The sequence below is a fragment of the Peromyscus californicus genome, unplaced genomic scaffold, assembly GCF_007827085.1.
Source record: "Peromyscus californicus insignis strain IS unplaced genomic scaffold, ASM782708v3 Scaffold_7__1_contigs__length_154581171, whole genome shotgun sequence".
Taxonomy (NCBI): Eukaryota; Metazoa; Chordata; class Mammalia; order Rodentia; family Cricetidae; genus Peromyscus; species Peromyscus californicus.
In genome coordinates, this window is record NW_026294595.1 from 137273920 (window position 1) to 137346008 (window position 72089).

The following is a 72089-nucleotide window of genomic DNA, read 5'->3' on the forward strand; positions in this document are numbered from 1 at the left end:
GACCTCTTTGAATATCGTCTTCACAGATTGGTACCCTCGTCAAGAAATTAAACCTTCTGGGGATGGAAAGACGGCTCAGTCAGTGACGTGCTTCCCTTGCAAGCACAGGACCTGAGCTCCATATTCAGAATCCACATTTAGAAAAGAAAAGCCAGGCGTAGGGGCTGGCACAAAGGCTCAGTGGGTAGAGGCACTTGCCTTGCAAGCCCGGAGACCTAAATTTGATCTGAAGAATCCATATAAAGTTGGAAAGAACTGACTCCACAGATTTGTCCTCATGTTTCATGACATGTGTTCAAGTATGTGCAAGCCCATGCACATGGTGATATACACACATCATGATGATGATGATGATGATGATGATGATAAATTTATAACTAAAAATAAAATGTAAAGGCCAGAGCTGATGGCACATTCTTGTAATCCCAGCACTGAGGAGGCAAAAATGTGGATCCCTAAGGCTTGTTGACCAGCCAGCCTAGTCTCCATGATGAGTTCCCAGGCCAGTGAGAGACTCTAACAACAACAATTATAAAAACGGTGAATAGCATTGGAGGAACAACACCAACACACACACATACACATACACACACACACACACACACACACACACACACACACACACACACACACAGATCTCATGTACTACTCTCTCAAATTCTATCCAATGCACAGACCCAGTGAAGACATGGATTGGCTGATGTGGTTCATATTCCACTTCCTAAACCAATCAATTTGCCAAGAGCTGGGGAAGGGTACACTATGGCCAGCCTACCTAAGTAACTGTCCACTTCTGTGTACTGAAGACAGCCTCTATAACAACTGAACCAGGAAGACTGAGTAGGACAGGGAAGGCATTTTTCTCTCAGTGTTCCTAGACAGTCCAGTACCATCAATTTGCTTCACCTACATGTCAAAATGCCCCTAAACCTCTGTAGTATGTGGCCAAAACAACCTAATCAGCCACCCAGCGTCTGTGCCCTCTATCTCCTCTTCTCTATATAACATTCATCCCAAACCTCATTCTCACAAAGACTGTATGATTTCTCCACAGCCTCCCTTTCCTCTATTCAAATCACAGATGCTGTCTTTTCAAAAATGTTCACAACCAACCAGTGCCTTCACAGCTAACCCAGTAAAATAAATACAATTCTTAAGTTCCAGGAAACAGGTTTTTCCCCCCTTAAGGACTATTTTATTATACTATGTGGAAATACAGTTCACCCAGAATGCTGGCAGTGAATTCATCACCTGTCCACATGACCCAGCTGGGGGAAAGGTAGAGAACTCTCAAGCTCATGGAGAAGGCTCACGGATACCACAGGTCAGGCTCCACACATTTAGTCGGTCATTCTCCTGCCACATAAGATGTTGGCAAATAATTATGTGCACAAGCTGAAGGCAGTAAGAACTGAAGGCAGCTGGCTGAAATGGATGTGAAGAATTGAGCTTGCAAACTTGGGATACAAAGACATGCAAAAACCTGCCACCTGGAAACAGAGAGATGGACTGCCTTATCTGTGATCCTGTCCCCAGAGTGACATGTTTGGTGACTGGCTTGAGGACAGAGTCCCCGATGCTCCAAGAAAGGGGCTGACAGACTGTGCAGGGGTGTGCAATATTCCTTTACTGAAAACACTATAATCACTCTCTGATGCTGAGGCCTAAAGATGGATCTCCTCTGGGACTCTTCAATGTTGGTTATTCCACTTCCGGGCTGTTAATAGTCAGGAGTTTCTGTGCACTTGTTCTGAGCCATGTGGTCATCATTGGCCCCAGAGCTCACCTACTCTTCCCATTTACCAGTGAGGGAGCTGAGGGCACAAGGCATTCAGTTAATAGGGGCTGATGCTGCTTGTAGGTTTTATTTTCCTTTCAACAGATCCTGGACCCTTTAAGTCACTCTGATTGCATCTCCCAATCATGAGCCAAGAGTGTTTGAATCAACAGAGATCTCAGAGCCCGTCCATCTCAACCCCCTTTTCATTTTATAGACATTTCTATAGAACCTGAGCGATATGCAAAAACAAATGGGATCCAGTTTACTCAGCAGCCAAAACCCTGTAGTAAGTTCTGGGCTCTCTTTTCCCAAAAGCAGCAGAATGTACAGTCATGACTTGAACTGATTTTATTTTTCTTCAGCCCTTGCTTTATGGATGTCTCAGCCTTCAGTGATGCATAGCTTTATCCTCCCAGCCAAACAACCACCATCTTCCTACGAACAGCAGTGTCTGCTTGCAAAGATCATCACAGCGGGGCCTGTTGGCTGCTAACATTCTCTCTCTGAAGGGTCACTGGACTCTCAGCTTCCTGTCCTTCCCAGTCATTTGTATGCAATTTAGCCTTAACTACACATGGCCTTGAAGTATATATACTGGAGACTAGGGGAAGGGAGCTCTATCTATGCAGCCTTGGGGATCCCATCATCTATGCTAGGTTTAAACTTCCTAATCTACCTGCTTTGGGATCACCCGAATTCCTGTGTATAATCCCTTTTCTATGCTCTATATATAAGCCCAATCAACTCCTTGTTTCCTAGAGGGTGAATTTGATGGGGTCATGCCTTGGGTAGACAATGTTCACCTCTCCCTTGGGGAAAGAAAGTTTAGCAATACTCACCTACCCCACCGACAATTGAGATGTGATTGTGATCACAGAAAGTTCCCAGTGCCAAAAAAAAAAAAAGTCCCCAGATTGACAAGGGTCAGTGCCACCCCTGGACCTGTTAGAGTCAGCCTCTCTTTCTGGAGCCTGGATTTGAGACTAATCAGTCTGTCTAATTCTTGTTTCCAGGAGAAGAACATCAATGCCCCATGAATGTCTTAAAATGAAATACATGAAATTGTGCAACCTCTTCATAATTGGGCTTCTGTATCCTGATGGGATTCCAAAAACAATCAGCAATTGACAAACGTTAAATATTTCCTCACAGCTAATAATGTGCCCCACCCCACCCCCTTCTCTTTCCTCCTCTAACTCTTCTCACGTGAATTTATTTTCTATTTGAAAGCCAATCTCACTGGTTATTAGATATTCTCCCTGCTGTCACTATCAGTAAATTATTAAACAGCTGACCAAGCTTTGTTTTAAAATGATTCTCTTATGAAGCTCGGTGATATATTTGCCATGAATACTGAATGGCGCCTGGGTCTCTAAGGACACAGGAATGATTCCTATTTACTACCTTTAGCAAAATGTGTAGCAATTAGCAGCAACAGCTTGACTTGGATCACAGTGAGTAGAGATGCCTGTAGCTCATTTCCCATGGCTTCTTCCTTCCTGACAATCCTGGCTAGGAGAAGCATGCTCAGCATGGAGGCCATGTCAAGACCTGTGTGGACACTTGCCTTCCTCATTCCTCACCTTCTTTCCAGACTGGCCACCTCTGAGCCACAACTGTGAGAATCCTTGCCTGGGTCAATTTCCACTTCAAGAAAAGGAACCTGAGCTGGACAGATGGCCTGGATTGGTGGTTAAGAGTGCTAAGAGTTCTCTCTCTCTCTCTCTCTCTCTCTCTCTCTCTCTCTCTCTCTCTCTCTCTCTCTCTCTCTCTCTCACACACACACACACACACACACACACACACACACACAAATAAATATTTTTAAAAGAAAAGAAGCCTGATGGAGAGTGGGAAAACACCCTATCTGTATACTTGCTTGTTCGACGGCAGAATGGAGTCATCAAGGACTCTATAGTGAAAACAGAGTGAGGGGAAACAGGAACTGGCACGGACCACTACATCCATTGACCACTGCATCCATTGACCACTGCATCCACTGACCACTGCATCCATTGACCACTGCATCCATGGACCACTACATCCATGGACCACTGCATCCATCCAGATTTGCTGTGTTATAAGCAACAGAGACTTAAGCCAAAGAGGAAATGTGTTGACTTTCTTTACCAAACAGCAGTTGATGAGTGAAGATGTAACCATGGAAAACAGATGTGCTTCAGGTCCTTACAACAGAGGCCATTCAGTGCAGGAAAGTAGTTAAATGGATGGCAAGGGAGGTGAGATACCAGCAGGAGACTTACAGGTAACCCAGACATGACAAGGGGGAGGGGGCTGGCCTGAAGCTAAGAAGATGTTGAAGCATGCCTAAAGCCCCAGGTTTTCTCATCCTGACAGGAGTTTGGCTGCTCCCATGCCTTGCTCAGGCACCAACAGACCCCAGCAGATAGGCTTCCCCTGGCACAGATGTGCCCCAGTGCATGTAGGAAGTGATAAGCTCATGCATCTCCAAGGCTACAAGGACTGGTTGCGGTTTATCTGACTGCTGAAATGTCCTGAGCTGGACTTCCTTTCTTTTCTATACGACTTTATAAGGTTCTTTCCCCTGGCTCCTGCTGCTCTAGAATTCTCAATGTTCTTGCCCCAACCAATAGCATATCACCACATAGATCCAACCGGCCATTCTTCCTGGGGTATAACTATGTCCTGCCCCCTCCTAATAAACAAGCTGTCCTCCAACACAATCTCCCAGGTGTTCTTTCCAGTCTTACTCACTGCCACTCAGGATCTTCCTTCAGCTCTAGCCGTGCTTGGCCCCTGCTTCGCCACTGCCCCCACCCCTCCGCCCCCCAGGCTAGTGCACAATAGACTCTTTCCCAGTATGGTCAGGTGAAAGAAGTTAAGAATGAAGGTCTGGGAGCCGAGGAAGGTATTAATATATGAAAACTGGCACCTCACCAGGTTCACCCAGGAGAAGCTAGAATTAACAAGGTTACCCCTGTGCTGCTGGAGAAATCACCCAGAGCAGAGACTAGAAGAGGAGATATTCTTGCTTCTCCCTGCCCCTGCCCCTCTGCATTCCGTCTGGGTCTTCCATCAGCCAAAGCACTGGAAGACAGCTGACAGAGCAGTCTGGGGAAAGTCAGCTGCAGGGGCCAGCCCCTCTGCACATGGAACCATGCAGGACAAAGGGTAAGGCATGGGATTGAAGACAGATAGGCCTGGGACCAAACCGGATGTAAAGAACAGCAGTACAGCCATGGGAACCAGTTGGTCTCAGCAGGGCTCTGCCTCTGCTTCCCTTCACTCTGTTCATTAGCTGTGTCTTCCAGCTCTGCTTAACTACCAAGGAGTAGAGTGCATGGAGAACACATCCTCCCAACTTCATATTCAGAAAAAAACAGTACTTTCCTCCAGCACCATTACTAGGAAGAATCCCACTTAGTCACATGGCCATCCTTTGAACAATGGCTGTTGAATGATGAACCACCAGGATTTGTCAAACTTGAGTCATGTGCTCATCCCAGTGGCCACAGAGGCTAAATTTATTCTGAGCATCAGAGGGAAATTGTAGGAAAAAGGACCATGAGTACCCACCAAACAGAGTGAATTCTATTTTCCCTGAGAAATATGCTGGGAAATTAAGAGAGTGTGGTAAGCATTATTCCTGTGCATTGAATATTTTCAGTTCTTCTTCCAGGGACATTTGCCTGTACCCTTGACATGAGCTGTGACCCATGAACTTTCTTTGGCCAGCAAACCCTTCCAGATGGAAGCTCTGCAGGCGGTACTAAATCATTCCTCTCTTGGCTTTTGCCATGTGTCAGGCAGGGCCTATCCCATCAGCCTCAGCCCCAGAATAAGAAAGACGTGTAGAGCTTCCTGACAACCCCAAGTAGACATGTGGCATGAGCCAACAAATAAACTTTTGTGCTTTAAGCCACAGCAGTTTGGGAGTCCTTTGTTACTGCAGCATAACTTGGATTATCCTTACTGGTTCTGTGTGAAGAGTACTCAAAATAGTGAATCTGTTGAGTTGTATACCAGGGCATCTGCCCATCAAAGCAGCCCTGAACAATCTTGTCAAACAGCCCTATATTAGTGGAAGTCAGAGGAAAAAATTATATGTTGCTTGTTATTCTTGAAGTCATCAACTGCTAAGTCACCATCCCCATCTTCCTCCCAACAATGCTTTTGCCCAGCTTGATAATAATAGCTGTAGTTAAAAACCACCACTCATTGGTCATTTGTCATATGTCGCACACCATATAAAGTGCATTGTATTTACAAATCTACGTGCTAGGCATTCTTGTCCTCAGACTTCACATGTAAGAACCAAAACTCAGAGCAACAAGCTAACGTGCCCAAAGCCATATGGTACCCTACTCCAAATCAAATATTCTTAACTACTATCAAATTATGTCCTTCACACCATCCCACAAACATCTTCCCACACAAACCAACCTGCACCCACTGGCTCACACTGGCATCATTCTTTCCCCAGATACTGTGGTCAACCCTGCCCTTGGTCACAAGGGAAGTAAGGGACCTTGGTTGAAGGTAACTGTGAAAACTGACAGATCAGTCTGATCACTGGTCCTGTGAAGGCTCTGACTATCTAAACACTGTTTTCTGGGCCCTTTGGACCCAGTACTCTTCACACAGAACCAGTAAGGATACTCTTAGCTACTCTCCTAGGTCCAGAAATAGGACCCTGTCTCACACTCTGATGCAGTGGTCCTCAACCTTCCTAACACTGGGACTCTTTGATTCAGTTCCTCATGTTGTTATAACATAATTATCATATAAGCGTATAATATATATTGTTATATATAATATTTTATATATTATATATAATAATTCCATAAAATTATTTTCATTACTACTTCATAACTGTAATTTTGCTACTGTTATGAATCGTAATGTAAATATTTTGGAGATAGGGGTTTATCAAAGAGTTGAAACCCACAGGTCAATAACTAGTGCCTGAGTTCCTGCTTTAAATCTATGCTACTAATGCTGGGCTCCATCCTGTAGTAAACTCCTGGGTCTGTCTGATCACCCACTCCAGCTGCAGCTACTTTGGCCCCTACCACAGCCAACTAGATTTACCTCTGATGGATTCTCTGTGCACTGGGTAGTGTTTTGTCAACTTGGCACAAGCTAGAGTCATTTGAGAAGAGGGAAACTCCAATGAGAAAATGCCCCCAGCAGATTGACCTATAGGCTGAAGCATTTTCTTCATTAATGATTGAAGTGGGAGAGCCTAGATCACTGTGGGTGGTGCCACCCATCAGCAGGTGGTCCTGGGTTATATAAGGAAACAGTCTAATGTCTTAGTTTGAGTTTTTATTGTCATGGCCATGGCAACTCTTGTAAAGGAAACATTTCATTGGGGTGGCTTCCTTACCATTTCAGAGATTCAGTCCATTATCCTCATGACAGGGAGCATGGTGCTGTGCAGGCAGATGTGGTGCTGGAGCTGAGAGTACTACATCTTGACCAGAAGGCAGCAGGAAGTTAACTGACTGTCATCCTGAGTGAAGCTTGAGACAAAGACCTCAAAGGTCACCCCCACAGTGACACACTTCCTCCAACAAGATCACACCTACTCCAACAAGGCCACACCTAATAGTGCCACTCCCTTTGGGGACTATTTTCTTTCAAACCACCACATCTGAGCAAGTCATAGGGAGAAAGACTGTAAGCATCACTCCTCCATGGCTTCTGCTTCAGTTCCTGCCTCCAGATTCCTGCCCTGACTTCCTTCACTGATGGACTGTAATGTTGTAAACTGAAATAAACCCTTTCCTCCCAAGTTGCTTTTGATCATGGTGCTTTATCACAGCAATGGAAACCTAACTAAGACACCAATGTGAATTTTTGTTCATTTGTTTGTTTATTATCTTTGGCAGGTCTTGCTGTATGATCTAGGCTGCCCTGAAACTGAAAATACTCCTGCCTCAGTTTCCTGTGTCTCAGTCACTGTTTTATTGCTGTGAAGAGATACCATGAACAAGGCAACTCTTATAAAAGAAAGCATTTAGTAGGGGCTTGCTTACCATTTCAGAGGTTTAGTCCATTATCGTCATGGCAGGAGCTGAGAGGTGCATCCTGATCTACTGGCCAAGAGAGAGAGACTGGCCTGGCATGGGCCTTTGAAAGTTCACCCCTAGTGACACACTTCCTCCAACAAGGCCACACCTCCTAATCCTTCTCAAATAGTGCCACTCCCCCACCTAATTGTCTTCATCATAGAGCCTTCATCCAGTAACTGATGGAAACAGATGCAAAGATCCATAGCCAAGCACCAGGCGGAGTTCCAGAAGCCCAGTTAAAGAAAGGGAAGAGGGATTATATGAGCCAGAAGAGTCAAGATCATGTTGGGAAAATCTATGGAGACAACTGAACCAAGCTCTTAGGAACTCACAAACTTTAGACTGACAGCTCTGGAACCTGCATAGGACCGGACTATACCCTCTGCTTGTGGGAGACAGTTGTGTAGCTGGGTCTGTTTGAGGGGCCCCTGGCAGTGTGATCAGGATCTATCCTTGGTGCATGAGCTGCCTTTTGGATCCCATTATCTATAGTCAGACAGCTTGCACACCCTTGATGCAGGGAGGAGGGGCTTGGTCCTGCCTCAACTGAATGTACCAGGCTTTGCTGTCCCCCCATGGGAGGACTTACCCTTTAGGGTGGGGTGGGGCCGGGGAGGCAAAGGGAAGTGGGAGGAGGGATGAGAGGGAGATGTATGCTTGGTATGTAAAATGAATTTAAAAAATTTATAAATAAAAAAATAGTGCCACTCCCTGATGACTAAGCACTCAAATATATGAGCCCATGAGGACCATTCTTATCCAAATCACCACACATAGTATTCTAGAACTTTCTTGTTTGCCCTGTCCCTACACTCACAGCTTCAAGAACTGCTTTCCTCTGTCCTGAGCATTTACTGTTTGGTAGTACAGGTGGGCTACACTTCTACGTTGTGCCAGAATGTATTGCTATCTGACAGTACCCAAGGCTAAGAGTAAGTTTCTTTATTTATCATACCGTGTTTTTCATCCAGAGATAAGTAATGGATGCTGGCACGAAGACAATGGAATCCCAGACATATTTAAAAGGTAGAAAAGCAGGGTATGCAGATGAAAGGAGACCACTTGTGGAGAAAACAGTCATGACAACTATGTGGCTAATACAAACAGACATCTGGGTGTGGTAGGGCATGCCTTTGATCCCAATGCTCGGGAGGCAGAGAAAGGCAGATCTCTGTGAGTTCCAGGCTAACCTGGTCTACAGAGGGAGTTTTAGGCCAGCCAGGACTACACAGTGTGACCCTGCCTCAAAAGAGAAAAACATAGGGAAGCCCATTGGAGCCATAGCTGAGACCACTAGCTAGTCAATGTGTTTGCTGTTCCAACTGTATAAAGTACATTTGGAAATAAAACGGCCCTTATTTCACTGACAATGGTTAGGATTATCTTTAACAAACTCATAACTAAAAGCTATCAATGCACATGATCAAGTCCCCGCACAGAATTTGATTCCTTTGTACGTGGCAGAGGATGGAGGTCTGTAACTACACACACACACACACACACACACACACACACACACACACCCCTACTTTAAATGGAGGTCTGTAAATATACTTGCTTTAAATAGAGGTCTGTAAATACACTCACAGACCTACTTTAAGCTACATAGGTAGCTCCCTAAATTTTCCCAGCTTTGCAATTGTATATTACAATACACACACACACACACACACACACACACACACACACACACACACCTGTGATCCCAGGACTTGGAAGGCTGAGGCAGGAAGATTGTGTCTTACAAAAACAATAAGAAAACCAAGTGTCCTATTGGAAAGATGCCCCCCCAAAGGTCCAAGGACATACTCCAGTTCCAAGAAGTCAATCTTATATTTTAATTAATGATCACATTTACAGATAGCTCTGGAAGCCAGGAATAAAACACAGTCTATTCACCCATTAGAAGGAGAGAGGGTTCCGTAAAGATGTGGTGCTATTCAACTTCAAACGGCCTGGCTGCATAACAATCATCCCCCCCTTCAACTTCTGAATCTGAAGAGCCTCGAGTGGAAGCATTTTCTATCGCTGAGAAGGTATTCTGTTCTGTGGAATCAGTTTCTCGATAAGGCAGTAATTACTGGAGCAATTTTAGTAGGTACAAAAGCATTTTTAACAGTTTTAATTATTCAAAAGCCTGATTAACTATCTAGTCCACAGATCAGAGGCCAAAGGGGGATAAACCGTATGAAAATGGTTACCATGGCAGGGAGAATTCAGCCAACTTCAAACAGGAAGCGATCCTGTGACTTTGTAGTTAGGTCTGTGCCCTGATGCGCTTGCTGAGGGTGAACGTCACACTAGCCTGGACCTCAGGAGACCTGGAATCCAGGCCTGATGCACCACTGACCTTACGTCCTAGACCCATGGACTTTCCCTTGTCGGTATTAACTGATAGGAATGGACTGTAGGGGTGTACCACGTGGTTCTGGATCTCTGTCAGGAGCTGATATTCTATAGCTCTGTAGTGCTGTTGTGTGCGTGTGTGCATGCGCGCGTGCATGCACGCTAATGTTTCTGAACTGCCAGACCCGGGTGCTAGAGCCCAAGTCCTTTGGAAGAACAACACATGCTCTTAACCCCCGAGCCATCTCTTCAGCCCCAGGACTTTCTTAAAGTATAAACTTCATTGAATTTTTTCCTTGGGACAGTGAAAACCCAGAGGAAGTTCCTGAACTTGGAAGAGCATTGGTCATAGTTGAAGAAAAAGAGTTGGACAGCCATGCAGGATGGGTTAGCATGGCTGATGACTGGCGGAGAGTGACGCAGCTTATCTGGTAATGAGTGAGTCCCTATGTGAATGGCCACTTCGTGGTGAAAAAAAAAAAAAACCCTCTCTCACTCATTGAGCATGTATTGGAAGCCTGTGGTAAGGGAGTGACTGTCTCACGCTGGAACTAACCTCAGCCCTCCCCCCCACCACGTACCTCCCCCCAAGACCCACAGTCCTTCAGTTGCATTTTGCTTCCCAGGATGGAAGAGAATATCTTGAGTGTTTTGGAACCACCCCAGGGATCTGAGGGGTGAGTGGTTAAATCTGACACGGGCATAATTAAGCATAATACAGGGCAGACTGTGGCCCGCCATGGAGGAACTCAAAGTGTTCAGGAAGTTATATTAAAAAGATAATTGTAGACTTGGGAGAACAGGAAAAGTCTGGAGGCAGGAGGAACTTATGGGGAAGAAGGCAGTGTTTCGAGTGAAGAGAAAGCTGGAAGCATGAAGCTGGCGGGATTTGCTTAGCACTGGCTCCTCTGTGTTGGGTCTTGTGCCAAGGACGCAGCTATGACTGCCCATCTTACCCTCACCAGCCTGTCTTCAGTGAGTGCAAAGGCCAGGCTCAGTGAAGAGAGGAGACAAGAATGGTGCTGATACCTGTCCATCCACAAAGACCCGGGGCCTGTTTGTTATACAGCATAACATGACTCACCTGACCTTCAGCGCTGAATGAATTCCACGTTCAGTAATGGTTTATCTCAGTGATAAGCAGATTGTTCATCATATCAGCCACATGGTGACATTCCCTCCGATGGAAACTATTAATACACCCAATTCACATTTATAGATTATCTTCCAAGAAACCACTTGGGCCTCTAGCTACCAGGAAGGTACAAAGGTCTTAATAAGCTTCCATCGTCTCAAAGAAAAAAATTAAAAACATGAAGAAAATTCAGCCTAGTACAAGGCATCACAAAGCACAGTGGTGCCAGTCATGTTTTTTGAGGAGTTCTCACTTTTTGCCAGTGATTTTTCTGAATGTGGTTTTGGTAGTTTGAAAGAAAATGGTCCCCAAAAGGAGTGGGAATATTAGGAGGTGTGGCCTTGTTGGAGTAGATGTGGCCTTGTTGGAGGAAGTGTGTCACTGTGGAGACAGGCTTTGAGGTCTCATATATGATCAAGCCACACCCAGTGAGACAGACCACTTCCTGTTGCCTTCGAGTCAAGATGTACGACTCTCAGCCACTTCTCTAGCACCATGTCTGTCTGCATGCCACCACGTCACACCATGATGATAATGGATTAAACCTCTGAACTGTAAACCGGCCACCCCAATTAAATGTTCTTCCTCTGTAAGAGTTTCATGGTGTCTCTTCATAGCAATAGAGACCCTAAGTAAGACAATGGTAGAACAAGAAGCTCAATTAATCTTAGCTGCCTGGAGATGTCCTGTATGTGGCCCTTCACCCTCACTGCCTGTCAGCCCATGCTTCACTTTGCTTATGAGTTTTCTCTACCTTCCAGAGTCTACTTTGCTTGGCAATCCATAAGTACCAGGCACTGAAACAGCTCTCCTTCATACACTTGCTCCATTGCACACACACAGGTGCACATTTATTTCTAATGAAGGAAACAGCCATCAGTAAAGGATGGGTGAGGTCTGGTGTACAAACAACCCACTCTGGTGTGTGCTTCACTGTGAGGCAACAGAGTCCCCCAGTGTCCTCTGCAGGAGTAAGTTCCAGTCACTCAAGGCATTAACTAACTAGCTACAACACCATTTAATGCTGCTTTCCTGTGATGCGTCCTCCGTTCTCTCTTCATCTCCCAGATGATCATTTGCCTTTAAACTCTGTTTCAGGGTCTTTCCCCCAAGGGAATCCAGAGCCAGACACTGCCTTATGAAAGAGTAAGGTGTTCATAAACAACCTTATTTTAGACCAGAAAGAAATGGAAGCAGAGAAAGGTTGAATAATTTGCCCAAGATCAAAGGGCTGGAAAGAGACAAACCTTGGCATCAAACTCAGTCTCCAATGTCCATACGGTGAACCTACCACTACTGGAACCATGTCAATCACAGAAATCTCCAGCAGCAGTTCCCTGGGAGACAGAATGCAGGGCTAGGTAGATGAAGACACACTCTCCTCGATTCATCTCCAGCCCCATCAGAGATTCCAGTGCATAATTCCGAAGTGTGCTTGAACAGGCATTTGATGTGATTTTCAATGCAGTGGCAGCCACAGGGTGATCCATCAGCCAGCTCTCTTTGACAGAGAATTGATCTCCAGGGTCAAGAAGTAAACCTCCCATTTACGTAGGATGCACTTGGCATGCACCCTCCGAGTAGCACACGGAAGATAAAGCGCAGTCAATGACAGTCCTTGTCAATGAGTTTGTTATGGCAAGAGGGGCCACGCAAGGCACTCTGCTAGCACTCAGGATATCTGTGTTTTCTTTTCTTTCCTTTTTTTCTGTATTATAAACACTTTGTCTGCCTTGTCTTTCACATCTCCCAGGACTCTTCTGATGCAAGTTTCTCAATCCAACATCACAGAAGCATGGTGAATACTTACCTGGTTCTCTGACGACCATCCACCATCTATTCTTTCCAACTGATCTCTCTGAATTTTCTATTTTGTTTCATGTCCTTCTGAGTAATTTCAGAACCACAGACTGGTGAAGACTGAGTTTCTCCAGGCTTTCTTTCCTCTGCACAGAAAGAAAAAGTCTATTGTAGGAAACTGTCTGTGAGATTCACTGATTGTTGGTACTAATGAAAAGAAAAGAAAACACCACCACGTTTTTCCCTTACAGCTATTTCAAAGACCTTGGATCATGATAGTAGAAAATAACCCCCCAAATGAGAAGAGCAAGATGCAAAAGTTTAATAGCAGGTCTATTTTGTCATCATAAAATCTTACCCATTTTGCTTTTGGAGTGAAAGTTGAGCTGTTATGACGAGACACCCATGGAAGTAGCTATGCTGACCTAAAGATTATAATGTTTCCTAAATCCATTTTTTTTAACTATGGCAAGGTTTTCTGCTCTTTATTCAGACCTTAAACAAATCAAAATCATACTTGTGTTTTCTTCCTGCCTTTCATGTTGACAAACAGATACAACTAAGATTTTTTAAAAAGCTAGGAAGGAGGGAAGAAATGGGAGGATGAAGGGAGAGGGATGAAGGGGAAGGAAGAATGGAATGAAAGAAGGGAAGAAACATTGTGTGCAGAGGAGAGTCTTTGGGCTCCCAAACTGGAACTACAAAATTGACCATCTATGATTAATGCAACAGCCATCCAATGCCTCAAGTGCATCTTGAGTCAATTGCCATGTGATGACTTTATTCTAAGACACGCCCATCTTCCTCTTTCCAGCATCCCAGGCAACTGAGCACTGGTGAGCCTAAGATAGAGGGCTTCGTGGTGCACTGCATCCCTCACTGTACCCTGGGGTTCTGATACATGAAACCTAGATTCTGCAGGGCCCAGAGGGTGAACTGGGAGTTGTGTACTGTGTTCTCCAAAAGAGGCTGATTGATCTGTGCGGTACAATGACCTCCAAACACTGACAACAAAATGTATGTCCTGGTCATGTCACTTGCCTGTTGTAAAAATACTGCTGCTTCAAGGTGTCCTCACTCAGGGACCCTGGCTGCCAGCAAAAGGGGACCTAAAGAGTCCCACACTGGCCCTTAAAGATTTTCATCTGAAAGTAACACAAGTCACTCACATCTCATTAGCCAAACAAGCCTCAGAGTTAACTTAGTTCATAGAGGTCAGGAATCATGGTTCAGAAAAGGAAACAATTGAAATATTGAGTGGTCAGAATCTGCCAATCACCATTTTCCTTGACATCGAGGAACATGTGATCTTTTAAAGGTGTCAATGGCAAATAAATAAGTAAGAACTTAGTAGTTCCCTAGTATTGCTATTTCTTTTATGGTTTTATTAAAAAATAAAACTCAGGAGTAAATATTAAGGTATAAACCTGAGAGATCCACAGAACAACAGAGACACGAACACCTGGTCTCTACTCCACTTCCCAGATCAAAGAGTCCATGCAATCTCTCAACTCCTCCTTTTCCTCCTGTACGTCCTTCTATCTCCCTCTGAGTCAGCCAGGAAACTCTATGGTCCACTCCAGCCAGCTGAATGTGGACTCCACCATCCAAACCCAGGTCAGACTCTATTGGTGGTCTTGGAGCAATCAACACAAACAAATCTCCCCCAACACTCGAGTGGAGGAAAAAAATAAATGGCACAAATTTAAAGAAATCAGAAACTCACATAGGGAGCTCAGTCTTTTCAAATGAGCAGAATTTGTCAGATGAGAGCCTTGGGGATACTAGTGACTCAAACACTAAATAAGACAAGCCCAGACATTTTGGGTGTAAGAAGGGAAGAGTGACAGAGGTCAAGAAGACATGAACTGGGCTGAGGAGATGGCTCATACAAGCCTGATGTCCTGAACTCAGCATCCCGGAACACAGGCACCTGATATCCAAAGGTCTGTCCTATGACCTTCACATATGTTCAGTGTGTGAGTCTACACACACACACACATACACACACCAAAATTTGAGAAGAAGGAGGAGGAAGAGGAGGAGGAGGAGTTAGTGGCAGTGGCAAAGTTAGAAAACAACAGGAGCCAAGCATGGTGACTCACAGCTTTAATCCCAGCACTCAGAGGCAGAGGCAAGTGTATCTCTGTGAGTTCAAGGCCAGGCTAGCCTGGGCTACATAGTGAGATCCAGGCCAGTGTGAGCAACACAGTGAGACCTTGTTTTTTGTTGTTGTTTTTCTTTTTTTTTCTTTTGAGAGAGAGAGAGCATGCCAGTGGTCAAAGGGATAGGCAGTTATCCCTCCATACGTTTCCAGAATTCCCAAAGACAGCACCCCCTCAAGTACTCAAGTCCTGTATGTAAAATGGCACAGAGCTTGCGCTGAACCAAACACACTCTCCCACACGGTTTAAATGACATCTAGGTCACTTGTAAAACTTTCTACAAAGTAAATTCTATGTCAAAATCTTCATACTGAATTGTTTAGCAAATAATGACAAGAAAAGAGTCTGTGGGTATTCATATAGATGCCCTATATTTTCAAATGTATTTCCGTTCACAATTGGTTGATCCCATGGATGTAAAATCATGTACAGCATGGAGACAATAGTTTGTTCTATTTAAAGTCAAATGTATGCTTATGGATGTATAAGGACTAATAATAGGGGATTGTTAGTATAATAATACATATAATAAGGATAAATACATTAAAAATGACTGCTAGGCTACAGAGAATAGACACCTTTTACCAAGTTGAGCCATCATTCATTGATTCATTCATCCAACAAATATGAATATGAATATGGCCATACTAGGCTCTGAGCATGAAGCAGCATAGGAGAGAGCATGAGACTTCAAAACTGCTTTACAGCGATTTGGAGTGACTTTATCAATGCAGAACTTACAAGGACTAGGGCTGAACACAAAGGCAGCCCTGGAGATAGAGAACGTGTTGGAGCCCGACACTCAGAACACAAGAAGACTCAAGGAACGGCAGTTATGGACCCAGGATGGGGAGCTTTGAGATCAGCCGAGTTGAGCAGTCAAGGCAAGGCCACCTTGTCTTGTTGTGGAGGTCCACCTCCACAGGCTTTCTGTGCAGGTTATCAGGTGTACAGTGAGCCCTCTAGTGGATGCTTTTGGAACTCATCTTGAGCCTCTCAGCCCATCAGTCACCATTGCTGGTGCTCACTGCTGCCTTCTGCAGGTGAAACATACCCCTGGCCTCCGCCTGCAGCGGCCAGCCCACATTTTGGGTTATCTCTGCAAGCTGGCTTTGGGGTTTGGAGCCACTGTGCTTGCACAGAGATGTGAAAATCCCAGTATCTATGTATCCCTAGAGCAGCTTTTGCCAGGACCAGTGGACAGGGCACACGGGGTAAAAAGATGCCACCTTTCCATTGCAGGGCATCCTGCAGAGTTGCACTCACACTCCCGCTGTGTGACTTAGTCCTGAAGTCACACCTGGCTTGGCCCCCTCCAGTCCTTCAGCCATCCTCATCTCTTTCTGTTTTTTTTCCTGGGTGTGCTTTCACTTACAAGCACGTGCCCATTCAGGGCTGTGTTTCTCCAGGAAGTCCCCCAAACAACACCATGTGAGCCAGGACCTTTCAAGAACTCTGGGGATTCAAACACTGAATAAGACACAGCCTGTTTTCCAAGGAGTTTATGCTATTGTGGACAGAAAAACGCATACACCAACTATTCCGGGTTGTATGTGATCATGCTAGAGAGGGGATGAAACTAACGGCAAGGCTCTTCCTTCATCTAGGGTGCGGACAGAGATGTGCTGGCTAGTCTTATTCCAACTTGACACAAACTAGAGTCATCTGGGAGAAAGGACCTTCTATTGAGAGAATGCCTCCATAAGACTGGGCTGTAGGCAAGACTGTATGGCATTCTCTTAGAGATTAATGTGGGAGGGCCCAGGCATATTATGGATGAGGACACTCCTAGGCTGGTGTTCTTGGGCTCTATAATAAAGCAGGTTGATCAAGCCAGTATATGGCCTTATATGGCCTCTATCTGCATCAGCTCCTGCCTTTTTGAGTTCCTGTCCTGACTTCCTTAGATGATGAACAGTGATGCGGAAGTGTAAGCAAAATAAATGCTTTCCTCCCCAGGTTGCTTTGGTCATGGTGTTCCATCACAGCAATAGTAATCCCAACCAACACAGAGAAGGGTACGTACCAGAGCTCAACCTTGGACTGGCTCCTTAAGGATAACTAGGATTTAGCTGAGGGAAGGCAGGAAAGAACACTGTAAGCAGAGAAACAGTTGGTCAAAGTCAACAGGCGTGAGGGGATGAGAAATGGGCATGGAGAGACAGCGGGTTTGTGACAGTGGCAGAGACAGTGGTGAGCAGTCCACAAGTGCTATCAGCCATCGAAGGGTAGCCAAACAGGAGCAAAGATGGCCCCCAGGGAAATGGTCCTACAGCTGCTCATCGAAGGAGGACATGCACCCTCAGTTTGTGCTCCCAGCACACAAGGATCTCCCAAGGGCAGCTTTTGCTACCCTCGGGTCCAACAGCACCTGCAGACTTACTGTCACTCCTGATGCTCTAAGGCACACACAAGTAGCTTCCAGGAATCAATCAGGAATAAGCAGACAGTGGGCAGCAGGGTTGAAGACATATTTTAGTTTGATTCTCCCCAAATCAGAATCTGTTACAATGACTTTACTGGAGATTTACTGGAGATCAACAACAACAAAAATATGAGCAGAGGGATAGGTACGTGAGAAAGGAATAAAGAGCCAAAACTTGGGGTGTCCCCAAATATGTTACCATAGTGGACAACAGGAATGTAAAGCCAGGAGAGCTGTGGAGAACAGTCTCTCTGTCTCTGTCTCTGTCTCTGTCTCTCTCTCTCTCTCTCTGTCTCTCTCTCTCTCTCTCTGTCTCTCTCTCACACACACACACACACACACACACACACACACACACACACACACACACACACACAACTGAGCTTCACCAGAAGGCAAGCATGGCCTAGGTGTCTCTCTCAGCCTCTTCAGCTGCTGACTGAAGGCAGCTCGAGAGGGCTGCTGATTCTCTGGGAGGTGGCAAAGGGCCAATGGGTAGACAGAAGGTACAGGGTTGGTAGTCAGGCTACTGTACCCCAAAACAGGATGAACACACTCAAGTAAGGCACCCACATGCACACCCCACTTCCTGCTTCCTGTTCACCCTTCCAGCTGGGAAGGAGAGTACCCTGAAGTCCAAGTTTTCCCTGTTGCCGCTATATAAATGTTGGAAGAAGTGTCAGGGGAAAAACAAATCGCACCTGTCCAAGTGGAGTCGACATCCATCCCCAAACCATCCACGCTTCATTGTCTCAAACTTGCTTGGGGCCAGTTGGCACAGGTTCATTTCCTCACTCCAGAAGGCAAATGGGCACAGGAGCATGAGCTCACAATAACCCTTGGACAGAGTCGAAGTGTAATCTGACTTTGGATTTGTGAAGAATCACCGTCTCCATCCACGTGAGAGCAACGGTGGAAAGTGGCATTTAGTAGACTGTGTCCGAGAGCAGAGTCATGGGGAAGTTCAGGATGCCATGACCGTAGGGGAAGGTGGAGAATTGTCTTTGCCTAGTCCGTTGGTTTGCCAACTGCATTGGGACCTGGGAGTTCCGTAGAGCTGAGGTGACGAATGGGAGGGGAAAGGCTTTCTTCTCTGAGTGGCTGTCTTCTTCATTTGAGTCCTCCTAGGAGATGATCTGGTAATAAAGATCCAAGTGCAAGCTATATTTGGAGAGTGTGTCCAGGAACCAGTGGGGAAGCAAGAAAGGAAGGGGAAGAAACCATTAGATATGTTATGGAGATGGTGAGGTGGCTCAGCAGCTAAAGGCACTTGCCATGTAAGTGCTGAGTTTGATTCCGGAGCCCACAGAAAGGTGGAAGGAGAGGACCAGCTACGCAGAGTTGTTCTCCAGCCTCCACACAGGCACACACAGGACATAATAATAAATGCAGTTTTTTTCTTAAACTTGTACAGATTTATTTTTTATTTATTTGGTTGGTTGGTTGGGGGGGTGCGTGCGCGTGCGTGCGCGTGCGTGCACATTTGCAAGTGAGAAGGCCAGAAAACAGTATTAGATCCCTTGGAGCTGAAGTTGCAGATGGTTATGAGCCCCCTGTGTGGGTCTTGGGAGTTGAACTCTGGTCCTCTGTAAGGGAAGGAAGTGCTCTCAATCCCTGAGCATCAATCCAGCCCCTAAAGAAATACACTGTTTTAAAGGTGTGTTGTCAGCACAGTGGGCAACTGAGGCTTGAATCTTCCAGAGAACCTGTTCAGTCCATGGGTCACACACCTCTAGGACATGCCACCTGAAGTGCCTGAAGTCTGAGGGCAGTGCTGTGTAAATACCCCCGGCTCCTATTTGTCAATGGTTGAAGGCAGCTTTAGGAGCTGTGTTAAGTAAATCCTCTGCTGAGGTGGCAAGATGGACTCTGGCTTTTGCATGGAATTAGCTGGAATTCTTTTTGCAGAGCTAGCAAACACAGAAATGACACCAGTGGCATGAGAAGTGAGGCTCAAATCTTACCTGTTTTACATATCTGGGGGGTTGGTCTGAGAGTTCTCTATAGAGATATGCTAACAAAAATCCTGGACCATTGCAGAACCACGAGAGTGATCATATGCACTTATTTTGCAAAGAATACAAGGCTCAGGAAAGGAGCATGTGTCTCCACACAGCAGTGTGGGGACCAGGGCTAATGCCTCCAGAGCCTCAGACACGGCTCTTCTCATACAGCATTCATTTCAGCCACAGATCATTTTCTCTGTTTCACTTTCTTCCAGTTCCATTTCTCCATATTATCCTTACTCTCCACGTATGCCCCAATGACCTTAGCAGACTGTCTCCCAGCACCAACCACTCTAAGATCTCCACCAGTCACAGATAATGCCATTCTTTTCCCATCTTCATCCAGCTCCTTTGACAAACCCTTTTATACACTGGCAAACAGTGACCAAAAGTATGAAAGCCGGGGGAAGGGGGGTGATGTTGGCAGGAGCACCGGGGAATGAAATGTAAATACGACTGTCCACGTGGGCAACATGCTGGGCTGATAAAATAGCTTCTGCAAACTCAATATCAAGGGGTCTGTTTCTAATGCAGCTGCCTGTTGTCGTTGGTGTTTGAAGATTATTCAAAAGGCACCGGGCTGCCTTAGACACTAATGTACGGATGTCTTAATTTACAAAAGCCACTGTGCATCCTGCTAAGCTCTGTGTCCTTGGGACCTGGCACTCTTTCCAGTACATAATAAGTGCTCAATAAATGATTACTTAATGAATGACGGGGGGAAATAATCAAGGGCTCTTTACACCACACCTCACCTTCCAACTCAAACTGAAAGGCCAGCTTGGAAAAGCTTCACACACCAAAATGTAACGACATTCTAAAAATTGATCATGACTTCTTTGCCAATGATTTTCTTTCTTGAACTATGCTGACAGGGAAAATGAAGATCATTTGCTCATTAAATAGGTATTTATGCAGTGCTAACTCTATGTTGGGTGCTGGGATGCAACGTGAGAAAAGGGAAAAGAAAAAAGAGACTCTTCCTGTTTGAAGACTACAGTGGAAGCCGGTAGGATTCCATCATCACATGAGGTAAAGGTCAAGATGCAGCAGAAAAAAGCAATGCTAGGGTTTTAAAGAGACAGACTCAACATTGTGATGTTCTTCCCTCCAAGAAAACCCAGTTCCCCTTCCTGTGAGTGTGGGCTGGGTGATACACTTCCAAGAAATAGAGATGGCAGAATGACATGTCAAAGATTAGGCTATGGAAAAAAAATAACAGCTCATCTCTCCCATATTGAGTCTGTCTGCCTGTGAGTCCCTCTCTTCTCCCTCTGCCTCTAGAACACCTGCTTTGTGGAAGGTCTTATTGAAAAGCTACTTGGTCCATTTGTCCATGCCCCCCCATCCCCATCCCCCACCTATCAAAGGCTGAGGCAGGTAGGAGAGCTGGCCCAGAGGTCAGAAGGGTGGGAGAGCTTCCCCTGCCTGCCACCAGCTGCAACACTCAGGAGAGCAGGCCCTGCACCTCAACTGGGTGGGAGAGAGATTTCCCCACTGGTGGTGAGAACAAGGAAGAGCTAGCAGGCTGACCATCCCTGCAACTACCCAGGCCCAGGACTAGAGTTATGGGTTGGCCCATCCCAATATCCACCCCATCTGTGATCTTCTGGAGCACGTGAAGGGACTGGTCCTGCAGACCCAAGCCTGCAGGATCTCCACAACACAGGACAATAGCAGGATAACCATGAGGAGTTCCAGTGAGGGCCCAGCATGGATAGTGTTGCAGAAACTACAGACCTTGGACTAGACCAATGAACACTTGCAAGTAAAGATATATGGACGAAAGGGTTTACTGCGTGACTCACTGTGTCACACTACAGCTTCCATGATGAGATTTTTTTCCCTTTTTTTCTTTTCTCTTTTCTCTTAAATTTTATTTGGGGGGTTGCTGCAAGGGCAGAGGGCAGATACACAGGGACAGGAAATGAATGGGACTGAGATGCATGATGTGAAAGACACAAAGAACAAATAAAAAGAGAGTTTAAAAAAAGAAAGGCTACTTGATAGGGTGGGAAGGAAGAGAGGCACATTGGGGAAGGAACTGAAGTCTTTCCACAACTGTGCACATGACCCTAGAAGCTCTTCCTAGCCACTTTGAGATACCTGAGTGCTGGAACACAGTGATAAAGGTTTGTTTCACATAGCAGAGTTGGGGCACTTGATACATAGCACTAAGTAACTAGCTGGAAGAGGTGCAAGATGCTATGTGGTATGGAGTAAGGTGCATCCTTCTGATCTAAAAAGTGAGAAACCACTTCCCCAAGGATGGAGTTGAGTGATCGAGGAGCAAGATGGCTAGAAAGGGCAGTCCAGAGAAAGGAAGCGGCATGTGCAAAGGCCCTGAGGCAGAAGGTCATATCCTCAGATATGCTAAACACCACCACCAAGGTGGCTACAGACTGGATATCAAACGAGGTTGGTTTATAATAAAACTGACATGAGAGCGGGCCCACCAGTGGGAGGGCCCAAGACATCATCGAGGACTTTGGCTCTTCCTTGGGAAATCAATGAGAAGTCTTTGAAGGGTTTTGAACAGGAAAATGGCTTGATCACACTTAATGTCTCTTTGTGTCTTGTCAGTTCCTGTTTCAATCATGGAGTTCAGCTGACAGCTTCCTGTCACTGGGCCGGTTTTTATTTCCACACAGACTCAAATAACAGTGGAAATTACATAGACAAGGCGCTCACAATTTGCAATGCTAACTTCTTGCTAACTCTCATTCCATTCCAAGGGTTGCCAGTGTCTGGCTACGCGCTCTGAGAGTGTTAAACAGACAAGGTTTGGAGAACCTCAAAACCAATTCCAAAAACTATTTCCTAATGCTGCTGTACAGCTACATCTCATTCCTCTTGGGGGGAAATGCCTAGAATTTTAACGCATTCCCCAGGGAATCTTGGGACCTTCAACACCTGAGCTTGAGGCATGGATTCAGAAGCATGTAAATTCTTGAGGGAGGAAACCATGAAGGGAGAGAGTAGAGAAAAGGGGTATGGATGGAGCTAAACTGGGAGAATCCTTGCCTAGCATGCATAAAGCCCTGTATTCTGTCCTCAGCATCATACAAAACCACACACGGGGACACACACTTGTTATCCCAGCACTTACTCAGGAGGCACAGGCAAGAGGATCAAAAGTTCAAGACCATCCTTAGCTATACACAGCAAATTTCAAACCAAAGTGGGCTATATAAGATCCTATCTCAAAAGAGGGGGAGGAGATGGAAAAGGAGGAGGAGAGAGGGAGGAAGGGGTATGTTCTTAGGTGCTGTGTAGTCCCAGCCTGTTCCAGGGGGAGACTGGAGCATGAACCACAGAGCTGTCCTCCTCCTGTGGCAAGAGCCCACCCTCTGCTCCCCCACCTGCTAGTCATTAACTGAGTTGCTCCCATCTGTCAGACAGTTCTCAGGAGAAGAGGTGGGGTTTCCAGACAGATCAAATGTTTTTATCTGCTAAGTACAGTAACCTAAGAAGAGAGACAGTTAAAGCTACTAGCAGCTGATGCTCACAGCAGCTGGGTAAGTAGAGGGGACATCAGGAATGGGAAAGACCCATACAGTGTCCATCATCTACAACCCAGAAAAAGTTCAAAACCATCTATAGCAAAGAAACATACATTACCAATGACACCCTATGCAAACAGGATAGACTCCTTCCATGTAGAAGCCACAGCAGGATTCCACCATCCAGTCATACTAGAATATACACTAACTAAAGGCCCCTGACTCCCACTCAAACCCACAGCCCTCCACTCAACACAGTTCAGTATGGAGTCACAGGGCTAAATCACCCTGTATATCATTATCTCAAGTTATTCAAAAATTCCCCTAGGGGGGACCCTGAAAGCACAGATAGACAACCAGGAACCTTGTGGGACTCGAGTGCAGGGGAGAATAGGAATTAATTAAAAGCAGGTACTCAGACTCAGACTAGCTCATTTCAAAACCCAATATTCCTGCCTACTATGACTCTGGGCTATAGGTGGAGTTTTTCATAGGGACCACCAGCTCCCCAATAATTACATAGAGACTTATTATTAACTATAAATGTTCCACCGATAACTTAGGCTTGTTATTATCTAGCTCTTTCAATTTAAATTAACCCAGATTTCTTATCTATGTTCTATCATGTGGTGGTACCTCTTGTCAGCATGTCATGTTCATCTTGCTTTTCTTGGCGTCTCACTTGCTACTCCTCACTCTTCCACCACACGCTGTTTTTTTGTCCACAAGTCCCACCTAACCTTTTCCTGCCTAGCTATCGGCCAGTCAGCTCTTTATTAACCAATGAGAGTAATACATATTCACAGTGTACAAAAAGATTGTTCCACAGCACTGGGCAAGCTACATAGTGTTTCCAAGACTCAGTTTCCTACCTGTAAAATGGGGGTGATAATGATGGTCCTTGCTCACAGGGTCCATACCAGCATGGGATCTACTGAGTTAATTCATCTCAGCAGTGCCTACCTCAGAGAAAGTATCCATAAGTACTAATAATTAAAATGGTTATCTGGAGACTTGGGAGATGGCTTGGTACAAAAAAAAAATTTTGTCTTAAAAGCATGAGGACCAGAGTTCAGATCCCCAGCACTCATGAAAAGTGCTGGGCAAGTATGTCAACCTTTCTATAAGTTCAAAATGCTGGAGACAGAGACAGCAGATCCCCAGGGCTAACCAGTTCACTAGCCTAGCTGAATCAGTGAACTCTAGGTTCAGTGAGAGGCCTTGCCTTAATATACAAGGTAGAGAGTGAGAAAGGAAGACAATTGATGCCAACCTACACACACACACACACACACACACACACACACACACAAATAAATAAATAAATAAATAGATAAATAGATAAATAAATAAATAAATGTATGTTATTGAACTATCAAAAAGAGAAGTCAGGGCCTTTTAACCTGAAGCTCCCCAAATCAGCCTCCCTGCATAGTTCTGTAAGCATCCTTCAATTAGCCAATATTCTGCTGTGCAGCCTCCTCTGGCCATGAGCCATCCTGAGAACCAGATGTGTGTTGTTTTCATCTTTGGCCAGTGCTATGAGCACATTGTTGGTCTGATAAATAATTGATCAGTGGTTTCTACCACTGCCAGAAACTTCTCAAGGAAGCTCGCTGTGAAGACAAAGGTCCAACCGAGACCCTCCTCACAACACCTGCCTCACCAGACCAAAGCAGGTGGAGTACCCATCGGAACATTCTCACAAGCATTGGGTCTTCAGGCATGTGGGAAGGAGGTTGGTCTAAAGAGAAATCGCTGTTTAGTGCCTCCTCTTTTGGACCCAGAGACCACACTAAGCATTTCATAGGCAGTCCCTCATTTAGTCACTTCAGCAACCCTGTTATTCTTTCAGAGGTTGCACAGAGCAGGGAACTGAGGCTCTGCCACCTTCTCGGGGGCATGCAGTAGGAGATTCTCTTGTTCTCCGGCCTGAGCCATATCCAGCAGGAAGGCCACTCTCTGACCATTGCTGTCTGGGCTCCTGAGATTTCTGGAATTACTGGGAGGCAGGTTTAGAAGCCAGAGCTCGAGAGGAGAGACCCCCTTGGCTAGACTTCCTCTGCCTTATACTCTCCAGAGCTAGCAAAGGCCAAGGAAAGACATGGCATGATGCATGCCTGCCACAGCATGAAGAAACAGGGAGGAAGAGCTGACACTACAAAAACACGGTCATTATACTATTTGCTGAGCACTTAGCATATGCTTGGTGCTAAGTCCCATCTCAGTTGGGCTTCTACAAACCAGATCTTGAAACAAAGATGAACAGTAGGGAGTTTGTGTGAGGTGTGATCCCAGGAAGCACACAAGATGAGACAGGAAAGAGAACAAAGGTACCAGAATGAATAGTCCCCCGCCCCCCGGGGGGAAACTGGGGACCCTTTGAAGCTCTACATTCACACTGAGAATTATCTCACAGAGTGTGGGAAAGCTGGGGGGTTACTTGCTAACTCCCAACTCTATTGACTGAGAGTCATTTCTAGAACATGTATGACCTGGCACTTGTAAATGCCCCATGCAGGGGCTCAGCATCCCCCTGTGATCAGAAGAATGCTTGGGCAGAGAGAATTACAGCTGCTCTAGGGAAAGGGACCCAACACTCATAAACATCCTGGAAAACCTGCAAATAACAGGTGGGCAAGGGGTCCCAAAGGGGCTTGAGCAAATCCATGATAACCCCTCCATGACTGTGTCATCAGCTCCATGGGGTAGTGACCACGACTACGTCTAGTTTATGGCTGAGTAAACTGAGACAAATACAACCAAGGTCACCAAGCTGGGCAGGCATCGTGGGATCTAGGCAGCCAAGCCCAGAACCCATGAGGTAAGGCAGTATCTTGCTTAGGCTCCTCTCCAGGGCTCCTTTTGCCCCACCAAGCAGGACACAGCCACATAGAGACCATGGTACTCCAGTATACCTCATTCATGTCATTTGCTGTGGGATGTTCTGTATGGCAAATGTGTTGCTGATTAGTCAATAAATAAAACACTGATTGGCCATTGGCTAGGCAGGAAGTGTAGGCGGGACAAGGAGGAGAATAAAGCTGGGAAGTGGAAGGCTGAGTCAGAGAGACACTGCCAGCTGCCATGATGACAAACAGCATGTGAAGATGCCGGTGAGCCACGAGTCATGTGGCAAGGTATAGATTAATGGAAATGGATTAATTTAAGCTGTAAGAACAGTTAGCAAGAAGCCTGCCATGGCCATACAGTTTGTAACCAATATAAGTCTCTGTGTTTACTTGATCGGGTTTGAGCGGCTGTGGGACTGGCAGGTGAGAGAGATTTGTCCTGACTGTGGGCCAGGCAGGAAAACTCTAGCTACAGTCATTGCCTCAATTTCGGGTATTTGATACAATGTTTGGGCATACATAGAGTGAAATGGCTGACCGATAGAGGAAGATAACAATATAGCCATTTTATGTGGAACAAGAACACCTAAAATCTACTGTTCTGGCCAAAATCTGAAATACAATCCAACATTATTGACCACTGACCTCCTGTTACACATCACCTGCAGACTTGCTTACTCTGCATAGCTACAACTTTGGTGAGCTATCTCCCCCTTCATTCCTTCCCTTCCCTTCCTCCCTGGTGGCCATCATTTTATTCTCTGGGTCTGTGTATTTGACTCCCTTGAACTCTAACCCCTGTGTATTTCCCACATACCTCTCAGCCTATAGACTAATATCTTTGGATAAGGTCTAAGGATCCATGACCCTGAAATGGAGATAAACAGACAAGGGTTGGCACTTCTGTCCTGACTGACAGATGCCAGCTCTGCCTAGCTTTGTAAAGGCTGACCGATGAGGCTGGGGAGAAAGCCTCCTCCAGGTCACCAATATGTCCCCTTTGTGTTATATTTTAGACAACAGAGTGTAGTAATTCTTGCTCCCTCCATCAGGGTAAAGGAAGCCACCCTTCCCCTGAGAACACCATTCCAACTCTCTGATGGACACACTCAGCCACGCAGCCTCCACATGAGGAGAAAGTACTGTCCACATTTCATAGACATTTGTCATAAATTTTTACTCCTTATCATGTTTGCTATATCCAAGGAGTCTAGGAAGTTGGCAGGAAAAGAATCATATCCCCACTCAGAAGGCAGAGGCACGTGGATCTCTGTGAGTTTGAGGCCAACCTGGTCTACAGAGCTAGTTCTAGGACAGCCAAGGTTACACAAGACCTGTCTCAAAAAAAAATCCTCTTCAGGTGAAGAAACTGAGGCTCAACCTTTCTCAAAACCACAGAGCTAGTGAGCAAAGAACTGACTTAAACACAATAGGTCTTTGGTTCAAATCCAGTTCTGTGACTACAACAATCACTGAGCTGGCATATCAAGCAGATATAATACAGCCAAACATGGCATTAGGAACCCTGAAGCCAGGCTGGGACCTCTGTTTCTCTATTAGTGGAACTCATGAAGAAGTCAAACTTAACCTTCGTAGAATCTCGGTGATGGCCAGCAAAGTTAACACCCCTGTCTCTATAACCTCCTTCCTCATTTCTACTCCATTTCTCTGTTGTTTTCCTCCCCTAGAACTTTCCCCAATAGGCCTTCATTTCCTTGGTTGGCATATCATAATAGATTGGCCTAACTTATAGAATGCAGTCATTAGAGATATATCCATATCAATCTTGCTAAGCCCAATAACCTCAGAGAGCTGCAGCAGAAGGGAGTCGAAAAGATTAAAGCATGCACGGAACTCCACCCATTGTTACTAGAGGAGTCCTGATAGAATGCCAAAGACCAGCCCTTGGCTGACAGCCCATTGAGGACAGCAACCTCAGGGCTCCCCTTGCAGGAGCTAAATTCTGAAGACAAGCTGCACAAACTTAGAAGTAGACTCCCCCACCCCCACCCCACCCCCAAGCTTCCAGGAGGGATCACAAGGTGTCCTGTTGACACCTTGATTTCAGCCTCAAGAAGTTCTCTGCAGAAATTCAGCAGAACCATGCTGTCTGCAGACATCAGCTCCACAGAACTATGAGATGCTATGTGTGTGCATGTGTCATTCTAAGCCGCTACATGTGTGGGACTTTGTTATGACAGCAATAAGTTGATGCAGACAATAGTTACAACTGCTGCCACACACTAGCTGTGTAATGAATGTTTGGGTGGATGGGACACTCCTTGGAGGCTTAACTAAGATTGTTTTTGGTGTGTTCTGGAATTATGCTTCTCATATTCGTCAGCTTTTGCTGCATAACAAACATGCACAGGTATGAGAGCAAACAACAACAGTAAGCATTGTCTTCTTGTCCACTTGGCTACAGTATCCATGGGGCCAGATGAGTTGGGTCCACCAGGCTTGGCTCCCAGATCAAGCTGGATCCAGGTCCACTGTAAATGTCTCTCATCTCCCTTAGATCAGGGCTGCTAACACATGTTCTTCTTATGGTGAGAGGTGACAACCCGGGAAGGCAAGCTGCACTGCCAACACACCTCATGTCTCAGTCGTACCCAGGATCCATCCCACTGACCAAGGCAAATGACATGAGCTACCTAGGTCAGAGGGGAAGGAATGCCTGGCTCCCACGCAGGCAAGTAAACAGTGGGAATGTGCTCAGTATCAATCACGTTCCTTAGTGGGCTGTGCACGTGTTGTTAGGACATTGAGGGAAGTGGTGAGAGTCAGGGAATGTAATATGGTAATATGCTCCTCCAAGAAGATTTGTAATAACTAGTGAGTGACTGGGAGACACAATCACAGCATCAATCAACAATGGTTTGGATTCCTTTTCCAGTACGTGTCTGCCTCTCTGAGCTTCAGAAGTTTTCTCATCTGTCAAATGGGAATAATGGTGGTCCTTACCTCTTGGGACTCTTGAGGGTATACAGTGATGTCATGACGGTGGAGTTTTCAACATTGTGCATGGAGCACAATCCAGGTTCATGAGTGTATGCATTCCTTGCTTCTCACAGCGGGGCCTTCCTAAGGCAATAATGGGGGAGCTGAGGGTGGGGAAGCCTTGAAATTGTGTGGAGACAGATCCAACTAGGCACCAGTCAACAGTAACCTGTGAAGTATGTGGCTGTGTGGTGGGGGGGAAGTGGAGTGGGTATGGGTGGGTGGGTGCACTACACTGCATGCAAAGCCCGCCCCCGCAGGCTCTCAACAATGATTACAAGTGATTTTGAAGCATTCGCTGAAACATGTTATAAGCCTTGATTACAAAGAAAAAGTGATTTTCCTAAAGTGGATCCTCCATCTGCTGGAGGTAGCCAGACCCCATTGACATGGAAGATAAGCCTTGCTGCAAAGAAACTCCTAGAACTCTGCTGGCTCCAAATTTGCAGCAGGAGGCATGATGTTTTCCCAGGAAGCTTGATTGACAGATGGGAAAAAAAAAAAAAAAAAAAAAAAAAAACAAGAAAAGCCCATCTAGCTATTCCCACCTTGCCCAGGCCTGGCTCTCACTGCCACAGTCCATGGAGCAGCCTTGGAAATGGGCAATAAATGGTGTGCCTTTTTATTTATGAGCACTTTCCACTCTGAGCATAATACTCTCATTCTTCCCCCCCGTTTGTATATAAACATCTCAAATAGGATTATTTTAAAAGGACCTTGGGACACAGTGCTTCTGTTGGAGTACATGCTGGCCTGCGCAGCAGCCTGCTCATCTTACTTTTCAAATAGACTGAGTCAGCAGTCATTCAGAGCAAAGAAAGGAACACACTGAGGGGGCTCTTGGGCTCTAGAAGTCCACAGCATGGTGGCAACATGGCATACCACCCAAGGGTTACACCACCTTGTGAGTAGCAATTTGGGGTACATATAGCCACTTGGCCCCGTAATAGTCATTCACATTTGAAAAAAGGCACCTGCTCCAAAGTCATCCTATTGAAACTCAGTTAACCCGCCCTAGGTCGGAGCTGTTTGTTTAATTCCTCGGGTGAAAAAAACGTCCTCCCTGGAGTACTAATTACCTGAATCTCCATCCCAGAAAAACCAGCAGGGCTATGCTAGAGCCAGGTCCCCTAATGCCAAGCCCAGAAGTCTCTCTGCTGCTCAGTCCTTGTCACAGTAATTTCACTACTCAGAGGACAGACTCAACACTTCATGTGTCCAAGGCTTGTCTCTATTACTGCCCCCCCCCCAAATTCCTTCCTGCTGTGGGATATTCTGTATGTTAAATGTGTTGTTCTGATTGGTTAATAAATAAAACACTGATTGGCCAGTAGCCAGGCAGGAAGCATAGGCGGGACGAGGAGAGTGGAGAATTCTGGAAAGTGGAAGGCTGAGGTACAGAGACGTTGCCAGCCACTGCCATGAGAAGATGTTAAGATACCAATAAGCCACGAGCCACGTGGCAACTTATAGACTAATAGAAATGGGTTAATTTAAGATATAAGAACTAGATAACAAGAATCCTGCTGTGGCCATACAGTTTGTAAGCAATGTAAGTCTCTCTGTGTTTACTGGGTTGGGTCTAAGTGGCTGGGGGACTGGCGGGTGGGAGAGATTTGTCCTGACCGTGGGCCAGGCAGGAAAACTCTAGCTACACCTTCCCTTCTCTGGGCCTCCGTTTCTTTGTGTGTTTTCTTACTGTGAGCCTCCCAAAGAAACAGCTCTTGACTCAGAGTCAGTGCAAATGGTTGATTTGGCAAATAAAGATATCAGTGTGAAGATGGGGAAGACAAACGGAATACAAACTATCTGTTGCTGTAGGATAAATGTCCCCAAAAGTCAGCAGCTCAAAAATAACACACACACACACACACACACACACATTTTTAACTCACAATTTCTGTGGCTCAGAAGTCTGGGCAAAGTAGAGCCAGGTGCCCGTGGCTTACAAGGTAACAGTCAAACTGTCATCCCTGGCTGCAGTGCCACAGAGAGGCCCAGTTGGGAAAAGGTATACTTCCAAGCTCACCTGAGTGCTTGTCACTGGATTCAATACCTCACTGGCTATTGGCCAGAGGGTCCTTCACATCCATGTCCCTCCACGGAGCAACCGTCAGCCACATCTCTCGGAATGACTGGCTGAGTGAGTAAAAGAGAACATAGCCAAGATGAGAGCCACAGTATTCTTACAATGGAAACTTGCAAGTAAAATCCCATTATTCCATGCACACTTTATTCATCAAACATGATTCAGTAAGCCCCCACTTAAAGGAAGGCTATCACACAGGAGTGTCAGACACCATCGGGAGACATGCCGATGGAGGATTAATGCTAATTCTCCAGCACTTTGCCTTCCTGGGGAGTAAGGCTTTGGAGAAAGCCCCCAGGAAAAGCGATGCAATTGCTGGAGTGCCTGATTGGGGTAACAGGATCATTATGCCTCAGCTCACTCCTTCACAGAGAACTGGAAATTGGCTGGTACCCTCCCCATGCTCCTCTCCTCTCCAGGGGTGTGAGCCTCACTTCCTGTTTTGTGATAGATTAATCAATGAAGGGTGCATTATAGAGCTACCCACCAAGCGGCTATAAGTGCCACTGGGAACAGGTGTAGGACACGCCTTAGAATAATACATGGGAAGGGAGAGTGTGCTGAGATAGTTACATACCAATCCCCATCAGGCACTGATTCTGTGAATGAGATTTCCAGTCAAGTCAAACCGAATCCTTCTCTGAGATCTAGTCTTTGCCTTTTCTCCTTATGCATCAGGCCTGGGGTGGGGGGAGGGGGATTACCCAGCTGCTGCCCACAGGTGCTGAACTGGCCCTTGTTGGGTTTCCTAAACCATCCCAACCTTGTGATCCATTCCTTCCCTAAACTCTCCCAAGCCACAGGTCTCATGGAAGATGAGCTGGCAGTTCCTTGGCCCTCTAGCATGCCTCCGGACTCCTAAGCAACGCATCTTTGAGGGTTTATTTCTTGCCGCTTCTGTCCTTTCCACCTCTGAAGCTCCAGTTCTTTTGGCTTATCCTCCCTCCTTCTACTACAGCACGAAAGGGAACTAACCCCATTTTCCACACTGCCTTCATTACACTCGGCACATTCGGAATTGGAAAAACTATTTGTGAGTGTGTGGTTTGATATTTTTTTCAAAATTCATAATTTTCAGAAAGGCAAAGATAGAGTATGATACCCTCATTGCTTCAGACAATACCCAAGCACATGACCATTCTAACTGCCCACTGAACACATCTAAACTAAACATTCATCTGTGCTTGAACGAACTGTGCAAATGACAAAGAAAGGTTAAGTTATGGCTACTAACGTGGGTCAAAGTTCAAACACTGAGTGGTTACTTGGCAACCAATACCTTTGGGAGGGTACTTGACAAGGCAAATAGATTATACCTTTGTTGTGTCTTAGGCTTCAACTAATTATCTCCCACTACATGGAAATAATCACATCATAACAAAGTCGCCATGGTCCCAAACAGAAGTTATATTTAAAAATGTTAAATAGCAAATATGGCATGGGTAGGTGCAATCAGAGCAGACTCCAGGAGGCTTACAGAACAGGGAACAGTGGCTGACTATCAACCTTGGGTCTGGATCTGATGTGTCCCGTTGTCCCCTAAAGCCTCCCACAAACTTTCCTGCTGCTGGCCAATCTCTCCTCTCCACAGGAAAGCAATCTGTTAGCATCCTTGTGAAACACTTTGTGAACTATGGGGAATTGTTTTCTACCACAGAGAGGTAGCCTTCTGCCCGCTTCAGAGTTATCAGCAAGTCTGTGTTATTTAACCCAACATGATTTATTCTGTAGCTCTAATGTCAAAGGGTTAAGGTTAATAATTCATTGGCAAATCCATCTGAAATCACTGTCCTTGTATTTGCTGCGATTCTAAAGCAACTGTGGAGCCTTCCCTTTCTTTTCCTGTACCACTGTACCATCACCCCCGCCAGCCCTGGCTCTGCTGTGTATTTCTTATGAATCTGACTTTTGATCTCTAGGCCCAGGGCCAAAGGCATGGGCTGACTCCCAGGGGCTGACCAGGCCTTTGCAGAGCTCAAAATGAGAGCACCACTTCCCAGTCTCAGAGCAGAAAGTAAAAGTGCTTTTTTGTTCTCATAATCTATTTTGAAAGGCCAGTATGATTTGTATTCTATTTCACAACCCTTTATATGGTACTGAATATGTGCCAGGCTTCGTCTCCGGTGCATTTCAAATCTACACTCATTTCATCTTCATAGCACCGTACAAGGCAGTCACTATTATTGTCCCCACTTTGAGGCAGGAAAATAAAACACAGACTGCTTAAATAACTGCCTCAAAGTCACACAGCTAGTACTGAAAAGTACAAGCGGGTTGTGTAGATAGCTCAATATGGGAATTGCTGCCGCACAAGGATGAAGACCCAGGTTCAGTCCCCAGAACCTATGTGAAAAAGCCATGCCTGGTGTGTGCTTGTAATCCCAACACTGGGGAAGCAGAGACAGGCAGATCCTTAGAACTTGCCAGCAGCCAGCATGGCCTAATTGGCAAACCCAAGACCAGCTGACCGTATCTCAAAGAAAACATACTAGGTATATATGCTTAAGGAAGAATAATACCTGAGTTGTACTTTGGCCTCCATATATACATGCACAGACAGACACACACACACAAAAATAAAATAAAATAAAATAAAATAAAATAAAATAAAATAAAATAAAATAAAATGGGAAGAATTTCAACCTGATCTGTTTCAAGAATTATGTTATTTACATAAAAAATTATTATTATTCAAGTAATTTTGTGTGGTCACTCACAAGGGAATTAATATCTAACTTATGGAAATAGGAAACACCAGATTAAATGAGTACCCACAATGCACCAGGCTTTCTTGCAGAGTTTCTACTATGCTATTATGTTGTCTCCCAGTAGTTTTAAGAGGCAGACTTGTAACCTCCAGCTTGTAACTGGACTCACTGAAAAAATTAACATAGAACAATGGGAATCCTAGTACCGCAAATGGGAGGAGAGGTCACCCAAGAAAAATTCATCCAGCTAATTATGTATTAGTTACTTTTCTATTGCTGTGATAAAACACCATAACCACGGCACCTTCAAGAAGGAAGGTGTGGTACTTTGAATGAATGTAATTGAATTATGGGGATAAACTCATAAGGAGTAGCACTATTAGGAGGTACGGTTTTGTTGGAGTAGGAAATGTGTCGCTGTGGGGGTGGGCTTTGAGCTCTCTATTGCTCAAGCTTCCCTCAGTGTGACCCTCAGACCATTCCCTGTTGCCTGCAAGATGTAGGACTCTCAGCTACTTCTCCAGCACCACATCTGCCTGCATGCAGCCATGCTCCCCAACATAATGATAATGGACTGAACCTCTGGAGCTGTAAGCAAGCCCCCCATCAATTAAATTTTTTCCTTATGAGAGTTGCCATGGTCATGGTGTCTCTTAGCAACAATAGAAACCCTAACTAAGACAGCAGAGTTTATTTGGGTTTGCAGTTGGAGGTAAGGGCTGGGGTCGGGGGTAAAAGTCCATTACCATCACAGTGGAGAAGGCATGGAAGCAGATGGTGCTCTAGGAGCAAGCTGAGAGCTCACATCTTAAATGACAAGTAGGAAGCAGAGAGAGTGAACTGGGAATAGCATGAAGCTTTGAAACCTCAAAGTCCTCCCCCAGTGACATACTTCCTCCAGCAAGGCCATGTCTCCTAACTTGCCCAAACAGAACCTCTAACTGGGTGCTAGTGCTAAATATTCAAATGTCCAAGACAATGGAGGACATCTCATTCAAACCCCCATAATTAGTTATGTCTAAAGAGACGCAAGCTCATTTCAATGATGCCACAATTTGAGCCTAGGCCTCTCTGACCACTCCCCTGCAAACTGTCAAGGATATCCCCAAGTAAGAGCAGCGGAGTGTGGACCATGACTAATTTTTATGAAAATATAATTAACAGAAATATAAATGCATTAAACTTTAAATGTATGCATTGGTTAAAATAGTAGCATAGATATTGACTTGTCGTTATTGAGACTAATAAAAGATTCATCTTCAAACATTGTGTCTTTCAACCTTGATTTCTTGTGTTTGGTTATGAAGAGTGTATATAACTTTCTGTCACTGTTGCTTAGAGAAATTTAATCCCAGGAAATTAATTTTGGTATGTGGTACAAATTATGCCTTTAAAAATATAACAAAATCTCATATTTCTCCAAATGGTGAGCTAACTGTGCCACTGTCATTAACTGAATAACCCAGTATTTCCTCAACCACAGTTTTCATATGTATATGTGTGTGCAGGTGTATGTGTACATGCAGGTGTGCATGTATGTGTGAGCACATGTGTGAAAGCCAGAGGACGATTTCAGGTTCCATTTCTCAAGTGTCTCCCCCAGCCTAGTACTTGCCAAAAGGGCTAGTCTGACGGGCCAACACAATCCTAGCTTCCACCAGACTTCACTTCTCCAGCACTGGAATTACAAGCACACACTATACTGTCTGGCTCTTAAAGAAATGGATTCTAGAGGATCAAACTCAGATCCTCACGCCAGCAAAGCAAGCAACTTACTGACTGAGCCATCTTCCTATCTTGTCTCTCCTCCTTATTCTTACAGCAAATTCTTTTTTTAATTTGAAATAACTTTTGACTTCCAGAAAACCAGCAGAGAGAAAGAGAGAGGTGGGGGTAGAGAATTCCCATATACCTTTCACTCTCCTTCATTGTATAATTATTAAAAACATAAAATTGATATTCATACAATACTATTCATTAATCTATGGACCTGATTTGATTTTTGTCAGTTTTCTCAGTGATCTCCTTTCTCTGGTCTAGGATCCCATTCAAGATCTTACACTGAGCTGGCTTGTCATATCTTCTCAGTGACCTCCATCTGACATGGCTCAGCCCTTCCTACCTGTCCTGGCTGGGACACTGGAGAGGATACTGACCAACTATTTGGTAGAACATGTCTCAGTTTGGTTTTGCCTAATGTTTTCTCTGGGCTGAGGTTTTGCATTTGGGGCAAGAAAAATCATAGAAGTGGTTTCCTTCCTTCCTGGTACAGTGTGTGTGTGTGTGTGTGTGTGTGTGTGTGTGTGTGTGTGTGTGTGTGTGTGTGTGAGAGAGAGATATGTAAGCATTTCATTCATATGCCATTAACCTTGATCACTGGGTGAGGGTGTTGGCTGCCAAGTTTCATCATTATACTCTTATCCTTTTTCTATTAGTAGTTAATGAACATCTTGTTGGGAAATTTGAGGGTACCACGCAAATACCCTGCTACCCAACCCACTCCCCACTGTTAACCTTGGTTTCTATTTGTAGAAAACTATAAAAATCATTAGCATGGTTGTGCTTGCCTGACGCAAGGTTCTGTTTCTACATTGCTCCACACTCACTGACTGGCATTCCTCCACAAGGGAATGCTGTCCTCCCAATAAACATAATTATTTATTTATAACTGTTGGTTTGTGAATATTTATTTTATTCCAGGAATTATAATCCAACTCTTGTGGTAAATTCTAATATGCCATTTTTCCTTTTTCTAAATTTACTCCTTCTATTTCATTGATGTTTTTGTATATTCCTGTCCTGGTAATAACACTGTCTTAATCATTACAGCTTCATAATACGTATCAGAGTTTTGGACATTGAAGTTTTCTTCTCATTATTATTCTTGCAGAAAGTCCTTGGTGGGTTTATCCTAGTTATCTTTCCAGATGAGTTTTTGAATAATTTTTGTCAATTTACACGATAAATTCCTAAGGGCATTTGGTTGAAATTGCATTCAATTTATGAACTAACTTAGGGAAAATTGTTTTCTTTAAAATATTAAATCTCTCCATCTAAAAACATGATATGCCTCTCCATTTATTTGTGAGCCTCCACGTGCCTCTGTGAAAGCTTGCCATCTACTTCATGTAGGTACCATACCCTCTGGTTGGAAAATTCTCAGAATCTTTGCTCCTAGGATTGTTTTGGTAATCAGACATCTTACCAAAGAAGTAGAAGGAGCTGTAGGATATTCAAAAGCAACCAGATTTGGGGTCTGTTTTTGTAAGTACAGTGTCAGCATAGCTAACAGATTGAAAGTTAGGGAAGGCAAGACTGATGAAATGAACTGGATCACACAGGTGGGCATCCTCAAGGACCCAGAGCAGCCAACATGTTTCCAATAATTCTTAGATGATCTGCACATAAGGTTTTAGCTTGTAAAACAGACCACTATTGAGCACCAGAAAAAGACAGGGAATGTCTTCTGGGCAGCTGGCAGGCTGTCAGACCTCCCTCAAGAATGCAGCCATCTCACCTCCAGTTAGTCAAGAGTTAACAGGTGCATAGGGTTCACTGACGTTCAACTCTATTATTCTTGTCAACTGAAACTCTACTGAACACATTATATTTTATGGATGACTCAAGTACCCTTCAGGCTCAGGAAGGAGCCTGAAGGTCAGGATTATAATCTCTAATTAGTTCTGCTCTGGAGCTGGGAGGGAAAGATGGTTACCCAGAGTCTCGGGTATATGAGTTTTGGATAAGGAATCGCTGCCTCGATGAATGAAGAACAGATCCTGCTCATTTGCAGAAGTGCCTATTAATTGTGAATAATTACCAGAGGGTGTACTTTAGCCATCACTGACACATATAAATAACCATTTGTACCTTGACTCCAGGCTATTAATACACTCCCAGAGCTGTTCTGATAATGCCAGGAGAAGTGTGGGTCTTGAATCTTCCACGCGGATTTCTGTTTGGCCTGACATCAGACGATGCCGGGAGAGAAAAAGAAAGAGAAAAAAAAACTCCGCTGGGATCTAAGTGAGCGTGAATTAGTTAAGGTTTGAGCAACTCACATCCATAATGAAAACTGCTTAAGGATAAAGTATTTTTGGAAGCCCCCCTCGCAAAGGATTATGAAAGACTCAAACTCCGATGTCACAGATTCAAAGCAGAGCCCCCTGCTGTCTTCAAAGAATTCTGTCTCATCAGAAAGGAGAGAAACACACTGGTGTTTACTGACTATCCTGGACCAGCCTGGGCCTGCTTCCTGGCAAAGACTCTGCTCAAGGGAGTAAGAGGGAAGAGAGAACAAGTGGTATGGAGAAGAGGCACACAAGCAGGGTGAGCAGTTCGGACCAAGCCATCCTTCAGACAGCAAGCTGCACACACACACACACACACACACACACACACACACACACACACACACACAGTTAACTCAGCCCTGCCCTGTCCATCCTTGGTTCCTTCTCCTCGTCCCCAACTTCTGTGGCCACTCCCAGAACCTCTCTATCACCTGCTCGCTCTGCCTGAATGGCCCCCATCTGTGCCTAGGAACTCTTCTCCTGATGTTCCTGAACAGCTGTGCTTCATGTTGCTGTTCAAAATGTGGCCCTGGAAAAGATGTCAAAGTCCTGACCCCCACATCCCTGTCACATCTGAAAATAGTCTTTGAAGATGTAATGAGTTAAGGTGATACCACATTGGATTAAGATGGGACCTGATTTTGATATGACTGATGACCTTGTGAGAAAGAGAGACATTGATACACATGAGGAAGACCTTCATGGGACAACAGAGGCAGGGACTGTATTAACATATCTACAGTTGAAGAAACACCAAGAACTGTAGGCCCGCCCAAAGGATGGACCCTCCTTCACCTAGTTTTCTTTCTATTGCTGAGATGAACACCATGACCAAAATCAACTTAGGGAGAAAAGAGCTTATTTCATGTTACATCTTCTAGTGGATCATGAAGGGAAGTCAGGGCAGGAACTCAAGGCAGGATCTTGGAGGCAGGAACTGAAGCAGAGGCCATGGAAGAGTGCTGCTGACTGGCTTTCTCCTCTTGGCTTGCTCAGCCTGTGTTCTTATACCTCCCAGGACCACCTGTCCACAGCTGGCTTGACCCTCCAACATCAATCATTAATCAAGATCGTTTCCTCACAGACTTCCCTAGAGAACATTCTAATGGGCACATTTTCTCAATTAAGATTCCCTCTTCCTGTGTGACTCCAGTTTGTGTCAAGCTGACAAAAACCAACCAGCATGGTCCTCTAGAGCCTTCGAGATGGAATGGTCTCCTAACAGATTGCTTTCAGAACTGTGACAGAATGGTGCGACACTTAAAATTATCTGTGTGTGTGTACGTGTGTGTGTGTACGTGTGTGTGTGTGTACGTGTGTGTGTGTACGTGTGTGTGTGTGTGTGTACGTGTGTGTACGTGTGTGTGTGTGTGTGTGTGTGTGTGTGTGTGTGTGTGTGTGTGTGTGTGTGTACAGGTATACATGTATCGCAGTACATATGCAGAGGCCAGAGTACAAGCTTCGGTACTGGTCCTTGCCTTCGACCTTCTTTGAGACATGTCAAATGGTGTTTCCCATGGCACACTCCAGACTAAGCTGGCCCAAAAGTTTTCAGTCTTCTCACTGCCTCCCAGCTCACCTGAGGAGTGATGGGTGTGCTATAATGATCCAGTTTCATGTGGGTTCTAGGGACTGAACTCAGGTCCTCATGCCTGCACAGTAAGCATTTTACACACTGAGCCATCTCCCAGCTACCCCCAGAATCATGTTTTAAGCCATCCTGGTTTGTGGCATTGATTCGGCAGAGCTTAGAAATTAGCGTATCAGTGTAACATGGGTGTGTTCAACCTTTTCTGCTCTGCCATCATTTCAAATAATGGTTTACAAGGGACCTGGAGTCAATCTGGGAATGACTCTAACATGGAGATGGGAAGATGGGCAGGAGCAAGGTCTTCTCTATCCCCTGCTCCAACCCTGAAGCTCAGGACATTCCTGACACCCCTCTGGTTGTATAAAGCATAGCTCAGCATAAGGAATTTGCAGAATAACTATAGTAAGACCTTTCTTTCCTGGAGTTCAAATTCATCTCTTCACCACCAGCTTAGAAATCTGATCCATAGCTTTGCCTATTGGAGCCCGTCATATATCTAATGAGGCAGCATTGGTGGAAATGAGATTCTCTTTGCAAAGCATCTATGTCATGGTCCTGTATCCCCCAGATTCCTACACTGAAGTCCTAACTGCCCCCCACCAGGACTTTACTATTTGAAGGTGAGATCCTTACAGAGGTAACTAAGTGAAATGAGGTTATTAGGGTAGTCTCTAACTCAGGATAAATAGTGTCCTCAAACGAAAAGGAGATTGAGACACAGAACAGACATACCTAGGGGTGGCCACATGAGAACACAGCCAGAAGGTGCCCATCTGCAAGCCGAAAGAAAAGCCTCCTCCAGAGCTGGGAACTAATAACGTTCTGTTCTTTAAACCACCAAACCTGTGGTGTTTTGCTACAGCAGACTTCCCCAACACCTCCTGTTTCCATTCTGGCTATCATCAAGAAAATAAATGATGGAGGGGACCAGGGAAAGAGGAACCTCTTTCCTCTGTGGGTGGGAACGGAAACTGGTACAGCCACCATGGAAATCAGTGTGGATGTTTCTAAAAAGGAACCTTAAAAATAGAACGACCATATTCCCAACTCTACCACTCCTGAGTATACACCAAAGTGCTGTAAGTCCTCCCACAGAGATACCTGCACCTTCCTATTTCTGACTGCACTGTTCACAATAACCAGGAAATGGAACCAGCCCACAGGCCCATCAACAGATGAGTAAGAAAAGTGTGATGCATACACAATGGAATTTTATGTAGTCATGAAGAGAAATAAAAACATTAATTTTTGCAGAAAAGTTGATGAATCTGGGAATTACTATATAAGTGAGGTAACACAGACACCAAACATAAATACCACATGTTCTCACTCCTTTGTGCACCCTATGTTTGTGTGTGTGTGTGAGAGAGAGAGAGAGACAGAGACAGAGACAGAGACAGAGACAGAGACAGAGAACTAGAAAGAAAACCACAGGAGGGGGGAAGAGATTTTGAGGAAGAAATGAGAAGTGGTATGAGAAAAGTTGCAACGTAAAAATGAAAAATAGGTCGCTGGGGTTAGGAAGAGTACAAGCCAGAGAAGAGCCAGGAGGATGGGGAGGGAGGAGGAGAATCACCAAAAATAAGGTATTAAATGAAGTCCACAACTTTGCACACTAATTTAAAAACCTAAATAACAAATAAGCAATAAACAAGTCAATAATAAACAAATAATAAATTTCTTTCCATTTTTTACATCTCAGGCTCATCTATCACATGTGATTAATTCTAGACAGACTTTCTATCTCCATTTTTACTTCTCTGAAATGTGGGCATGTCTGCCAGCCAGGCCAGGCAGGCACGATGGTCTGGTATCTCCACTGTGTACCCTCAAGTTTTCTGAGGATTCCTACTGCACAAAGGTAACCCCCACATTGCAACCAGCAAATGACAGACAGGTTGAGGAGAGAAGCTGTGTCCTAGTTGTCTGCAAAGCTTCCACTGCTAACATCTGGTAAATTGGAAAAATCTCAGCATTGAAATTTGCAGAATGGGAAATTTGCAGGTGGGGGTGGGGGCTAAGAGTACGAATGAGAATAAAGAGTGCTTGCAAGGACCCTGGCACTGCGATTGTTCTTGGTGGCATAAGGGACAAGCCCTTGGGGGAAAGCACAGACATGGATGACTAAGTCAAAACTGAGTCTGAGAGCTTGAACTCTGAACCAGGAAGAAGTTTAAAAATCTTTCCAGCAATTTGTTTCATGTATGTGTTCCTTGGAACGTATGCAAATGTGTAATAACTGATAGAATCTACATCCCCACGAATTTGAAAGGCTCTTCCAATAAGCATAAAATAAAAATCCTAAGTGATAAAAAGATACAGAGTTTCACATTCGTGGCAGCATTTTTTTTTTTCCTTTCTAGCGATACGTCAACAGAAAGTGCTCCTTCCTAATGGCCAGTCATTTTGCTCTGGAGGAAGCATGGAATAGCTTCATTACAGTACAGTCACAGGTAGGAAGCAAGAGTATTCCATTTCATCAGTGAGAAACTGAGGCTGTTTGGGGCTTGGTGGCTTGCACAAAGTCACACAGACCCAGCCTTGTACCTTGAGACCGTCACAAGCCGGCTGTGATTCTATCCCTATCTAACTCACCCCTGCTGCCCCCACCTACACCTGAATTCCAATCCTGGATCTAGTCTCCAGTGGGAAGTTCCTGCCAAGGAGTTAAATTAGTTGGTTTTTCATGCATATATAATGAACTCAACGCAATAAATAAGGCTTTATGGGTGGCAGATTTATCCATTTTTATGGTGCAAAAGTAAAACTCACCGGGTGTATACGTCAGACAGACACTGCCCCTCACACCTGCAGGTATAAATCACAGTGACCTGGGATGGTAGCATGGAGGACCTGCCTGGGGCCTGGTTTATAAGACTGTCAATAATTACAGCCCCAGGAAGCCCACGAGACACAAAGGCAGAATGTGTTGGAGCACGAGCAGAGGGACAATTGACTAGGCACACCATAGCTACCACTGAGCCCATAAAGATGGTGTATCAGAGGATGAGTGTGGTCCCCAGGACACAGGCATGGGGTATCTAAACAAGCATGAAGGATAGCCCTGAGAGAGGCCCTATAAGAAGAGCTCTGGGACCTTCCAGACCGGTGCTTTGGGCCAGAATCATCTGGAAGGCTGGTCAAAATATAGACTGTGGCTGGAGAGATGGCTTAGTCAATGAACTGATTGTTAGGCAAGAGTGAGGATCTGAGTTCCGTGCCCAGCAAGGCATGACTGCAGGAAAATGATTACCATTCCAACTTGGGGGAGGCGGAGACAGGATCCTTGGGGTTCACTGGCTGGCCGGCCAAGCCAATTAAGCAAGTTATAGGTCCCAAGGAGAGAGTCTATTTCAAAAAATAAGGCAAGGCTCCAGAGGAAGAATGATGCCCAAGTTTTACCTCTAGCCCACACATGCACATGCACAAATGCACGCGCGCGCGCATACACACACACACACACACACACACACACACACACACACACCCCTCAGACATTCTGACTCAGGAGATCCAGGCTATGGCTGCAAAGTTTGCATTTATCCCAGGAAATGCTCAAACAGTCCATCTGTGGATAATTATTTGAACACTGATGTCTAGATTATTTTTTAGCAAGGGCACAAATATCTCTCATATTACCCAGCATCCTGAAATGACCCAAAGCCCTACTTGGGATGTAAATGACATGCTGTGCCCAGATGTAAGAGCTGGCCTTAACATCTTGCCATTAAAAACGTGTACACTAGGACACTGGGACACTGAAGACAAGTGGCTTCATCTTCCTGAGCCTCATTTTTTATATGATGAATGGGATCATAACAGTGGTCATGAGATGAGGCCACTGTACCAAATGAGGCTATAAATTTGTATATGTATGTGTCCACACTCCTGTAGTACCACAGATTGAACCCAGGGCCTCAAGCATGCTAGGCAAGCACTCTCCCACTGAGCTATACTCCCAACGCTTACATGAACTGTTCTAGGCGAAGGATTTTCTCTACTTGGTAACTGTGAAACTTCATAGTACAATTAAGAGGGCTGATTATGCTGTCATTTTATAGACTGTGTACATTTTCATCATAATAAAAGGTTTCCTTGAAGATACTACCTACATTCAACTAAGAAAGTACTCGCCTCTATTCCTTGGCCCTCTCCTGCCATTCAATGCCCACCATGATGGCAGTATAGAAACCGCACCTCTAGACAGCAACATGTGTGGGAGGGAATATGGGAATGGGCCGGCTTAAGTAACTGCTGTTTTTATTTGCATTTTATTCTATGTGCTTAAAAAAAAATAAGCAGGAGAGGTAGGTGGAGGTTGAAAATGGGTAGACCCTGTCCTGCAGAGCCCCTTTCCATGTCTCATTTTTTGATCTCTGTGACTCTTTGTACCGCCACCTCCCTCCCCCCCTCTTCCTCACCACCCCCTTTCCTTTTCCTCTCCCGCCTCTCTCCCCACACACCTCACTTGTCACATATGTGTCTGTAGAAGAGAACAAGCAATTTCAGAAAAGCAGTTTCAGCTTCTACCTCAAGTGCTAGAATGTTCCTCAGAACAGTTTAAGCTTCCTTACTAATTTTTGTGGGTTGGGCTCCTGGGATGGTGTGGTAGTTTGAATGTAATTGGCCCCCATAAATCTCATAGGGAGTGGCACTCTTAGGAGGTGTGACTTTGTTGGAGTAGGTGTGGCCTTGTTGGAGGAAGTGTGTCTCTGTGCTGGTGGGCTTTGAAGTTTCCTATGCTCAGGATACCACCCAGTGTCTCAGTTGACTTCCTGTCACCTGCAAGATGTAGGACTCTCAGCTGCTCCAGCACCATGTCTGCCTGCATGCCGCCATACTCCCCATCATGATGATAATGGACTGAACCTCTGAAACAGTAAGCAAACCACTCCAATTAAATGCTTTCTCTGTAAGCGTTGTCATGGTCATAGTGTCTTTTCACAGCAATAAAAACCCTGAGACAGGTTGGTAAGAAGAGTTCAGATCTGAAACAGACACCCCCAGGTTTGGATACTGGCTCAGCCTCTCACCATCTGTATGGCTTTGGGTCAGTATCTCCCAAGTGTCTATCACCTCACCTTGCAGAAGATAGAGGGAGCTGCTTGTTGAGCAGTGGACATAACCTAACCTAACCTTCCTGCCTACACTGATCTCCCAGCTAGTAAGACAGATGAGACATTTGCTGAAGCATCTTCAGAGAAGGGGTGACTTTCAGGGACTTCAGAGCATGGAGGAGAATCCTCACAGTGACACTAAGGAGTCCACAGAGTAACAAAACTACTGGAGGAAACACCTGTGTGTTCCATGTGAGCAACACTCCCTGGGGCTGTGCACCTTCCCACCCCCATCTCTGCTCCCCAACTCCCACCGCCAACCCTATCCCCCAATTCTACTCCTCCAATTCCACTCCCCCACTCCCATTCCCATCCCCTGCCTCAGGCAGGATTCATAAAAGAGTGAGCATCATTTCTGAGTCTCCGAGGGTGGGGAGGAATCACCCTGTGGAGATGAAGAACACTGAAGGTCGACAAGGCTGACAGGACAAAGGCATACCCAGGGCAGCCGTCAACACACAGAGCTCCAGCCTTCAGGATGCGCTAAGCTTCGTGGATACATTGGCTGACTTGAGCACTTTTCTCAGTGAAGTATCATTACTATTTCCCTTCCCAAGCGAGGTTCAGAGGTGAGAGCTGTGTGTGGTAGTTAAGTCAGATGTCAGGGGGTAGTGAGAATACAGATTCAGGCAGTCTTGCTCCAAGGCCTGTACATCAAACCCCTCATGACCTTGCCCATGATTGTAATGTTGGAATAGCACTTTATAGATTATTAAAATCTCTTCCTTATTGTTTTTGCCATGGTTAAGAGCAGCTATACCCCTTTTATAGATAATACAACATTGCTGAAAGTTTCCTGACCCATCAAGGTCACACAGAGAAGAAGTGGAGAAGTCAAAACTCAAACCCCATCTCCTGGCCTTGGATGAAGGATGCTGCACCAAGAATCAGCAAGGGAGCTTCTTCCCTTACTCCCACCCCATGCTCTGCCCTGGCGGGGAGGCCCCTATATTTAGATGCTCACCAGGAGCTACTTTGAGAATGTCCTCAGGCTAGGGATCAGCCTCACACAGAGATTCACTACAGATCCAGGGAAGCCAGGAATAAATGGGTGGGAGAAAGTTCTTGATTCCAAACAGAAACCGGGATGATCAAACACAGCCACGCACAAACAGAGGCTGCCAGGGGAAAGCCAGATTTATCTCAAACCCTGTGTATTCAGGAGACTTTCCCGGAACCCATATCCCACTGGCAGGAAATTGTCGTTTCAAGCATTTGTTTGTTTTTCCTGTGTACTTTACCAGGCTCCATGTCTTTATCTCTTCAGTCCAACCCCACAGACTGTAATATAACCTCAAGTCCATTCAGACCATGCCAGAGGCTGAGTTGTATCAGGAAGACTGCTGAGCATCCCCAGGCAAAGAAAGACAGGATGCACTTCTCAGCAACACTCACCAAGCCCTCCCTTGGAAGTCTGAGAACTCCCCTAGCACCAGCAATTCATGAAGACTCTCTTCTCTGAGCAACTCAGCCCAAACAGGGACTACATTTCCTGGCTACTCTTGCCAATAAGTGAGGTCATGTGACCATTTCTCACCAGTGAAATGTGAGCGGAACTATAGGTACCTTGCTTATTTAAGGCAACAAAGAAGTAGATATACTTTTTCCACATTCTCTTTCTTCTACCTGGATAATGGTGAGAGAGAAATGGTGGAGCCCCAAACTGGGAGGAAACTTGTATTTATATGGAGGAAAAAAAACTATGCTGGGTTATTAAAACTGTGAGGGTTCTTTATTATAGCAGCATGCATAACTCAAACCAATACAGCTCCCTTACTTTCCCTTTAGCTCCCTCTAAGGGCAGGAGGTGGAATTCTACTTCTTCTCTGAGGAGAGCTGTAATCTTCAGTGGCTCCCTGTCATATCCTGCCACATCCTCACCTCTGGGTTCTTGCTTCAGTCTCCTCTAATAACTGAGTAGATTCCCCTCAAGACAGGACTGACTTTAATCCCAGTCCATCTGGACCTGCCTTCCCAGGCTTGGTCAACATCAAAAGAGACTGTAACTTAACTGTCACAGCGGTATCCCAGCATCACCTGGATCATGTGGTCATTCCCCAGCATATTAGCTACATTTCTATTGCTGTGATAGAGCACCATGACCAAGGCAACACATAAAAGAAAGCGTTTAATTGAACTTATGGTTCTAGAGGGTTAGAGTCCGTGATGGCAGAGTGAAGAGTGAAGGGATGGTGGCAGGGACAGCTGAGAGCTCACATCTCACATGGCAAGCAGGAGGCAGAGAGCTCATTGGGTGTGGCATTTAAACTCTTTTAAACCCTCAAAGTCTGTCCTCGGTGACACACCCCTTCCAACAACACCACACCTCCTCATCTTTTCCAAACAATCCACCAACTGGGAACTAAGTATTCAGATACATGAGTCTGTGGGGGTCATTCTCATTCCAACCACTGTACTTCGCAACCCACTACTGTATTTCATCCCTGGAATAGGTGCTGGTGTATCAGCACTGTGTGGGTTTAAGACCATACTCTCTAGCCTTACTGATGGCCTGAGACCAGTCCCTTGGGGGAAGGGAGGCCTAGGCACAAGACCATGCTGTGAAAACAGAAGACCCTCAAGCCTAATGTACACTGTTCACGTTGAAGGTGTCCATCCCAGGGTTTGTGCTCACCTCTCAGTCTTCTCCGCCTGATCCCTCTCAACTTCCTTCTCCCATCAGCAGGGCACATCTTAGTGCCCTGTGGCCCACCGTGCATCCTGTAGAAGTGTATCCTGTGTCCAGAATGCCCTTCTTGCTTAAAATAGGAGTTCAGAGCCCAGCAGAAGCTCACTTCTCTTTTTGCCTGCTCAGTATCCCTTCTTTTCCAGAAACATGAGGATCCCCTTTGTGAAGAACCTTATCTATAGAGCTTAATTAGGGTCTATCTCACAATGGTCTGCACCAGAGTGGTGGTCATAAATGTATGGGACCCGATCTAGCAAACTTAATTTGTGGTCATGCCTCTTTTCTTCCACAAGCTGAATGGAAAACTTAGGTTCAAATTTTCAGTCATCATCTTGTTCTACTCTGAGAGTAGAATGGAGAAGAGCTCAGGAGAGGCAAGAGAAAGTCCTGAGTCGCTGCTTGATGGAGATAATGTCAGGGCCCCACCCTGATCCCAGCTACAAGGCCACACACTCACTCCTCAGTGTTTCCTGCAATTGTTGACTTCAGACACTTTCCTTAGAGATGTACCAGAGAAACACTTGGGTCCAATCATTCCCAAGAGGTCGCGTCTCCATTTGAAAGGCAGCCCACAGCCAATGCCTGACTAATGTGGGGTATAAACATCCATGCCTTTTGCTTCGTGGCAGAGTATTTCTATCCCAAAGCAGCCCACAGAAGCAGACTAAAGCCAAACTCTAGCTGCAATGACTTTCTTTACCGGCCTCTTTTTCTGCTACTTCTGACTCACAGAACCACACCCCGAAGCGCCTCCTGGGACCACTCCCTCAATATAAGGCTCGCTTAAGAGTCTCTATGGCAAGTTCTGCTTTGAGTGTCCAGTCTGAGAGATCCCTTCACCAAGATGTTCCCACAACAAAAACCATGGATTTCTGGCCCACATTTTTCTCTTCCATTGAAGTTCCTAGGCATTGAGTTTCTAGTTGTTGTATTTGACCTTGAATACCTCGTGTGTGGTGAAAAAATAAAGCTTCACACAGCATTCCTTTTTCCTAACCTCATCATCATCATTGCAAAGTGAGGTGAACCTGCAGGCTGCTGGCTCACTCCCTGGAGAGCCATGTGTCTGGCTCATGCAGGCAAGCACATCCCCACACCCAGCACCACCTTGCTACAAACAGAAACTGTCACACCTCCCCACACTTTATTCAGCGTGTGATTCTAAAAAAGGTTGCCAGGTCGGACCAGATTTCAGCTGCAATAAAAAGGACCAACTGCTTAGCCTCTCTTCAGTCTGTGCCGAATACAAATAATACTTGTATTTGTCATAAGATGTTTAGAGAAATCAGCTTCCAGTCCTCAGCTTGGAGAGTCGCGTGCCTTTCAAGGATTCTTGCATCTGACTGTTATAATGCAGAGATCACTGGCTATTAGAATCTGTCCTGAAATCCTCCAAGATGCTGGCACTGTATGGGATTAGAAAATTATGGTGTTTTGCTGTGTCACCAGAAAAAAAAGAAAGATTAAACAGAAAGCAGGCTTAATAAATAAAGTTGAAGGTTGCTGAGCAGAGCAACAGTGATGACTCTTCACTCCCGTGGCCAGTGCCTTGAGATGCCCGGAATGAGTTATACCCACCCGGCACTCCAGACCCACCCCACGCTTCAGACCCACCCCACGCTCCAGACCCACTCACCCCATAGTCTTAGTCCTCATCTGACTATGATTGGTTGTTATAAGTGACAAGATTGTTCTGCTTTTGGGTTTTTGGTGTGTGTATAAATGTTTGCATGTATGTGTGCATGTGGGTGCATGTACAGGCCTGAGGTCAATGCTGGGAGTCTTCCTCAGCTGCTCTCCTCTTTACTTATTGAAGCAGGGTCTCTCTATGGACCTAGAGCTTGCAGAGTCTGGTTAGTCTAGGTAGCCAGCTTGCCCCAGAGATCACCTGGCTCTGCCTCCAGAGTGCTAGAATTGCCAGTGGGCCACCATACTGCCCAAATTGTATCTGGGATCTAGGATCCAAAATCTGAACTTCACCAGCTCAGCCATCTCCCCAGCCCTGAATAGGTTTCTAACATGTGCAGTGGGTTTTGGCTGACATGGGGTAATGGGTGTTGGATGTCCCAGTACAACCCTCCTGGGAGATGCTGTGGGCCTTTGTTGGGTGAAACTTTGGTCACTGGAAACATGCATGTCCTTAAAAGGACTCTGGATCTCTGGATTTTTCTTGTTTGTATTTCAATCTTTTGTGTATGCTCATGAATATGGTGTATGTTTATGTGTGTGTGTCTGTCTGTCTGTCTCTGTCTCTCTCTCTCTCTCCCCGTGTGTGTGTGTGTGTGTGTGTGTGTGTGTGTTCCTGTGGGAGAGTGCACATGTATACACTATGACACATATGTGGAAGTCAAAGGCCAACCCTTGGATGGTGATCGTCACCTCCCAGTTTATTTAAGACAGAGTCTCTTGTTATCCACTGCTTTCAAGGATTTCCTATCTCTATCTCCCATCTCAAGCATGAGCACTGGCATTACAGATGCACACTATCACTTTACCCTCTGGGTCATCTACTATAGCCTGGTTGACCTACCAGGGACCACTCCCTTAAAGAGAACTGACTCTCCCTCCCCTGTAAGCCATCAGCTGTCAAAACTCAGCGGCAAGAGTGGTGGCTCCTGAGACCCTCCCGCCCCATGCTGGATATTGGTTGACTGGCCTTGTGCGGTGCAGACAAACACAACCACTATGAGTTCATAAGGGCCACAGGCCCCATCATGTCCAGAAGACATCGTCCTCTTTAACCTGTTCTTACAGCCTTTCTGTCCCCCTTTCCCCAATGGTCCCTGACCCTTGCAGGGAGGATATTTCATGGAGAAATCTCATTTGTGGCTGACCATTCCAGAGACACTTATTTTCTGTACTTTGACCAGTTTTAAGTTTCGGAATTAACCGCTGTCTGCTGACACTGATTGTCCGCTCTCCCGCGCCCCTCCCCCCGGTGAGCCTTTCACAGTCAAGTGGCCAAAAGTCCTTAGAACCAGAATTTGCCTCATTCTGTGCCTCCAGGGCCAGTTGATCCTGCAAGATTGGGGTGGTGGGACAAATCTAACAAGGAAAGTCAAAAAGGAAAGATATGGCCACCACAGCTAGTTTAAATCATTGTTCATGTGACATTAAAGTAGATCTGTGGTGTGACCTGAAGGCCCAGTGTCTAATCTGATGCTTGGCTATGTAAACAAGGTACACAGGCCTCTACAGGGTGCAAACTTTAGAGCACCAGGTTTAGGACCCAGGGGTCAGAGTCAAACTGCCTCATGATCTCAGAGCAGGTGCAAAGTTCCTGCCACATCTGGACTCTCCAACCTCCCGACAGTAAAATGGGGGGGGGGGTCCTAATGCCTCCCTGAAAGCCTGTTTTGAGAGATAAGCCACATCATGGATATAAGAGATCCAGCAAGTTATCTAGCATGTAAAAGCTTCGTGTGATGTCTATTTCTGAAGCTAAGTCAATCTGACACACCACTCACTTTACAGATGAAAACAGTGAGACCCAGAGAAGGGCAGGGACTTGTCAAGGTCACACAGCAAGTCTAGCTAGAGGCTTCTAAGTCCCAGGCTTCCTTCCCTTCATCATATGACTTTCCTTGCTGAATCTGGGACAGTGTGGGCTGTTGCCAAAGGGCTGTACTGCAGGACAGGAGTATCAACATTTCCCTGGGAAGATGGCTCATGTATAGCCTCTGATTCTGAACCAGTGGGGAAAAGGAAGGAGAAGTGTCTCCTCAGCTTCTTTCTTCTGGGGTAGGGATTTCGCCTGCCTTCTGCCAGTGTGACATCACCTGTTCTTTCAACCTGAGTCTAGAGCAGCTACCTGGATGGAGAAGAGGAGACCAGACTCTCACTGGAGACAGGCTGCCATCTCTCAGAGGCAGAGGGCCATCAACAGAAGCAAGCCAGGCCATGGTCCTAAGAACAGAGCATCCCACTAGCGAGCACAGAACCTTTAGAGCTAGCTTGTCCATCAGTCAAGTTGGAGGGGGGCCTGGCCCTCAACCCCTGACCCATCAGAGCTGCCCTGAGCCAGGCCCACCAAGTGCTGGCTTTTCTGCTCTGTCTCTGCCACACACATCCCAGCAACCTCTCGGCTCAAACCTCATCTCCATCCTGATTAAACTTCCTCTCCCCTCCATCTGTAATCATGAGCAGGGCTGTGGGTTTTGAAGCCCCATATAAATATGTGCTTTAGAATTAAACTGCTTCAGCAATTCCCGACAATGATTTCTCCAAAATTAAGCCCAGACAATTTGTTGAGCCAGAGCACAACATCTGAAACATGCATGATGGGATGGGAAGGAATGTTCTCTGAGCCCAACAGTTTCATAAATAAGGCTCCTCTGAAGGCAAAAGGCAGGCTCCATGGGCACGTGCTGCCCCCTGGCAGCACTGAGGGTTAGTGTCATCCCAGAATGGCACACACTGTCCAAAGAAAGCAAAGCATCACCACTTCTGAGCTCAGCTTCCCCCGCTCAGAGACGACCCTGAAGCTCCGACTGTAAGAAGAAACCTGTGAAAAGGGCAAAAGGGGGAGTGAACTTGGACCTGCATAGCTGGCGTAGCCACCACTGTGCAATGGGAGATTAAAAAGGAATGAAGCACACATATATGCTGAGTATAGAGGAATCCCCCCAGCAACACGGTGAGGGGACCTGGAAGGCCACACACTGCTCAGCTCCATTTATCTCGTGTCCAGAACAGACAGGTACAGAGGAACAGAAAGTACATGAGTGGTGGTCAGAGGCCTGGGAGAAACAGGGCTGGTGGGTGGGAGGGTCGGTGGGTTCATGGCTCCTGGGTTTTCTGTATGTAAAGATGAAAGTATCTTGGAACTAGACAACAATGCTGAAACAGTGTGAATGTGCAGAATTCCATCAAACTTCACACCTTAAAGTGGACATTGTAGATAAACAAATGTTTAAAAATAAATAAATAGAAAGGGCTCAGTAGGTGAAGGTGCTTGGCGCCAAGCCTTACAACCTGAGCTAGATTCTGAGACCTACATGGTGGAAGTAGAGAACCAACCCTCTGCAGGTTATCTGCAGACCTACACACACACACACACACACACACACACACACACACACACACACACACACACATACATACACACACACACTAATAATAATAATAATAATAATAATGGTATGCATATATACTGTAGTCAAATTGACCACTGTGATGGTCAGTATTGTCAACTTGACAGAATCTGGAGTTGCCTGGGAGACGAGTGTCTGGGCATGTTTGTGAGGGTTAACTAGGTAGGAAAGCCATCCTTAATGGTTAGCACCATCCCATGGGTTGGGGACCTGAACTGAGTGAGAAGGAAAAAGCAAAGCGAGCTACACACCAGCATTTGTCTCTTGCTCTGCTTCCTGCCTATGGATACAATGTGACCAGCTGCCTCATGGGCCTGCCACCATGCCTTCTGAACCATAATGGCCTCTGCCTTGGAACCGTTAGCCTAAAGCAACCCTTCCTTCCTTAAATTGCATTGGTCAGTTAAACAACAAGAAAGTGACTAATACAGTCACAAAAACAAGCTCAACCCTTTCTCACCCACCTTCCCGTCCCTCTCTCCCTCCCCTCAGATGTTCCAGTCTTTGATGAAGTGACGACTTCAGAATATCCTCAGAGGACTCTTTTCTGCCAAGCAGGGTCACCAGTTCTTTCTCCCAGGATGAGGTTAGTAGCAGACCAGGCACAGGCAAAGAGCATTGGCACTGTCCCCTAGTTCTGACTGGCATCCACATAGAGAGCATCCCTTCCCTCATGGTTGGAGCCTTGGTCATGAAAGCTATAGACTCTCACTACTTGTTATATAGAGGTTTTCTGGTTGTCTCTGCACTATATTTCCAGAGATTTGAGTGAGGCTGGGGACCCTTAATGACAGTATCTTCTCCATTCAATTTGCCATCCTCAAGCCAGGCTTGTGAATCTAAGAAAATACTCTCCAGAGGCTGCTAGAGCCCAACTGTTGGAACCTGGCCAGCCTGCCCCCACACCATGACATACCCTAGGCACCTCACATCCCTAGGGAGAGCCTCTGCAGTGCATCATTTAGTCTTCATGCAAATATGAAGTGCACAAATTGCTTCCATTTCACTGCTGAAGAAACTGAGGCTGAAAGAACAGGAGTCACCCAGGAGTCAATGGCAAAGACTGGTCCTTCCAACTGGTCCCTGGACTCCAACAACCTCTAAGGGCTGGATTCCCATCATACATCAGAGACCTGAGGCAAGAGGAACTCCAACAGTCAGGACTACCTGTCTCCTGCCTAGGAGCTGTGACAGGGGTGGACTTGTCTCTGGTGCCCAAGGACAAGCACAGATCCTTCAAGTATAAATATCAGTGAATATATATAAAATGGAAGTAGACACAGGCCCACCATGACTGAGACAGCAAATCTGGCCTGGAAACAACACCGGACCCATAACAACACTGGACCTGAGTCTTTGCCAAGAGCTTTAACTAAATGACAACCTGAAACAGCTGGCGGATTAGTCTTACTGGTGTCAGCTTGTACTCTATCTATCTATCTATCTATCTATCTATCTATCTATCTATCTATCATCTCCCTTTCCCTCCCTCCCTTCCTGCCTGCCTCCTTTTTTTTAAGATAGACATTCATGTAGTCCAAGCCTGCCCCAAATTCATGCAAATTCATTATGTAGTCAAGGATGCCCTTGAACTTCTAATTCTCCCACCTCCACCTCTCAAGAGCTGGGATTACATTTGACCTTCTCCCCTCCCCCCCCTCTCTCTCTCTCTGTGTGTGTGTGTGTGTGTGTGTGTGTGTGTGTGTGTGTGTGTGTGTGTGTGTCTATATTACTAATACAGTAATCACCACACCTAGTCTCAGGTCTTCACAAAAATCTTTGCCAAAGCAGACATCAAAAAGGCCCTTTAGGCTCTCCCCACCTACCTCAAACTTCAGCTATGAAACTCTTCCTAAAGGAGCTGAAAAGTTGCTCAAAATTCTCAGACTCAGTCTTCAACTATTAGGATCTACTTTCTCCCACATGTGTTGAATGAAAGAATGAGGTTGCCAGATGATTTTCACTGAATTGAGTGGTGGGCCAAATTCCGTAATGGAGTTGAAAAAGAAAGGCTGTCCAGTCCCCTGAGGTTCAAATTCTTTGTGGCCTGTGCAGGTGGCCATTGCCTATATTCTCAGCTACTTGGAAGGCTGAGGCAGGAGGATTTCAAGTCCAAAGCCAACCTCGGAAACCTAGTGAAACCTTATCTCTAAGCAAAAGATACCTTTAAAAAAAAAAAAACTGGACAGGAGCTGTGTCTCAGCTGCGGAACACTGTCCTTGCCAGAGGCCCTAAGTTCAATTCCCAGCAGAGAAGAAAGAAATCTTCATGTATCAAACGGGCAGTGTGACATTAAAGTGAGTCCATGGTATGACTTGGATGTCCAGAGAGTCTAGTCTTATGCTGGGAAACATAAATACAGGTCTGGTGACTAGGGGAAAGAAAACAAGGAGTCCATCTCTCCAATGATTTGTTCAGAGTCAGCGAGGTCTTTGTGAGTTCTACACCCATCTTTTCCCATTTTAAAAGGAATAAATGAAATCTTTCCAGCGGAGTTACACTCTTACTTTACCCATAAATGAGCTGATTCTGGCATGTTCCATTCTCAGCAGTTGGAATCATCATATCTTCAAACTCCGTCATCAACCCCCAGGACAGAGTCCACGAAAGGAAGCTGGCCTCACTCTTCTCTCTCCACTGATACGGCTGCATCCCTGAGCCCTATCCACTGGACGCCTCCAGGGACCGCCCACTCTCTCCGGCCCATCTGAATAGTACTCCAACTTGTGTAGAAGCCTCCTACTCAGTTCCCAGCATGCTCTCTGCTCTCAGTATTCCTTTGTGTTGTGTTCAACTGCCTGTCTCATCTCCCCAGGCCTCACCAGTGCATAGGAGACCATGTAGTCAGAGTCTTCCCTCCTTCTGTCTGATCCTTTGTATCTCTTTGTGTCTAGATCAAAAGGGGGACATTTTCCTCTTGCCTTTAAGGTGCTATTTGTTTTGAAAGATGCTCTACTGACCTTCTATTTCCCACCTGTAAATCTCCTACACACCCTTCAAGGCCAGACTCAGCCACCCTCTTCTCAGGGAAGATAAGCAACATGGCCCTTCCATGATCCAAACTTATGGGAATTCCTGGGCTACCCCCTGCATGCTGCACTGGCCATACAGAGGTCTCTTCTCTGAGGCTGTGAGATCATTGAAGATAGACCTGAGTCCTGTTCAGTTCATCACCTCCAGTGTGGAGCACACTAAGTTCTGCACATAAGTACTCATCAATAAGTGTGTTTAGAATGGATGTAAATGGTGGGTGTGTATCAGATGCATGGATGCACACGTGTATGAATTGGTGAATTTCCAGGTGTGTGGTGAATGCATAATGGATATATGGATTATTGTGTCTATGACTAGATTCAATACATCATTAGGCCACCTGTGTCTACCATGTACTCAATGAGCACAGGCTCCAGAGTGGGCACAGGAGTTGGGCACAGAGTGGGCACAGGAGTGGGGTTGGAGCTGTGACCTTGCCCTTTCCTTGGCTGGTTTCTATCCCCTAAGGGCAGCAGTTCTAAACCTGTGGGTCACAATCCCTTTAGAGGTGAAATGACCTCTTCACAGGGGTCACCTAAGACCATAGGAAAACACAGATATTTACATTACGATTCATAACAGTAGCAAAATTAGTTATGAAGTAGCAACTTAAATAATTTTATGGTTGGAGGTCACCACAACATGAAGAACTGTATTAAAGGCTTGCAGCATTAGGAAGACTGAGAACCACTGTCCTCGAGCCTTCCAAGGTGTTCGCATCATCTCTGCCTTCACTATAATTCAATGCCTCAGATTTCTCTGCCTTTGGCCTACTGGAGATGGGAGCTCCCTTCCTCATTACTAGGGAGTCCCTCTACTTTAAATGAGCTAATAGTCACTCCAAGCTTTCCCTTCTCCACTTGGTGATCTCCATCAGATTCCTCTAAGTTGTGGATACAATTCATATTCTTTCCTTCCCTTGTCCCACCCATCACTTTTCCTTCCACTGAAATATCCCAGCTCACTGCCGGTCAAAGTTCCACACTTACGTGACGACCTTAAGACAGGATGTCTGGGCCTCAGCCACCATCAGGAATACTGTCTTCATTGCCCTCGGTGGGGCAGGCAACCCACCTCTAAAACGCATCCCTGCATCTGCCTCTCAGACCAGCGCATGTTCTGCGAGACCCAGCTTAGATTTCTCACAAAGCTGACTGTGAAAAGACTGCCTAGGTCCTCTTTACTTGGCCTCAAGACCCGAGATGTTAGGAAAGACAGTATCTGCTGCTCTAAAGTATTTATATGTAACATTTCATCAGTGTGTTTCTCTTCGCATATAGAGATGTTTTCATCCACAGATGGTTCTCCTTCATATGGTGACTCAGGGATCTAGGCTCCATTTCTATGGTGGATAGAAGTTTTCTTCACTATGCAACCCCAAACTCTCCATGATCCTGTTTAGCAGGAGGGTAGTGGACACCGACTGAGAATGTTATGGACTCGACCTGGAAGTGGCAGCCGTCACTCTCTTTTTACTTCATTAGCTAGAACACATTATGTGGCCACACCCGATGCATAAAAGTCTGGGTGCCTGGAAAAGAATGCTTGCCTAAAACATTCCAGGAGTGAAATGCTCTCTTTTGGTGTGAAACTGAAGTATCCTTGGGTACCTTACTCTAACCTCAGGTCAGTATAGCATGCCAAAGTCATATGAAACATTCCACAGCTCTAGTTTTTAAACCCTGGTTTCCCTTTTTACTCTCCAGGATTTCCATGGCCCCAGCCTTCGCTTAGCCTTCCCACTGCCTCACCTATCTCATGCCCAAGCACCATCAACTACAAACAGCTTATGCAAAATTATGCACCGTGAACCAGGGAAGAAGATGGGATGAATTTCAGCTCAAACCCCGAGCAGCGTCCTTATCTCCAGGAGAAAGCTACAATAGCTCATTTCTTTACTTCATTATTCTCTTACAGTAGCTATGACAGTTTCTTACAATTTTTTTAAAGATTCAAACACTCCAAGGATCAGCAGTGGACAAGTTAATGAGAAACACAATTGTTGCTGTTAGAGGTAAAGAGCTGATCATGGTGAAATGTGAAGGAATTATTGCATTTATCTAGGGTTTGTCAGTTTAAGTGCAGGAAGCTAATGTTGGGGAAACATAAATGGTCTTTGAACCAAGTGAACAACGCAGCTGCTTCTCCCTGCTATTTTTTGTAACAGTTATTAAATTAAATACATATAAGTTCAAATGCCCCCGAGATAATACGTTGAAACACCTTTGGGGAATAAGTCATACTTCCATTTTGAAATGCCAATTTGAGCCTACCTTTAAATCCCTTTCCTCCAATCTTCCAATAGAAATGAACCAAGAAATGTAAATATCTAATTGAAAGAGTTTATCTCCAGGCCAGAGAGCGAGGACAACTGCTCCCAGCAAGCCAAGACTACTGTGGCATGTCTTAGGACATAATGCATGGGATATTAGATTGAGGGGACTATTACCCCACCCACAATCAAAAAAATGTGGGGAGGAAACCCTCCTTAGAAAGTATGCATGCCAGGCATGGGGGTAAAGGCCTCTAATCCCAGCACTCAGAAGGCTGAGGCAGGCAGATCTCTATGAATTCAAAGCCAGTCTAATCCACACAGTGAGTTCTAGGCCAGCCAGGGCTATATAGTGAAACCTCAAAAGAAACAAACAAAAACAAAGAGTCTGAAAATTAGATCTCTGTTAGAACATATTTTCCAAGCCCTACCAAAGGAAAAAATATTCCAGGGTCAGCAGTAGTTTATAAAGTTAAGAGGAGATACACCTCACAGGGGTAAATATCAACTCATTCTGGGCATGTGTAGAGGAAATACAGAGTAGGTAGAGTGAGCTCATGGGGTCATCTTGAAACTCAACTACTCTCATTCATGGGTATAGTGAGCTCATGGGGTCATCTTGAGACTCAACTACTCTCATTCACGGGTAGAGTGAGCTCATGGGGTCATCTTGAGACTCAACTACTCTCATTCACGGGTAGAGTGAGCTCATGGGGTCATCTTGGAACTCAACTGCTCTCATTCACGGGTAGAGTGAGCTCATGGGGTCATCTTGGGACTCAACTACTCTCATTCACTCCAGCCTCACTTTCAACCTCTAGCACTTGGGTTTTCAAGGCATTCTGTCTGTCACCACCATAGACAACTCTGTACCGTGAGGCAAGCCAGAAGTCTCCAGGTCCTGAAGCAGGATGTAAATATGGCCTCTCTCTCCCCTCCCAGGTGGGAGAACTCTGAGGCACATGTTTTATGCTGGTCTAGAGTTCCCCGCTTGTGGAGATCCCCAAGCATCCATGCAGGAGCTTGCTAGATTGTACACCTTGTATGGACTGCCTTCCCCTCCCCGACTCACTTTTCCCTCATGTGGAAGGTGAAATCGCCTCTCCAACCATGTCAGGATCTGCTTCTGAGGAAATACAAAGTGAGGTACTAACGGAATCTTCTGAAGGGATATTAGTAAATTGACTAATGTAGTGATTGCTATTGTGGGGTTGTGGAATGAGTAGTGGGTCTTTTAGGGGTGAGGGCTGTTGTCTATGCTAATGTCAAACTAATATGAGCACCACAAAGGATCACTCAACTTGAGGAGTCACCCCTTTAAATGCCTCCACCCCAGGATATCCTCTCTCTCTCTCTCTCTCTCTCTCTCTCTCTCTCTCTCTCTCTCTCTCTCTCTCTCTCACACACACACACACACACACACACACACACACACACACACACACAAAACCAGATACTACTTCCCTATTTTGAGGAACATTAAAGTTGGAATAAATATCTGACAGAATTCATGTCAATCTTGGACACATATAAATCTCTCAAAGAATGGTAATAGAGCATGTTTAAAATCACCTCCTGGAACCAGATAATGCACTTGAACACAAGGCTGAGGACCTGGGTTCAATCCTCAGAGCCCGTGTAAAGGTGGAAGGAGAGAGCTGACTCCACAAAGTTGTCCTTTGACTTACATGTGCATGCTGTAGCATGTTGTACCCATACTCATACATCATAGACATGATAATAAGAAATAAAATTTTAAAAATCGCCTACTATAAGTGAAGATTCGGTGGTCAGAACAATGCCCAGTTCTACATAACCCCTGCAAACATTTCCCTGGAGAGAAACATATGAGGGGTCTTTAAAAACTCATTCTCAAATATATGTGGTAAGATAGAAACGACATTGCAGGATGTGAATGCTAGGGGAAATGGGTGAGAGATGAGTGGAAACCCTCTGTAGTGTGCTTGTACCTTCTCTAGAAATGTAAAAGCATTCCAAAATAAAGCAAGATAAGACTCAACAAAACGAACATCACTTCCACAGTAGAACTAGAGATATTTTGAGCAAGAGAAGCAAATACAATCATCAAAATATCTAAATTGTAGAGGCCAAACAATGGATTGGATGTTGTCAAAGCCCAAAGCAGTCATTTGGATGATCAGTGGGAAAGACTTCTTCAGACTCAGAGGAAAAGATGAAAATAGTGAGACAAGGGAAAAGGATGAAGAGTGAACCATGGAGGCCCAGTAAGCTCCAATTCTGAATTCTAGAAGGACTGAACAGACAGATGGAAGAGACATGGTAATGGATGAAGGAACAGACGGAAAATTCCCTCAATTGTAAGCAGTGGATTTGTTCCCAAGGATGGGCAGTAGTGCTAGTTGGAAAATCAGGAGCAGGAGTTCAGCCTGGGGCCATGCCTGTGCCCTTGGCATCTGCATGTGGCGAGTGTCAGAGAAATGAAAATGGGGCTGCCTTGTCCTGTGCTTACAACAGGGTAATTGAAGCAAAGGAGAGCCCAGGATTCCTGGCATGGCTCCCAGTGAACTGAGGCTTACATAGGTTCAGTACATCTGAGGAGCCATAAAGGAATGTGGTCAAGCTTGTCTACACAGCTCTGGGAAATAAGCAAAGCTAAGGCAGGAAGTGGGGATGGGAGCGGTGGGGAAGGGGGGTTGGGACTTGGCCCCATGGCTTTTTTAATCCCTTTCATCCCATTTCCCTGCCTTCCACACCTGTTTCCCACCCTACTCTCTATCCAGTCTGGGAAGTTTAGATAGCTTCAGATACTCTCTGCTTCCTCCCAGGGCCATTTTATCTCCAGATGATGACTTTTGATGAGCAGCCATAAAAGGTGTTCATCCATTCCTCTCCATCCCCAAGAACCTCAACCCAAGTCCCCATCCTTGGGCTCCTTACATAACACCCCAGTATTGCCTTCATATTCCAGCCTCTGAAACTGAACTATCCACTAAATACAAAGACTTGGACCAAGCCAGGTGTCACAAACCTAAATGCCCACATTGATACAGATGAGGAGAACAGACAAGATGCAGAGAAACCTATGGCAACTGGAGAACTTGTGTTCTGAGGGCAGTTGGTTACTTCTCGCATCCAGCTCAATGTTTCCTGCAAAAATACTGACTGAAGGAGAATCAGCTCTTTGAGTTTTTCAAGGAAGAACTTTCTTAGATGCAGTCTCTTGGTGTAAATGGTATCCTGTCCTGTTTTTAAGCACAGTGAGGTGGTTTATAATCTGCTTCAGTGCATCCATGGTACACAGAACGATGCTCAGTAAACACAACTAAGAGTTCAGTGCTATGGAGACACTGTCAGACCACCAGGTCCCCAACACATAAATGTGCCCCAGGGAATCTCATGGACTCTATACACAGCCAGTGGTCACCTCTATTCTTGCCTTAGAGATAGGAAACTCACAATGGGGCAGACTATGGGCTGCCTTAAGTACACAGTGTTGATGCTAGGGTCTAAATCCAGGTCTCTCTTGTTACCAAGGAAACTGAGGTTCTGTTGTATGACTCTGAGTTTTGTTAATAAAAGAATTTAAAGACAGACTCAGAAGGAAACTCAATAATAATTTTGTTTTGGAGTAAACAGTACAGACAAGCTGAAAATACTGGCGGCCACCAGGAGGAGGGAAGATGAAGAAAACATCGTGGCTTTTAAGTGAGGCATGGGGGGTGAGGAAAGGCCTAGGGTGCTAAGGAAGGCATGCTTAAGAGTGCAAACCCATGGATCTGAGTTCAAAGGGCACCTGGGTCTAGGCTTTTGCATCCTGAGGCAAAAGATAGTTCCAGGGACAAATGGCTATACATAGGATAGAGACAGCTTATTGAAAAATGTAAAGTACTCCCAAGAATGAGGGTGGGCTAGTGAACTGAGGTAAGAGCCCCAAAAGTGCTGGACCATATAGTCTATGATCCTTTCTAGGACATTTTCATAACACCTGCCTCTCTCAACTTCATACATCACAGGCTTTTTGCATATATGCTCTGTTAGATGAAGTTCAGGTACAGAGGGTTTCTAGCATCCTGTACAAACTTGCTTCTTCCACATGTCAATTTTGATGTTTCAGTTTCTGGTCCCCACTCTCCCATCAGGCCCCGACCCTACACCACCTCACTTTTGTGTTTTACCATCCCATGTAGGTTCTTAGACAAGCCGATCTCCATACTTTTCCATCTTGAACATCAATCCCTGGGCCTCCTCTGAGTTTCCCCTGCCCAATTTCCTATATGTTCCCATCACTAAGCCAACCTCATTACCTTCCCTTGAACTGTGAAGTAGCTCCTAGTTCACCCACCTGCTTCTGGTGCCTCTTTCACTATGCTCTCCACTTTAGTGAAAGTGTTACAGTCTCTTGAAAGACCTAAAAGGCCACACTCGCAGGTCCCACAGTTGAGTATCTTTATCATCTCGTCTGAACCACCTCCTGACCGCATTTCTCACCACTGCCACACCAAATTCATACCATCAATACCCTCTCCAAAGCTCTTGCCATTTCCTACCAGCCCTGTGAGCTTCCTCATGCCTTGCTTCTGGCCATGCTGACCTCTTCACTGCAGGGCTGTTTGCCTTCTGTGGAGAAATCTAAATCATGCTGAAGATTTGGGCCCCAGCATGAGAATCCCCTAAGACTCCAGACTTAACCACTAGGTCCTCAGTGAGCTTCTTAGTCACTTTCTTGGATAGCTCTCGCTCATGTGACTGTCCTCGTGCCTAACAGAGGCTTAGATTTCAACAGAGATACAATATATTCTTTGAAAGTGAGCAGTTACAGTTCCACCCTCTGCAGTCACATAGAAGGAAACAACAAAACGTATTTCAAAGCTAGCTCATTTAATTCTTTCACTAACCCTACAATTTTCTAGTTACATGCATTTTACTATGGTGAAAGAAGACACTCAGCTAATACGCCTAAGGCATGACAGCTAGGAAGCGGCAGCCAGAAGGAAATCCAGGGATTTCCATTTTGTTAATGGTCCATATTTCCTTTAACCTCAGCAACAGCCCTTGATAGGTTTTCCCTGAGTCTTCTCTTCCTTCATCTGGTTCATCAATCTCAGTTCTTTCTGTCATTCCTGAGTCATGATTCATCACTGACTTACATGCAGTGAAGAAGTCCACCATGGTTCAACTGCTGATTTTGCTCCCACGTTTGACTTCCTCCTGTTTAATCCAAGGCAAATACTACTGACTACATGGGAATTTTAGCTGGGGAGGGGGATGAAGATTGCTCCATGTACTCCCATCTTCTCCATCAACTACCATTACTTCAGAAAAAAATGCATCTCTTCACAAGTGCCCTCTTTACAATCAGCAGTAGCACCTGCTTTTTCATAAGATGCATTCACACACTGTCTGGTCTTTTGTGTCTTGTTAGGGTTTGAGGAAGAGAGGAAAGTGAAGAGTTACTGCCAACAGGTATGGGGCTCTGGGGGTGATAACCACATTCTGGAATTATCAGTGATGACTGCACAACTTTGAAGCAACTAAACCATGATTTTTAAATTGTGGCCAAATGCGCATAACATAAAATTACCATTGAGTCATCGTCAACCATACAGTTCTGTGTCATTAAGTGGGTTCACATGGTGCAACCATTGCCACTTTCCATCTCCAGAATGTTCTGATCTCCCCTGTATTAATCATAATTCTACAAAGAAACAGGCAAATCGTGAGTGAGTATGTGTATGTGTGTGTGTGTGTTTGTGTGTGTGTGTAAACACACATATCATAATACAGTGATTTAGTGTAAGAAATTAGCTCATGTGACTAGGGAGTCTAGGTTCTAATATCTGCAGTGGACAAGCTAGTAGAAGCTCCAGAGAGCAGATGATACAGTTGTAACCCAAAGGCCAGCAGATTGAAGACCAAATAAAAACCAACATCCAAAAACAGGAGAAAGATGATTTCCCACAAACTCCCTGCTTAGGGGAGTTTCCTGTTATTTGAGGAAGAGTCAATTTTTATTCTATTCAGGCCTATGACTGATTACATGATACCCATTTATGAAGGACAATATGCTCTTCTCAGTCTACTGAACCCAGTGTCAATCTCACCCTCACCACACACCTTCAAGTGCCTGACTAAATAGCTGGATACGCCATGGCTCGTTGACACATAAAACCACCCATCACATTTTCAGACTGGAGTACCCCTTAAATAACTCCAGTGCCACCTCCCTCCCTTCTCTTCGCAGCCACAACTATAGTTTCTGTCTCTCCAAATTTGACTGTCCTAGCACGTAGTATAACTAGAGTCACACAATATTTATCCTTTTGAGCTGGCTTGTTTCAATCAGCACAAGAAAGATTTGCAAGCTTCATCTATGTTGTAGAGGTATCAGAATTTCACTCCCTGCTCAAGTGGACTAATATGCCATTGTAGGTTATCTGGAATATTCTTTTATCTATTCAGCCACCAATGGACATTTCAGTTGTTTCCCTTTGGGCTATTATGAATGGTGCTTTTCTGAACATTAGTATGCAGATCCCTGTTCAACTGTACGTGTCCAAAGTGGGGGGGGGGGGGTAGTCAAAGACAGCCTCAGGTGTTATTCATCAGCCATCCACTTTTTGTTTGAGATAGGGTCTCTCATTTCCCTGGAACTTTACCAAATGGCTAGGTTAGCTGTGCAGTGAACTTCCAGGTGCCTGTCCCTGCCTCCTATCTTGCTAGCACAGCGATTACAAGCATGAACCATGGCACCTGGTTTTATACTTGGGGCTCAAACTCAGGTACTCAAACTTTACTAAGCCAGCTCCCCAACCTCAAAATTTACATTTTGAATGGCAAATTATATAGTCTGTAAATTATATCCCAATAAAAAACACTGAAGCCACGCTGAGGAAAATATACATGAGATGTTCCACAAAACCACGAGCCTTGGTGCTTCAGAACATCAATGTGGTGGTAAACTCAAAAACTCTGAAGATGAAGTTGGTAGACGGACAGGGATCAAACCATACCCGCACCCGGTCCTTTCTTTCTTACCTCCCTCCACTATAAAGAGTCCGATGGAAGGATCTCGTTTCTGTCACTCTTGCAGCTCAAGCTGAACCATGACGTCATCCTAGCGGACAGAATGCAGTGGAAATCTACTGAGCATTTCTGGAAATGCTTTTGCTTTCAGATCTCTCCTTTCTTTCTGTCTGAAAAGGCAAAGATGAAGTGAGAAGTGGGGCAGCCACCTTGCAACCACAGGTAACAAGCTCCAGGATACTGAGAAGAGAAGAATGGGAACACAACCCCAAATCCCCAATGGCATCTTTGATCTGCCTCACCAACCCTGGACTCCAGACCTCCAGGCTTCTTGTTACACGAGATTTTGAACAACAACAAAAAAAGAACACTTCAAGTTATTGTTAGACTCTTTGCTATTTGCAGCCAAGTCTTTCAGGGAGACTTCCAGAAAGATGGCAAATGGCCTTAGCCTCTCTGTGTCTCACTTTCCTCATCTGTATAATAAGAATCCTCATGGAGACTTGAGGAAGACCATCACAGGGTTGATATGAAGTTTGAATACTTACTATTGATAAGACATTAGGGCTAGAGCTGATGTATACAAACCCAATGTGCATCTGCTGTTATTTGAGTTATTACTATTACTAATACTACTAATGTAGATTAAGAAAATATTCATGAAACTCCACTCTCAAGACCATCAAATTAATCAAAAAGGAGCTCAAAGAAAAGATAAAGATTTCAGGGAATAATCTAGACAACATATGCAAACCCATCCAGATGCTGTCTCATGAATTAAACACCTAGCCAAAGGAGACACTGAGTGGTGGTGTGGTTTGGTCTCTTCTGTAATCATTTGACTAGACTTGGGTCCTGAATTTTCCGCTTAAAGGGTTGAAATGTAGCCAGGCATGATGGTGCATGCCTTTCATCCCAGCACTGAGGAGGCAGAGTCTGGGCAGCACTAACTGGACTCAGTGGGTTATAAAAGATGATGAAGGGGAAGAGGAGGGGAGGAAGAGGAAACAGAAGAGAGAGAGGAGGAGACAGAGGAAAAGGGGAAGAACATGAAATTGAATGGAGGATGTTGTTTGAAAGTCTCCAGGAAGACGTTCAAGAAAGAAAAGAAGAGATGTGATCGAAATACATTATATTGTATGAAATTGCCAGAGAATTAAAAAGAGTAAAAAAAAAAATGAAAGAAAAGAAAACTGTTACTTTATGTACTGATTCAAAATAAAGAATGAAATGAATTTTTATCCCCCCCCCCCCGCAAAATATACCTAAATAGTCCATTAGTTTGGGAAGGACTACCGACCTCTGTACATACATAACCCCACCCACACCTGCCCAGACTCCCTCCTCTGCCCACAGAGTGAAAACTTCCCCACAACCCACAGACTCTGTGTACACAGCCTCCTCCTCCACTGGAAACCATTTCTTTACAAAACTCTCGAGGAAGATGCATCTTGCCAGTGCCATGGGAATCACAGGTTGTCAGCATGTGGTATTAGTGTATGTTCCCAGACTTTATTTATAATTTTTAATAACCAAGTTGCTGGGTTCCTCAGTCACCAGAGTCCAAAGCCACCTTTGAATCTCTTTACTATTATCTGACAGAGAAAGGGGCTTCCTCTACAGTTCTACCCAAGCAAGCAGGCCATCCTCCACCAGGCAGCACTGTAAATCATAATTAGCTGCTACCTTCCAATGTGAGTATAAAGGGTGAGGGGCAGCGAAGCCCACCCTGATCTCAGGCACCAAGACAAGCCTCACCTTGATCCACTTCAGGGTAATTACAGGGACTGTCAGAAGCTAGTGCTGGTATCCCTTTAAAGTCAAAGAGGCTGCAGGAACCTTAACACACCACATATTCAAAAATTATCACTGAATTCCCACAGAGATTTTGAGGGTCAATCATTCACTCCTGCCTAATAGAGCTCTCTGCAGAGCACTTTGTTTCTCCTGAGTAGAACAAGAAAGGGTGTTATTGCTTTTTCAATGATTCCCCAAGGGGTGGAGGGCAGGGAACTGGTGTTTTTCAATGATGACTATGCACTGCATGAGATCTTCTCCATGGGTCTCTGCAGCTGAACTGCACAGCATCATGTGCAGGGACCCCTTTTCACAGATGAGGACACTGAGCTTTGAAGCAGTTCCATGATTTTCCCTGGGCTCAAAGGGGACAAGGGGATCTACATGCATATTTATATGACTCCAAATGCAATGTTAGCTCCCAGAAGCCCTCACGGTCATCTTGGTGGTCACTTGGTAATCAACCTGTGGCTGATGGGAACCTGTCCTACCACATACCTGCCTTGTTACCCACAAGGGTGTCTGGTCATAGGAGCCCTCTGGCCCAGCCGAATGGACTCTCAAACTGAATTGGCCTAGGGCTACTACTCACAAGCCTCCACTCAGAGTGTGTCAGAGTCTCAAGAGATCACTCCCTCTTCCCACTATATAGCCCCTGGTACCTTGCTCTGCATCTTGCCCTGGTTCTGTGTTAAGTCTGCCTATGAGCTGTGGCTGAAGACTATGATCTCATTCTTGCCAGGCCAGCCCACTTTGAGTCCATGGCTTATACTCACCTCACTTTCACTTTTCCTTCCTAGTACACTTATTTATTGCATACGTTCTCGGAGTCAGAATGCTAAGTTTTAGCAGTCTAAGAGTAACAATACAGTCACATCCCTCACAAAACCTTAAGGAGAGAACTGTGAATGGAGATTGTACATTTCCAGATACATCCTGCTCCAAGGAAGACTCTCTCTAACACACAATCCAGCACAAAACCAAACACACCTCTTGTACTGTCAGTTAACCCTCCATAAGTGTCTGCAAGTACATATTGCTATTCTCACCTTACGGATGAAGAAATTAAACCTCAGAGAAACAAAACCCAAGAGTTCAGTTAGCAAGTGGGTCCCCTAGGCAGCATGCATCCAGAGACCACACTTAACCCAACCAACTGCCAACAACATGCACTCCAGGGCATACTAGGGTACCCAATAGTCTCACTTACTTTGAAACATGTTTAAAAAATGTCAGACAGAGGCCAGCATGCGCACACTGCCAGACATTGCCTTTAAAAGACGGCTTGTGTTTACCAGTCAACAGGTGTCTGAGCGGCCTCCGGCATGATCAGAACCCATTTCTCTGCCAGGAGTAAGAGCTGTATCAAGAAGAGACAAGTCCTCCCTGCAGCCCTTGGCAAGTAGCCTGATAGTGTCCCTAGTGGGAGGACAGCAAGGGCCAGCCACTGGGAGTATACCAGGAGTGAAGAGCCCTGTGATTGATTTCAGATATCTCCCTCCCCCAACTCTCTCCTTTCCTCTTCTCTCCCTCTCCTTCTCTCACCCAGATCCCAGTAATGCATCAATTACTGTGCACGCATATCACATTCACAGGGTAGATATTACCTCGTGCATTCGCCACTGCCAAGCTGTGTCCAGATCCAGGCGCAGATGGAGGACAAGGGTGTGGGGTTAATTGATCAAACCACACCGGCTCCTGTGTGCGGGTTGGCAGAAAACGGCTCATTTCACAGATGCACAGGCCGCTTCCTGGCCAGTCTCCTGTGATTAAACCAGGCCGCTACTGTGATTTTGAACAAACCCACCCGAATTTACATGTTCAGGTTCATCTTTGTCACCACCGAAGTGGCCGCTGTGGTATTTATTATCCACCCATCCTTCTGCATTCTGAAAACATTTGCTGAACACCTATCAGACACAAAACTCTGCACTATAGTTGGGTGGTGGGGGCAGAGTTCTGTGCAACTTGGTTCATCTCAACCATGACGCCCCTATGGGAGAAACAGGAGACTGAGAAGACAGGAGTGGGATAGAGAAGAGCATGATAAAGGACCGCAGGAAAGTGCAAGGATATAGCAGTGTCAGAGAGCAGGTACTGGCCACAGTACAAGATTATCGGTGGTAAATATTGCAGGGGAATAGTAGTTGGCACCAGTTTATGCCATGTGCTCAGAAAAGCAAGAACTGCCACAATCACTCTCTTTTCTCTAAATCACGGACGTCAGCTTTCTGAGCATCCTTGGGTTCTCTGTTGGTTCCCCAGGACCTTGTGATGGTCTCAAGGCTCTTCCATATTAACAGGGATGCCCTGGTTTCATTTCTGCTGTTGTGACAGTATCCTGACAAAAAGTAACATAGAGGAGGAAGCATTGATTTGTCTTTCATTGGAGGTTACAGTCCATTATTGCTGGGAAGTCATGGCAGAAACCTAAAGTATCGAATCCACAGCTAAGAATGGAGAGAACAAACTCATGGGTCCTCAATTGCTTGCTTTCTCCTCTCTTAGACTTTTCAGGATCCCAGTCCTGAGAAATGGTGCTCCCCACAGTGCACTGAGTCTTCTTACACCAATTAACAGTGAAGACATTCACATGCCCGCAGGCCAACAAGAAGGTAGACAAATCCTCAGTGGAGGTTCTCTTCTCAGGTGAGTCAAGCTGTGTCAAGGTGACAATTAAAACTAACCAACATAGTAAGCAACTTTGGGGGTGCCCAGTAGTTGTAAGTCTGCACCCGTTGCCTTTGACAAAGCTGTTGTCCAAGTGATCAGGACACTGGCCTCCAGAGTGTGAGCCCAATACCTGGGCCTAAGAACTCCCCCACAGACATCATTTTGGACATGCAGTTATCCCCAAAATTTCTTTTTCTTTACATAACTCCAATAGCATGTCAGTCATGGTTTCCAGAATGGCATCTCCTGCTCCCCATGTGAAAGGTCTGTCTCCTTCTCCGTGTGTTCCCCACAACCATCTCAGCAGTGACCTAAGTTTTAAGGAAAAATAGCTCTCTCTAGACAACATATGGGTTTTGGTTTTGGTTTTTTGGGGTTTTTTAAAGGCATGGTCTCGCTATGTAGTCCTGACTAGCCTGGAATTCCCTTTGTAAGCCAAGATGGCCTCCAACTCACAGAGATCCACCTGCATAGTGCATGTGCCTCCACACCCAACCACTTCTATTTCTAAACTCAATAGTACAAGCCTCTCTTGCTAAGGAAATAAAAAACTAAGAGCAGACACTGCAGGACCCTATAGGAATACAACACAAATTCATGTATTAAGCCATCCCATCTGTAAAGGAAGACTCAGAGACAGGAGTATTTAGGAAAGAAAACTGGACTTGGGAAGGGTACAAGGGGGTGGAGCTTTGGAAAAACTGGCTCAAAAGATCCCAGACTTCACTGAAATGAAAGCAATTGCAGCATCCAGCATAACTGAAGTTATATTGATCATCTGGTGGTATTGAAAACAGCAGCTTTTCACGTGGTTATCATACCCACAAAGGCTGCCACCCATCTTCACAGACCATCATGGTAAGAAATAAAGCCCTTCCTTAAGGAGTCTAGGTTTAAGAGAAATATTCAGGAGCTTATCGCGTGGGGGATCCTGGTATTTTCAGTTAATCTTGGGTTTAGGAACATGGAGTTGTATCGATTCAGTGTCTCTTCTCCTCCCCCCCAGTATATTACATGAAGCGCTTAATCATATCGGAAGCAGAACAACGTGACAGTTTTGGCTTCTATACCATATGATCTACAGAGAAAACGGAATGATATTCTAAACTAGTTCATCAGAGGGAATTATGAAAGCGTCACTAACAGACCTTAACTGTGGGCAGAGTCTACACACAGAGGAGGAAGGGCATGGACCCAAGAGCATGTTCACCAATCCGATGCCTCCACCAGAGCCTGAGAGTGTGAGGGGAAGTTGCAAGAGATGGTTCAAGAGCAGGCTGAAGACGTGGGTGGGTTTCTCCTAATCTCAGCTGCCCAGATGTGCCACGATGACACTCTGACACACATCTCAGAATCCTGAAACGTTAGACAGACACAGAAGCCATTTAACTCAACCTCTTCCAATACATGTGGTAAAACTGAGACCGGATGACTTGATGTGTCCCACAGTAACTTCAATGACAGCATATATGGCCTTCAGCTAGACAGTAGTGGTGAGATTAATTTTTTTAAACACTTAAAAAGACAGTCATAGTATGAGGGAGGCTGAAGCAAGAAAATTGTCGTGAGTTCAAGGTCAGCCTGGGCTGTGTCTGTTTAGAAAGACTCTTGTCTCCACAAACAAAACACTGAAGTCAGATGTAGTTAATCATGCAAGAACCAAAGGTGGGCAATGTCGCTTCCCACCAAGATTTTTGCAAAAATAATTTTAAAGGACAATTTAAAATTTAAAGACAAGAATGAAAGCAATTTTCTTATACTATTACCTGCCACTGACATTCTCCCCTGTGGAGTCCAAACATTGTGCGCAGAATGACAGGAATGTGGACACTGCCTCCTTAAGAGGTCAATGCTCATTTTAGTGGTGACACTCTGGGATTTTTTTCCTTATTTCTACCTATTGCTGATTTTAATTAAAAACAATATTCTGTGCTCATGGTGAAACATCTCAGCATTAAGGAAAGAAACAAAGGTAGGGCTCTCTTGAATAGTCAGCCCTGTCTCATTCTCCTCCCTGAAGAGAAACAATTGTAGCAGCTTAGTGTCTACCTTCCTAGGTGTTTGTGCTCATCCACCAATCTGTGTGCACACAAACATATTCAGGGCACTTTTTTTTACCCAACATATTGTTCTGCCTTTATTTTTTCACTTGACATCACAAACATCTTTTCATGTCATATAGCTTGACCTTATTGTTTGAAACATCTGCAAAATATATTGTGTGGGTGTTCTATATCTGAGGCAGCTCTTCTTTATTAATGAATATTCAGGCTGTTTTCTAGTTTCTCACTAATAAAAATAATGTCACAATGAACATATTTCTATACATATATATGCATATATCTTCCAGAACAGATTTCTGGATGTGAGACACTGAGTTAATGAATATGTATACTTTATGTTCTTGGCACCAGCACAATATGAGATTCATTTTGTATTTCCTCGCTACATAAGCTATTAGTGACCTTTTGAGACTGTTTGTCAATTGGAAACGTGGGAAACAGTATTATATTTCAATTCGTATCTACTTCATTAGGAGTGAAGCAGGATAGCTTTCCACTTGAGGCTCTAGTAGTAGTCAGTTTCGACCCTCTGAGAAGGAGATGGCCAAGGTAGGATTCATTAATTCAGAGCTCTGCTGGGGAAGGTGCCTCTGGCTCTACTGGAAGGGGCCAGGAGACTGAGAGAGCCTGGAGACCAAGATGCACTTCAGATATTTGTGCAAGGAGACAGTGGGTGGGATCTTCAGACTGTCAATAGTAACAGGTCCAGAGACACAACTCCATGCTGTTCCCCTCAGCAGACTGAGGAGTTCTCTCAATCTTTTCAGTGATCTGTACTCCAGCAAAACCAGGATTCATGGGTTGGCTTCAGGAAA